This window comes from Syzygium oleosum, unplaced genomic scaffold (assembly GCF_021117445.2).
Source record: "Syzygium oleosum isolate NSW1041296 unplaced genomic scaffold, Sole_v2.1 Sole_v2.01, whole genome shotgun sequence".
NCBI classification, from domain to species: Eukaryota; Viridiplantae; Streptophyta; class Magnoliopsida; order Myrtales; family Myrtaceae; genus Syzygium; species Syzygium oleosum.
Genome location: NW_026607485.1, coordinates 36,788,403 through 36,859,420, shown reverse-complemented (window position 1 = coordinate 36,859,420; position 71,018 = coordinate 36,788,403). Strand labels below are relative to the sequence as shown.

The 71,018-nt window shown below is 38.3% G+C and overlaps 5 protein-coding genes, 1 long non-coding RNA gene and 1 pseudogene across 7 annotated transcripts in view; 6 read left to right on the top strand and 1 right to left on the bottom strand.

Annotated features, from left to right (window-relative positions):
• Window positions 1-3,019: 3,019 nt before the first annotated feature.
• LOC115679946 (uncharacterized) lies at window positions 3,020-13,678 on the top strand. The gene is made up of 9 exons (XM_056319878.1): window positions 3,020-3,564; window positions 3,657-3,749; window positions 4,059-4,163; window positions 5,808-5,957; window positions 7,697-7,795; window positions 7,877-8,005; window positions 9,615-9,794; window positions 10,674-10,790; window positions 13,316-13,678. Exons 1-9 carry the CDS (start codon window positions 3,241-3,243, stop codon window positions 13,478-13,480), a joined length of 1,362 nt encoding a protein of 453 aa, XP_056175853.1. The 5' UTR covers window positions 3,020-3,240; the 3' UTR covers window positions 13,481-13,678.
• A 688-nt stretch (window positions 13,679-14,366) lies between these two features.
• Window positions 14,367-20,195, top strand: LOC115679956 (actin-related protein 2/3 complex subunit 4). The gene is made up of 8 exons (XM_030603687.2): window positions 14,367-14,515; window positions 14,761-14,826; window positions 15,633-15,685; window positions 15,975-16,002; window positions 16,169-16,243; window positions 17,584-17,688; window positions 18,684-18,773; window positions 19,592-20,195. Exons 1-8 carry the CDS (start codon window positions 14,513-14,515, stop codon window positions 19,679-19,681), a joined length of 510 nt encoding a protein of 169 aa, XP_030459547.1. The 5' UTR covers window positions 14,367-14,512; the 3' UTR covers window positions 19,682-20,195.
• Window positions 20,196-21,796: 1,601 nt separating this feature from the next.
• LOC115681035 (uncharacterized) lies at window positions 21,797-24,180 on the top strand. Its single transcript, XM_030604895.2, has 4 exons — window positions 21,797-21,997; window positions 22,728-22,809; window positions 22,911-23,069; window positions 23,154-24,180. The coding sequence occupies exons 1-4, from the start codon at window positions 21,887-21,889 to the stop codon at window positions 24,128-24,130; spliced, it is 1,329 nt and encodes a 442-aa protein (XP_030460755.1). The 5' UTR covers window positions 21,797-21,886; the 3' UTR covers window positions 24,131-24,180.
• Window positions 24,181-28,983: 4,803 nt separating this feature from the next.
• Window positions 28,984-29,441, bottom strand: LOC130138163 (uncharacterized). Its single transcript, XR_008816575.1, has 2 exons — window positions 29,330-29,441; window positions 28,984-29,252 (listed from the first exon to the last, which is right to left on the bottom strand). It is a non-coding gene; the product is annotated as an uncharacterized LOC130138163 (long non-coding RNA).
• Window positions 29,442-43,580: 14,139 nt separating this feature from the next.
• On the top strand, window positions 43,581-46,697 carry LOC115680990 (malate dehydrogenase-like). The gene is made up of 7 exons (XM_056318677.1): window positions 43,581-43,656; window positions 44,463-44,621; window positions 44,707-44,867; window positions 45,505-45,782; window positions 45,877-46,012; window positions 46,111-46,222; window positions 46,442-46,697. The coding sequence occupies exons 2-7, from the start codon at window positions 44,507-44,509 to the stop codon at window positions 46,561-46,563; spliced, it is 924 nt and encodes a 307-aa protein (XP_056174652.1). The 5' UTR covers window positions 43,581-43,656; window positions 44,463-44,506; the 3' UTR covers window positions 46,564-46,697.
• A 4,393-nt stretch (window positions 46,698-51,090) lies between these two features.
• LOC130137607 (protein NO VEIN-like) lies at window positions 51,091-56,680 on the top strand (annotated as a pseudogene).
• Window positions 56,681-69,283: 12,603 nt separating this feature from the next.
• LOC115683084 (protein NO VEIN-like) overlaps window positions 69,284-71,018 on the top strand; it is a 23,892-nt gene continuing 22,157 nt past the window's right edge. The window contains exons 1-2 of one of the 2 annotated variants that reach the window (XM_056319795.1): window positions 69,284-69,822; window positions 70,849-71,018. The exon at window positions 70,849-71,018 is cut by the window's right edge and continues 171 nt beyond it. The gene's annotated coding sequence lies outside the window, so the exon portion shown is untranslated. The remainder of the gene's footprint in view (window positions 69,823-70,848) is intronic. The other variant, XM_056319788.1, reaches the window with a different exon arrangement.

Below are 71,018 nucleotides of genomic sequence, written 5' to 3'. Positions count from 1 at the left end.
TTATTCGCCATATTTGATCAAATTAATTTTGCGTTGTGAAAAAGTACTAAATGAAGTTCGTTGCTCATAATGGCTAGTCAATTTCATGATTAAGACAGTAAGTTCTCACCTTTATTCCGAGTTTCGCCACTTTTATGGTAACTTTATCAATATATTGCTCCAAATAATTTCCGGATATTTATAATCAATTTTATCTATAACAAAAATAAGTTCTATCCTTTCTATCTTTAATGGCCTCGTACTCGTTTTAGTAACCTTCCAACAGTTAAAGTTAATTTTAGTTGATCTAAACTTTTAGTGACTAAAATTCTCATTTTTTCATATAAATATGGAAAATTCCATAACAAGTAAGTTTTTTTCACATTAGCTAGTAATTTCTCATATATAAGAACAAGTTTTCTCAATTTGTAATTTGACAAGCGGTTGGTTATTTTGATTAGACTGTCATCATTTATGCCTTCAATGAAAATCCCTCTAACGGGCAATGGCAGGATAGAAGTTGCCAATTTAGTAATTTTGCTCTAATAAAAATGGAAATTCGAAATGAGAACTTGAAATTGTAGATAGGAGAAAAGCATAAGCATGAAGTTGTGGTTAGATAAAGTTATATGGATTAGAAGTGAAAATGCAGAAGCAGCGATGAAAAGATAGGCAAAATAACATAAATAATCCATAACCACTGGAGTTTGCTCAAGTAGCTACCCTTCCTACTTTGGAAGGGGGAGGTGCAGAGTTCGAATCCCCACCTTCTCAGGGGAGTTAGGAGTGGGGACGTGTAGTTTCAAATATGAGTTTCAACTCCCATGCCCTACAAGAAGCAAGATAAAAGTCTGAGAGTAAGTTGGGAGTTAAAGTAGGATAGACAAAAAAAAAACATAAATAATTCATAAACTTTGGCCTAATGTAATCTTTGAACTTTTAATTTGTTCAATATGGCTATTGAACAATTCCTAAATGTTCAATTTAGTCTCTCAAGTTCTCGTAGAAAAATAATTTTTTTTAATAATTACACTATCATCCGAATTTTATAATTTTTTTTTGTTTCAATCCATCTTCTAAATGAAAAGAACATGGCTATCTTTTTATTACTATGATAGTTCATTTAAATATATTTTAACTTATGATCTCTACGAACCTCATTTGGAGTGGTATCGAGTTGATATTCTTACTGTTTTAATTTCCCGATTTACGCATTTAACTGAATTTAATTAAGAAAACACAAAACTTGACCATTTTATGGGAAAGTGATAAGAAAATTGTCCAAAAAGTCATAAAACTGCAATTTACCAATTCAGTCATAAACCTTTAAATTGATAAATGTACAATTAAGCCCTAAACTATATGAAAATATTCATTGTCATACTTTCATTAATTCAAGTTAAATAGAATTCTACTAATGTGGCTTTCAATATTTTAAGTTCGAATAGCGGACAAATACACATGGATTAATCCCCTGAAATATTCGTTTCAATTCATGATATAATGATTCGCATCATTAAATAACAATGGACATATTGATCCTTAATTTTTTTTCCTTTTTTAAAGTAGATGGATAAAAAAATGGAGATATTGACTCATCATTTTTTAAAATCCAACTTAACATATAATAATTCACGCCGTCAAATAAAATCTCTTTCGTTATTTGGAGCAGATGGAAAGACTACATTAAACATTTTCCAATAGTTTAAGGACTACATTGAACAACTTAAAAGTCTAAATACCACATCGCATATTGAGTCAAAGTTCATGGACTATTTTTGTCGTTTTCCACAATTTTATCGATCTAAAATATTGAAAATAAGACCAAGATTAATATAAACAAGAGAAATCAATATCATTATATCATGCAAACACTTACTTTTAAAACAAAAGAATATGAATATGATATAACTTCAAATAATTTTATATTTTTGCTATTATAGAAATCATAAACTAAAATATATTAAAATTGAACAATAATAATATTTTATAAGGCTAAACATCAAAAAATTAATAAAAAGATATCATATATTTTTTAATGATTAAGGAAATTGATTGAAATGAAAAGATGTTCTAAAATTCGGGCAATAGTGTAATTATGAAAAAATTGGTAAATAATGTCGAATGACTGATTTGACTTCATTATGGATATTCGATGGACTAAATTAAAGATTGAAAAAATTCCAAATAAAAGCCTAAATTGCCTTTATTTTCTCAAATAAGGCCCTAAAGTGGACCTTGTCTCAAATGAAGGCATGAAGTGCCATCGTTTTCTCAAATAAGGGCCTGAAGTGAACATTGTCTCAAATAAGGGTTCTAAGTGATTTATTAGTCTTAAATAAGGTCCTGACCTTGCTGGCTAAATGGCATTTTTGTCATTTACCTTTTTTTTGAATTTTTTTTCCCTTTTTCGTTTTTCCGTTTTTTCTTTTCCTTTTCCTTTTCTTTTTTTTTCTTTTCCCTCTTTCCTCCGCCGATTGCTGGTGAGGGCAACCCTTGCAGCCTAGGCGAGGGTAGCCGTCGCCTGACGTCGGTGAGGGTGGCCCTTGCCTGAGGCTGGCGGAGGTCACCGGCGATGGCCACAAGAGGGAAGAGAGAAAAAGAAAAAAGGAAAAAGAAAAAAAAAGAGAGGAAAAGAAAAGAAAAGAAAAAGGAAAATAAAAGAAAGTAAAAAAGTATATTTAAATTTTTTTTACTAAAATACCCCTTTTCCGACGTCGGAATAGTCACCGGCCGACCAAAAGTCCTTATTTGAGACTAATAAACCATTTCAGGCCTTTATTTGAAACAAGAATTACTTTAGATTCTTATTTAAGGAAATGAGAGCACTTCAGACTCTTACTTGAAATTTTTCCTTAAAGATTTAAAGACTAGATTAGATATTTAGAAATAATTCAAAAATCGAATTATAAAAAGAAGTCCGAGATAATAATAGAAATGAACAAAAAAAGAGAAAAAACATCGCCGGCCCGAAGGCAGGTCATCAGCACGAGCAGATCACGTGACCTCCTCCTCCTCCTCCTCCAACTGCTCTCTCTCTCTTCCCACATTTCCACCGTCCCCTCTGTCTCTCTCTCTCTCGCGTTCCCGTCCTCGATACTGCTCCGGCCCTTCGCTCCCCGCCGCAGGACGATGCTTCCGGCGACGCTCCGATCATCGCCTCCGGCGAGCCCCTAGCGGAAGCTCCGGCTCCGGCTCCAGATCTCTTCCCCCCGTCGCCGCCGCCGCCGCCGTTCGCGTTTAGCCCCGCATGAGGGCGCGATGGACGCGCATCAAGCGGCGATGAACAAGAAGAAGGTCCCCGATTGGCTCAACAGCTCGCTTTGGATCTCGGCCCCGCCGCCGCCCGCCGACGATCGCCCCCAGCGCCCCGCGCCCGATCCCCTCGCGGCCCCCGCCGAGCCGCTGACCCGGCCGCCGGTGCCCGTGCCGCCCCCGTCGGCCGCCAGGCGGGAGCAGCCTCCGCCTCCGTCGCCGCCGGAGCCCGAGGTTGAGGAGCCGAGGGATGGGGACGGCGGCGAGAGCCGGGAACCCGGTCGTCCGTCGGCGGAGGAGATGTCCAGACAGTCGCAGCTCTTGGCCGAGGTGAGCGAGTCTGTCTTGTCCTCTTCCTCTGCGGCGAAATGGGTTGTTTAGGGAAGTTGATGTGTTTCCTGGCTGTGTTTGGTGATATGCAGCTGTCGAGAAAGGTTGTAGATATGCGGGAGTTGAGGAAGATTGCCTCTCAGGGCATACCGGACGGTCCGGGAATTCGTTCCACTGTGTGGAAGGTATCGTGCGCTACTTCCTTCAGTCTGCTTTTCCTCCTTTATTTTCTGAGGAAAATTGTGGTCTTGGATAGGAAAATGCTCTACTCTTCGTTTGTATGTTGTTCGTTCTGGTTTTGATGAAGTACAGTGTAGATTCTTATTTTATGATATTTGAAGACCTTACTGAATTAAGCAAATTGCATTCTTACCCTCATTTTGGGTTAATCTTCCCCACTTTTATTTGCAAGTTTTTTTAGACGAGTGTTTCTGCATTATAAGTGCTTTACAATCTATGAGACTGGGTTTAATGGACTAGTTCTGGTGCAACAGCTTTTGCTGGGATATCTGCCGGCTGATCGTGGGCTTTGGTCTTCTGAGCTGGCAAAGAAAAGATCTCAGTACAAGAATTTTAAGGGAGAGCTCTTAATGAATCCTGTAAGCAAATGGATAGTCTATAGCGTTGTTGTTTTTCCACATTTTGCATTCCATTTGCTTGCAAGAATAAGGTTCCCCTATCACCCCCGCTGATAGGATGCATATCGTAGGGAAAAAGAAGAGAGGCAATTAGAGGTAAAGAAGATGTTGATAAATTTAATTTCCCGTCCCTGATAGGATGCATATACAATGCATAGTCATGAAAAGAAAATATAGATAATGTATTAGAACGTTCTTTGCTTGGTTAGTTGAGCGCGAGTTCTTTATATATTCTCTCTTTCCCAGTACAAGCTAGTTGACTATTATAGGCTGCTTGTTCTTAGGGATATACCAGAGTGAAATCACATCTGAGACATGGAAGGGAAATCGTAACTCACAACTCTCAGATTAAGGTCATGCCAATGGAAGGAATTAGGATTGGACTAGTCTTGGCCTAAAGAAAACAATTGACATAAGACAAGATTGTTCCCTTTTATCTCTGATTATGTTGAGATCCTGAGACCATGCTGCCACTAGAAGTAGAACTTCGTACTTCCTCAAGAGAATCTCCTAAGCTCATGTTGACAATTTTTCATACTAATTAGGCAGGTCATTGCCCTTCTTATGTAGTCCCCGATTGAGCAGGTGACGCACCAATTAAACCCTTCTCTTTTGTCAAGATAACCTTTGGATTTACTTCACGCACCACTTAAGAGAAAGCGAGAATGGTAATAGCAAAGTGTTCTGACGGAATAATTTTCTTCCATTTTCTCCCGTTCTTGGTTGGAAATGAGATGGGCTCCGAGATAATTGTGTCCCCAGTTTCCGTCAAATTTCTTCTTGTTTCGATAACAAACAGAGGAAGTACTTCTTACAAGCCAAGCAGAGGAAACACTTTGTTCTGTAATTTTACCTTCCCACTTCTCTTCACTTTCCTGATCAGAACACTGCATGCTTGACTGAAATGTCAGAGGTTAGAAACAGTCGGTTTGTCTTTCTGTTTGTTGTAGTGATATCTTGAAGGAAGGACAACTCATGTATTTTTTTAACTTAACTTCCCTTTTCTATTCAAATCCTTTTCTTCTGGGGCATATATCATTTCGAGTTGACAATCGGCTATCTCTGTCTGGTTTCATTGCCTAATTTCTGTAAGGGTCCATTCAATTCATGAAAATGGTTTTCATTTATGAAAGATTTTCTTTGGAACAGTAGTTGTCATCTCATTAGAGGTAGTAGTGCTGGTGGCTGTCTAATCAACAGTGGTTATGCCGTCATTATGTTCGGTGATGGTTACTATGGACAGTATAGTGGCGATGATGGTCAATCAGTCATTGATGCTTTGAATCCTCTGATAGTTGTTGAGAAATCCATAGTGGTGGCCGATGATGGCGCCAATGTAGTGGTGACTTCTTTAGTGATGATAGTGGTGATTGTACAGTAGCCACCGAATTATAGTTATTGAGGTAGTTTCGAAAAAGAACTCCTGTGCCTTGGTGTCAAACATGGAGACCTCAAAAGATAGCCTTTAACCTATCATCAATTGCTGATTGTTGTCAGGAGATTGCTGCATGATGAAGCTATACTTTTCTGTCCTGATTTTGTTTCTTTGTGGTTTTCAACCTTTGCTCTTTGAAAGAGGAATCTGACCTTTTCCATCCTGGTCAGTCAGAAATCACAAGGAGGTTGGAAGACTGCACAACTTGTGACAGTGAGTTACGGTCAGACACCAGTGGGATGCTCTCAAGATCAGATATAACTCACGGAGAGCATCCATTGAGTCTTGGAAATACCAGTATATGGAATAAGTTCTTTCAGGTATGAAATGTAATCATTCATTTAGTTTGTGTTTGCTTTGACCCTTACCCCCTCTTTTTACTTCTTTCACGTGTACTTTGTAATAAGCGGATGCTTGACTTGTTTGCTCTTTTCTTTGATGATCAGCGTACATGATTTCATGAATGGTTTGGCATCCCCTTGATGCCCTTTAAATGAATTACCTAACTATTAAAAAAAACTGACATGATTAATCTGATTGTAAAATTGTGCTGTTGGGATGAAAAAAGGATTAGAACATAACATGATCTTAGTAAAATTTGTATGAAGCAGAAAATACGATTATTAAATGGCATAAACTTTTAGATCTGTGGCAGTTTGCAGTTATTGACAAAGCCAAGGGTAGATTTAGTTAGATTAAGGGGGGCCTGCTGCACAAGTGAAATACACATCGCCTTGAGATCAGGATGGTACTCCTTCAGGTGGACCAGTGGTTACTCTGATCTTTTGCTTCAGATAGTCGAGGTTATATAGATTGCAAATTCTTGAGGTGACCATTGTTCCATGTGAGACTGAATTGGTAGTTTATTGCTATCCTTGTTAGTTTGTTGCCATCTTTCTCCATCATGAGATAAGCTCAGAGTAGGTTCTCCTAGTTCAACTCACCAAACATACTAAGATGGAAGTAGGAACGAGGACTATATGATAATGTTCTCTCAGCTAAATTAGGGAAGGCTAACTAATCACCATTTGATGGAGGATTTTAAGGGTTAGCATGATGGGTCAAGGCATAAGATTGCCTTGTTAGTGGCACGGTGTCTTGCAAATGACAGTAAATTGGGAGGGCTTAGACCGGTTCATTAAGTATGTTAAGCTAGAACTCTTTGTAACAGTTCTTGATGGGTTGTGATACACCCAGACCCAGGTTTCTGGTGAGTGGGCTTAGGGGTTTCTGGCTGTGGGGAAGTAAATGGCTGCATCAGATTATAGCATGACTTGCTTTATAATAATGTGCAAGTGCGGCTGTTTCATGTTGATGCCTCTTGAGCTGTGAAGATATGCTACACTTGAGGCAAGTAATGGGCTGCTCTTATGATGTATGAATTGGTAATTGGGTGAGTTCTACATGAAAGTCATTTCCAACTTAACTGATTTAATGTTGCTTACACAGTAGGTCATCCTTTTCTTGTGGAAGGTTAGGTCCTCTTTGGTGGCTGGTCTGTATGAGCACCTCACAGTTATCAACTCAACAAGAATTAGTTTAGTCATTGTGAAATTAACTAGCCTGACTTCTGCCTTATACTGATTTGAGGATCTCATCTGCATTGTAAGACATATATGATATATCTGAAGCTCGGAATCCTTGATAGTTGAAATTCCTTAGTTCTGGTTCATGATGTGGATAATTGTTGTTACTGTATGTTTGGATAGGTAAAAATAAATGAACTATAGGGCACCAAGGGGGGACAAACCCATTACAAGAGAGCTGAAGAAACCAAAAAAAGAATTGTTATCTCTGTATTAAACAATCAGTGTCAAAACTATCTATATGCATATGCATAGCCAGAGAAAGAATGTGATGTCCCAAGACAGTAATAATGTGAATAATCTGCTGTTGCTGTTGCTGAGTTACCTGGGTTTGTAAAGACCACAATGGGAGAAGATAGATCATCTTTCTGCTTTAGCTAATGATTCAAATCCTTTATGCCAGTGAACTTTCATGCTACCTTTTAAGTAACATGTATACAATTATGAGAAAAAGGCATACTTCAACTTTGTAGGATACAGAGATCATTGAACAGATTGACAGAGATGTGAAACGGACTCATCCAGACATGCACTTTTTCTGTGGGGACTCGTCATATGCAGAATCTAATCAGGTTTGTTTTTGTCATTGACTCAAGTTATAAATGGAAAAAGAGGATAATTGACTGGCTTTATTGTCTTCCACGTCTCAAAAGGAAGCTTTGAAGACAATTTTAATTGTATATGCAAAGCTCAATCCTGGCGTAAGATATGTCCAAGGGATGAATGAAATTGTGGCCCCTCTATTTTATGTGTTCAGAAATGATCCTGATGAAGAGAATGCGGTATGTATTTTTGCATCTCTTTTAGCCATGTTTTACAATGCTTTAGCTGTCCATTGATTTAACGTCTTGACTGGGTAGCCTTATTCAAGGAGGTTTTGTGGTTTGCTGGTATATGTTGTTATTGATTAGAATCAGTGTTGTAAAAATCATCCGATTCATGATTCGAATTGCATGATTCAGTTCGGTTCACCCATCGAACGACTCATCTTGCACTCTTGAATCGTTAGTGAATTGTACGATTGGGTACAAATCATACATTCTACAATTCTCTATGGTTTAGGAGAACAACCACACTTTGCGTTGTTGGGCTTTATCATAGTGGTTGAGCTCAAAAGTATTGGGGCATACAGAGAAAATGGGCCGAAAATTGAAAAGAACAATTGTTAAAAAAAGGAAAAGGGAAAAAAAAAAGAAAAAAAATGTGGAAGCATGCTAGAAGACCTTGGTTTTCTCAGCCCTCAGGCTAACGAAGGAACTTGGAAAGCTGCTAAACTGCTTCTCGTCAGTTATTGACCAGCTGTCACTGGCTATGACACCAACCGTTGCACCTCTGGCGACAATGCCAATGATTGCCGGCCATCGCACCTCCTTTGACTCACAGACTCAGGCCTTTGACCCTCCTGTTTAGCTTGTTTAAATCGCACGCTTGCGCAACAGTCATAGCATGAGTATTTAAGATTAGTCTCCTCTCTTTAGCTGGCTTCGGTAGACTATTTTGAATTTGTTTTTTGTGTATGTAGAGGTTTTTAAGTGCTTTTGACAGTGTTTTTTTTTCTTGCAAGTGTTTAGGCCTTTTTCATTTTGCACCTTTATAATATTCAGAAGTTAGAAGTTAGATTGGGTATAGACAATGGAGCAGTGTCATTTTTGGGTATTTTTATGTGTTTTTGGCACTGAGTAGCTTAATTTTAGTAAGAAACTTGTTCGTTGGAGTATTTTTTTACCACTTTTTACTGAATCTTACGATCCATGATTCCTTTTAATAGACGATTCAGAAAATAAGTTCTAAGATTCTCAACCAGAATCTTGATTTAACAACACTGATTAGAATTATATGAAGTTATATCTTAGGTCGTCTATAAATCCATGGGCAGTCTTTCCTTTCTGTTTTGTGGGCATGGTGCTTTTCTATATCTAGTTTGAGTAGGAACTGGCTAATTCTTGTATCTGTTGCATGAGGATTTTTGTGCAGTAAAAAGTTATTTTGCTTATACAAACTCGGAAAGAGTGAATCAAAGGGAATACCTTGATATATTTTTTTTTTCGATTATGCTGCCTTGATCTTGTTTGTATTAAATATTAAATAACTGAGATCGTTTTGACATTTTTTTCTGGGATGGAAAATTACTTCGTATCGCAGTTCTTTCAGTAATTGGTAATGTAAGTATCACCTAGTTGAAGCTGTGATTACCATATATTTTCTACTTAGGTAGGCATGAAACCTAGCTATGCTAACTGGGGAGTGATGCATCTTGCACTAAATCTTTATATCTATGATTCTTTTCTCTTATATATTTATGTGACTGCAACTGCATGAAGAATCTCTTGTATATGGATCCATTAGCATTTTTATGTCCTGATTGCTATTTTTTATTCTTGGATCACACAGGCTTCTGCTGAAGCGGATGCTTTCTTTTGCTTTGTTGAGTTGTTGAGTGGATTTCGGGATAACTTTTGTCAACAATTGGACAACAGTGTTGTGGGAATCCGGTCAACAATATCCAGGTTGTCGCAGCTTTTGAAGGAGTATGATGAAGAGCTTTGGCGTCATCTTGAGATTACAACCAAAGTAAGTTTGTGTGTGCACTTGCATACTCAGCATTTATTGGTCGAATACTTTTATTCTCGGCCTCCTGACTGGATATTAGTTGTCTACTAAATATTTTACTTGACTGAAAGAGTGAAACTGCAGTCAGGCAGGGCAATACCCTACTCGTGAGTATATTAGTGTTGTATGGCCCTGATGTCATTTTTGTTTTCACTGAAGTCAATTTTAAATGCGTATCTGATAGCTTTCTATATTTATAGTACAATCTCTCCCCCGACCAAAATAATGTATCTATTGTCTCTCTTTTTCTCTTACATTGTGCATCCTAAATGAAGTTGTATTTTTTATATTTACAAATGAATTATAGATGTCCTTGAAACGGAAAAGATATAATTTTGTGGAGGTAAGATTCATTTCCAGCAGCTTATTCTATGGACTAACAATCCTCCAGCATCCGAAGCTGATAGGATCCCAAGTGCTTTTGTGTAACATCAGATGATATAGGAGCTTTTACATGAACATTTCTAACTGTGGTTCCAACCCCAAGAGCAAGCTATTTTTCATTGAAGATGGAATATAATGAAGCTTGGATATATTTTATTCTGAAAAAGGACAAGTACGAAACTTGGATAGGGAATATTGAGAATATGTGCTATTAGCTACAATGTGCTTATAATAAAGATCTTTCTCTGGTTGTATATGTTGGATAGGGTTTTAAGTTGCAATATATCCTTGTTAGTTTCCTTTCAGTGTGCAAATGGTTATTTGGACAACCCTACTATGGGTCGCTTTAAACTTTTAAAGGCTTTGCCAGATGCTTCTATAATGTGGTTTCCTTTTGTACAAGAGGTTCAGTTTTTTTTTTTTTGTTTTCTAATCCCTCGTTGTCTTCAATGTCAGGTCAATCCCCAGTTTTATGCGTTCCGATGGATTACTCTCCTCTTGACCCAGGAGTTTAATTTTGCAGACAGCCTTCAGATTTGGGACACACTTCTAAGTGACCCTGATGGTCCTCAGGTAGGAACTTTTCTTTTAGAGTAAATTTGCCAAAGGTATTTGGTGGAGTTATGTGAAATCATGTCTTCCTGACTTCACGAGATGCTGGTTCAATTGAGCAGAGTTAAGATAGATGAGAGAACCTGAGATATAACATGACAGTAATTCATGCTTACCAAAGTCTTCACTGAACATTAGGCTCAGTTTTTTATTCCCCAAGAGTGCTTCATCTGCTAGAGCTGTGAGGGCCAGAGTACAATCTGTAATTTCCTTTTTATGTAAGAGTGTCAAATTAACTACAGTTGGGATTAGTTCGGGGTACAAGAGAATTTTTAGTATCTAATGCAAGGGAAATGAAGTCAGACTAGCATTGATTAGGTGGATTCATCTACCTAAGGTGCCCTTCCTCCATTATTTGTGGGGAAAACAATAGAAGAATGTAATGAAGAAAGAAGCTGCAACTTACAAGCATTTGCCCCACTGCCACTTCTATCCGAGGCACAATTGTGGGAGATTAATAATTTTGTTCACTGATTTTTTTTAGCCATACAGAAGTTGTATGCGTGATTGGAGGAAAGCTGCTCGACCTTTATGACAGCCTCACTTTAGGCAATTATTCCCTGCTAGAAAAAAGGAATCTGCGAAGAAATGGGTTCTTCCACCGTCACTAGGTTGAGGAGTAGGTGGTAGGGAGTGTTGGCAGTAGTGATAGTTGGTTGTTGGAGGTTGTGGTCAGGACAGAAGACAAGTTGTGATGATGTGATATAATGGTGGTGATGTAATGGTGGTTGCGGTGATATGTTGGACGACCAAAGATCGAGGGCAAGAGTTGAGATGAGAATTGGGTATTTTAATTTGAGAAAGGTGCAATAGGATGTGATAAACTTATTTATAGACCGTTGAATGAGTCTTCAACACTCTACTTTGGTCAATTGATTCTAAAGCGTATAAAAGTGCAAGTCAAGCTTAATCTCTTTGGCAGTGACATTTGGCCATCGATAAACAACACCTTTTCAGTTCTTCACAAAATCAAGTACGATTTTTACCAGAAAGGAGGAGTACAACACAAGTTCTGTAGATAATTGAGTGGCAAATTTTATTCCGTGAATCAATTGAAAAACAAAAATCTAAGTTAATGTAGATGGAGGAAAAATCTTGAACTTTTTTTTTTCTTGCCGTCGTAGATCTCATTTTTTTTTTCAATTGGTGCTCAAAATCAAGCTTGCCACTCTATGAATGACCAAACCCATGTGTTTTATTCCTTGATTATGGTTGAAATGCTGCTTGATTCCATGAGAAACCAAAATTATGCATCTATCTCAAAATGTTTAGGACTTCACTTGACCAAAAAGTAGAATGTTCAGGACTTAATTGCCCAATGGCCAAAATGCTTAGGAGGATTTATGTTGACTTTGTCCCTTTTAAACTTTTGTCACAGGTAATATAGAATAATGGCTAGTTGTGGAACGGCAGCCCTGTCATGTTAAATTGGGAAAGACTGGTCTGCATGACAGTAACATTGAGAATCGAGGTTGTGTTGGTAGATGTGTTTTATGAATGATGCATGGTGGTGGAGGTTGTCATGTAATGGAGGAAGATGATAAAATTGTTGAGGCGAAGGTGATGCTGTTGCAGTGATGTTAATTAGGCCATGGCATTGGTTCGGGTTGAGATGGTGGGAGGGTATTGATAGCGGGGTGCTAAAGGTGATGGCAACTTTGGGCGATGGTAATTACTAGAGAGACGGTTTGTAGGAGGAGATTGCTATCTCATGGTTATGGCAGTGTTATGCTCATTATATCCTTGTTGTAGTGGTGACAAAAGCATCCTGTTTTTCTCGAGAATTTAGGCATTTTTTGCCATAATTTTCCTTTGTACCAAGATTTGCACACTTTCACATGCCAAGGCATTACATTGAAATCAAATCTGTGTTTAGACTATTTCATACATTTTCAAGGAGTATCGTCGATATTTGACTATTGGCTCCTGAAGAGCTTGGTTATCGACACATGGTAATTTTCCATAGGAGCAACATGGTAATTTTCTATAGGAGCACTTTCACCACTGATAATTTGCCTATATAATTACAATTATTGGATTGACTTAATCTGCTGTAACAATAATTTTACAATTTCACCATGTGTCATCCATTGATTTTCTCTGTCTGAAGGTTTGCAAAAAAAGATACTCCAGTCAACCATTAGTTGAAAGTTGAATCAGAGGCTAGAAATTGGTAGAAGTTGGTCCCGACTCGTAATCAAATAAGCATGAAGAATGAGATGTATGTGAATTAAATTCTGTAAGGTACTGAGGCTTGGCATGTTAATGAGCTGAATGCAATCCATTTAAATTTAACAACACTCTTCCCGAACAATTCTGTATGATCCTTCTCAAATTTTGAGATTTGCCTAATGTTCTCATTTGATTTAGGAGGTTTATCTGAAATTGGGTGAAACAGCTGCACTTATCATGTCAGGTTTATGAATTTTCAGTGACTACTTCTTGGCCATTGATAGCCTGGTAATGTAATTTCTGTTGCATTTCAGGAAACTTTGCTCCGAGTATGTTGCGCTATGCTGATTCTTGTTCGGAGGCGCCTTCTAGCTGGTGATTTCACTTCCAATCTTCGGCTGCTCCAGAACTACCCTCCCACAAACATCAGTCATCTGCTGTACGTGGCCAACAAATTGCGCGTCCGAGGATCAAGTTGATACAGCAGCCCTTGCTTTCCTTCTGCTTTCTCTCTCTTTCTTTTCCCTTTTGTTTCCTCGTCGATCGATGCTTCTATGTTCGGGGATGTAAATGCTATTGTCATTGGCCAAGCGGAGATGCTTAGCCAATTTCATTCTTTTTCTCTTTATGAACTTGTATCTAATCTTCTCTTTGCCTCAAGTTAATTTAGCTCTCTCTCTATGTACGAGCCAATGTCATCTGTTTCTTTTTGCAGCTGAATCAGCTGCTCACGGCATTCATTCTTGTGTTGGGGTTGCTGCTCATTTTTGGCCTTCGAGCTGCACCAATATAGGTCGCTGCCCTCAAAAAGCAAAGAAGGAAATATCCAGTGCACGTTTTCGATTTTGGACCTTTGCATTTTCACGTTGCATTGAATTCCATTGCAAAATAACTCCTAAGAAAAGTACCAAAAAAATACCAGAAATACCAGAAACATATCTTGAATGTCATTTTATTACCATTTTTGTACCTCCACGTTCCTAGATTGACAAAAAAACCAAATTGCCCTGAGGGAGAGCGAGTGAGTGAGCGTATGGTGGAAGCGGTGTCGTGCCACCCTAATGTCACTAAGTCGGGATCGGTCGATCTAAGCGAGCCCACATAGGGGTCTTCCGACCCTATGCAAGATAGATCTAACTCGGGATTGCGCCACCTAAGGCGAGCACCCAATAGTCGCCGGGGTAGCACAACCGCGCCACCCGGCGGTCACCACAACACTGTTCGCAAGCGGCAATGACAAAGAACCTCTTTTTCTCATCGGTGATTATCTAGTTTAGTACGACGGGTCTTATCACATCCAAATAGTCACGTGATTTGATGTTAACCATAATAAACTTCCAAAGCTTTTATACCAATAAAGCATCAAAACGACGACGTCAAGGTCAAAGCCCCGCCTCGAGCCTCTCTCACCGCAGAAAGCAGCAACGAACGCAAAATCGAATAGGCGTCGGGAAGAGCTCGAAGATTCTCAGGGATCGGAGAGCAGCAGCAGCTTCGAATCCGCGGCGAAAATGGTGAGCCCTCAGCAGCTTCGATTCCGGCATTCCCTCGTCGATCACCTAGGGCTTCCGAGCTGTTGTTTGTTGTCGATCTTCTTGGGGTGTTCCCGGGGGGAAACGATCGCGACGAGATCGCCGCTTTGTGTGCGTGCGGAATGGAGTTGCCTGGGAGCTTTTAGATCGTTCGAAATGGTTTTGCGATCGTCGATCGGTTTGATTGATTGATTCTTGTTTCGCTGGCGTGCGTGCTCTTTTGGCAGGCCAACTCGCTGCGACTGTACTTGACTTGCATCCGGAACACTCTCGAGGCGGCCATGTGCCTGCAGGTAACCAGAATTTGCACAGTCCCGACACGTTTTTGGAACTAGGGTTGAAGCAGTAGGCTTTTCTCGCCTCTGTGGTGTTGTGAAGGATTTTTCTCCAGTTTTAAGTAGTTGTAATGGCGGAAAGTTGCGGTTTAATGCGGGCAATGAACGTTCGAGTCGCATTATCGTAAATCCAAATAGCTTTCGCTCTTGATGCAAATGGATAAAGTATGTGTGAGCTCCAGGTAGTGCACACTCTCGTTACCCATCGTCGCGTTTTGGTTGAGACTAACGTCACAAGCTCCCACGGAGATGTTTGATTACGGACCCGTCGATTTGGGTTTCCTAAAAGCTCTCTACTTTTGCTAGATCAGGGGCCATCTCTTCTTTCTTTCAACATTTTTGCATACTTAGGCTCTCCGTTTGTTTCGCGGAAGATGAATGGCTTGGAAAACATTTATCACATACATAAATGAATGAACGGAAACCATTTTCATTATTTACAAAAATATTTAGACGTAAATTCTTGTGGATAACGAAAATATTTTTCACTGGCTAATTATTGCAAGCGTTACAAGTGATCATTTTTAGGAAAATGTTTTCCAAACCATTCATTTTTCGCGAAACAAACAGAGCCTTAATATCACTCAGAAATTCCGAATTAGTTTTCTTACCAATATGGCTTGCAGCATGATTTAGTTGTAGTTGCCTTTTCTAAAGCCTCGTCAACTGTAACATAATCCTTTGCAGCTTCTTCTCGACCAACTGTACAGTGATGGATTTTTTATCTTGGCGCACCTGATTTCTTGACTGTTTCCTGATTGCAGAACTTTCCTTGTCAAGAAGTTGAGAGGCATAACAAGCCAGAGGTTGAGCTAAAGTATGTCTATGTCTCCATGGTTGGCAATAGCCAGCTTTTAGAGTATCTTAACTCGGAATTAAATAGATGATATTCTTATGTGCATAGCTCTATTCAATCTAACAGAGTGTTATTATTACCTCCATCGGAAGATATGAATGATTCTACAGGCGTTTAGGATATGTATTCTATTTATTGAGCATGATAAGTACTCTCCCTTACTATAGAGCTTCAAATGTACTCTTAATACTAACTAGTTGCTTGTAGATGTCTCACGTGGGAGATTTTATACCATTTTTCTATTTTGCAGGACTAGTCCCGAACTGCTGCTAAAACCGGTAAAAGCATTTTCAGTGAGATATCATAGCTGAGTAATTCTTTTTTTTTACTTTTACCTTTTGTCATTAGAAAGGCTATCGGATTTATCTAGCAAAAGAGAGGATCTATTTTCAGCAACTCTTGTACTTTGTCATTGTATAATTTTTGTGTTGAATCTCTTTTCAGATCTTGATATGCAGAAATGAAGCTGAAAAGTGCTTGATAGAAACTTCTATTAATTCATTACGAATAAGCCTCAAGGTAACACTAAACTCTCTGTTTGGCATCTCTCTTACTTGGAAGCTACTTTAAGGGTTTATCTAGAATTGAGGCTGTTGACACCTATTTTTTAGCGGGTCACGACAGAGGTACTTTAGTTGGCTCATGTTTTTGCTATATTTGAAAAGTGAAGATGTAAAGCCCTTTCCTTTTAACTGTATGCAACAGTATTAAAATCCTGATCATGCCACTTAAAGTTTACCTTCATTCAAGTTGACTAAAATTTCATGCTATTATGTATTTTGCATCCTAATTTATATCATAGTGTTACCTCTATATAAATCATGTTTTGCACTATTTTTCAGGCTAAATACTCAGGTTTATGATTGAGTGCCTTTTGGACACTACTAACTGGAGTATGAACTGGTGGATGGTCTTTAAATCATGGCTAATTGAGTAGGAAGGATCATACATGAAATCGGTTTATTACATGTAGAAGTTTAAGATGTTTGTTCAAGTGGAGTAAAGACTTGGAGTTGAGTATGAGTACCTCAAACTACAGTTTCCGTACATCATTAGGCTTTGTATGCCAGTCTCATTCACTTTCCATGTGCTGGATACATTTTCGTCGAATTTAATTCTTGATGATTGTGTATGTTATTGTGGATGCAGATGATCTCATCATTATTGAATGAAAAAAGATAAAGAACTGCATCATTTGTGACCAAAAATATAATAAAATAACCAAGAAAGCATTATAGGAAGCCCGTGAGTAACTAGTCATGTTCTCAAGGATCTTGTATGGAGAGTAGATTATCATACTTAATGATTAAATATGCTGGTAAATCCCCTTAGGTTCCTGCATCTGGACTGCCAGAGGAAGGATTTTGAGGTGGATCTGCATCTTTAAACTTTCGACTATATAGAGGAAAAATTTGATAGTCAGACACATAGCTTTAGAAAGCTTGGATAGAGTCTGCTGAAAGTTAATGCATTAGATGTTACATTTGTTCACATAATTATGGTATCTGCATCCCACTTTGGCAATGTGAATAATAGCAAGAATAATCAGAAAAGCAAGCATCAGATAGAATTGGACAGTGATGTGTAAAATATTGTGTTCTGGTAACATGGCTATCTGATTCTGAAATATAATGATGTGTTTCCTGGTAACGTGATTATCTGATTCTGAAGTATAATGATGTGTTTCCTTGCTTCCCATTTATATTGAATTGTTCAATGTGGCATTTGCCAAACCTTTAAGTACCTGCCAGGTGATTGGCATAGCGTGCCCTCTTCAGTCTCATGATTGCATTTGAATTTGGCCACCTAAGTTTGGTCTCCTTGCTTTTTTTTAAGTGTTTTTGTTTACTATTTGCTAGGTAAAACAGGCAGATGAACTTGAAAACATATTGACCAAGAAGTTCCTAAGATTTTTGTCAATGAGGGCAGAAGCATTTCAGGTGTTGAGGAGGAAGCCAGTACAGGTAGATATACATTTTACACCCTATAAAGATGCATTGCCCAATATAAATTGGGAATGCCCTATTGAAGACATATTCAGACATTTTTTCCTTTTTGGATGTAAAGGTTGCATTTGCATCTGATTTAGGGCTTATCTTAATTCGCGCATTTGGCTTAAGTCTTGATTTATTGATAATGCAAGCTATTTCTCTAAATTCTTTTTCTAGGTGCATCCTTTTCAGTTTACTTAGTGTTCTAGAGAGAATAGTAAGAGATAGTCTACTTGATGTATGACAACCATCATGACCTGGATCTCCAGCACACTTACGCACTTAGCTTTTGGTACAGGATTCAGGGAACAGGTACCTAATAGGGTACATCACTTGTCATACCAACATAGCAGTACAAATAGGGTAGGTTCAGTGGTAGACTAATTTGGTACAACAATCTTGGGAGCATTCATTTGGGATCATGCACTGTTAATTGTTGGAGTTTAATAGTTCTTTCAGAAGGCTTTCTTTTGAAACTAGAGTTGAACTGCATAGCTTCAATAAATCAAAAAAGCACTAAAGTCGCTCACTGAAGATATATTCTATAATTTCAGAAGCCAGAATCTTTTGAAGAGTAAAAAAATATTTGTTTAAGATAAACCCACACCACGAGATTCCTTGTCAATATCTTTAAATTACTTAAGGTCAGAAGACAGTAGTGGCTGATAATGACTGGAGCTTTCAGCAACATGCATGGTAAAAGCCAAACAATAGCAGGCGGTCAAACTTTTTCATGTAGCAGTATCTTTATATGTTAATTTGTTTGTGGATTTTTCTGTTTTTCAGATGGTAGAAGTAAACTTCCTGGATAATTATATTGTACTTCTTTTTAGGCTAAGAAGGCTTCCAGCGTGTAATACGGCTCGAGAGATTTACTTTTGCGACTTACTGTGTTCATTTATAGAGAGCAGACTTTGTAGTTGCTTCTGAGCATTGTGGATTTATCTATTTCCTGCCTTTGCTTGAAGGGTTATGACATAAGCTTCCTCATTACGAACTACCACTGTGAGGAGATGCAGAAGCATAAGCTTATTGATTTCATTGTGCAATTTATGGAGGCAAGTTTTTCCCATTTACGCTTGGTTCTTCGGTTTGTGGTGAATAACTCTAAATACAATGCTTTCTCGTGGACATATTAACACTGGTTACTTTTCTTCGCCTTCCCAGAGGTTCTTGATTGAAAAACTTGGATTTTTTTCAAGAACAAAACCATTTCCCTGCCAGTTCAACCTTTCTATTATCGTTTATGACTAAAGTTGATCATTTACCAGATAATGCTGCCTTCTATGATCCAGGCAATTAATCTGGAAATAATTCTCTGGACATGTTTACCTGATAAGAGAGGTTTCTTCCCATGAAAAAAGAAGTAGCTCAAACACTAAATTTTTTAATCAAGGCATCGCTACTTTTCCCCTAAAAAATGTGGAGATGGCAGATGGCACTATGAAAACGTATGGTCCTATTTTCCTTTGCATAGCATGACTGCTCTTTGAAACTAATGGGTGTATTGGAGTTTGGTTTACAGCTGTGTGTCTTGGGAGGTGCTGGCTAGATTACGTGGAGCCATATTTATAGTTTACCTGGTTTTACGAGTTTTCCCTATTCTGTGAGTTTGAGACTTTTTCTTTCATGTACATCTTTAAGAAGCCTAATGAAATAAATTATTAAAAGGAAATAAATTTGATAGCATAAACTATAGACGAGGGAACAACTCATGCAGGTCACAGGATTGACCAATTAGAATGTGTTGAATGCAGCGATGTTAGTTAGGGGTCAACGGGCTCAATTTATTTTGTCTTTGACCCCTGGTCCTGGTTTGGTTTTTCTTTTGTTATGAATCCTTTTAATGTTCGGATTGGGGTCTTGCGAATTGCAGGATATAGATAAAGAGATAAGCGAACTCAAGATGTCAGTTAATACGCGAGGAAGGTTGGTCGCTGGAGAGTTTCTGAAGCAATTTATCTGACCCTTCTTATTGTGCATTTTATTCATGAAGTTGGCCCTTGAAAGATTTTGTCAAGCCGAATTCTCATATCCTTGTGATGCAGCCACAAGCTCAGACCGGCATTGTCAGTCCCTTGCTGATTCCTGTTTGTGAGTAAATAGTCATTTTGCTTTCAGCCAACAAGAAGGAGAGAAAGGAAGCGCAGATTGTCATATAGAACTGTTTTGAGCATGAAGAAGATAAGACTTGATTATGTTTGCCTGTTTAAATGGCTGTATAGTATTTGATTTGTTAGAATTGCTAATCGCTCAGTTTGTTAGTGACCTATATTTTCTTATCCAGATGGTCCCAATGCCGATTTCTACTTTTAAAATGGGCAAAAGCTCATGTCATATTCCTGGAAAGTACACTCGTTTAGAGCTCCAATGTGCTAGAGCAAGTATAGCATTGTAAACCCTGGACTAGCTTTGGAGCTATGCGTGGTAGTACAAGCATGGATGATAGATATGGTGATAGACAAATTTTTAAGGTGCGATATTGTACATTGTTTTCGTTCTGAATCCAACGGCCGACAATTGATATTAGACGGTATGAGGTGACAAGATTAAATAAGGTACTTGAACAGACAATTATCCACTTGTTTATAACCCGATTGACCTCGTGATCTCTGGTAAGAAGACCTCTGGATCTTTAGTTTGGCTTTGGATTATTGGGATAATACATGATAGGTCCCCTCTTTATAACTTGTGTGGTTTTGGCAATTGGGTCCTCGAACTTCAAAATATGTTTTTTGAGTAAGCTAAATTTCGTCAGTCGTTCAAACAAGTTCATACCCTCTTAAAAACACACTGTTATGTTGCTGTGCCTGTTGACATGGTATTTATGTTATGAAAAAAATAATGAAATCCTGTGCATTATCTAGAAATTTCTGTAAGTCATTCAAAAATGGGAATAAGAACTTAAAAAAAAAAGGAAACTTGGGGAAAAATCAAGGGAAAAGAAAGGAAAAGAGAAAGGAAACTGTGAAGAGCTTTGCTTGAAGAGAGGAACATCCTCTTTCTTCTCGTTTTCTTCTTTCTCCATCCAAACAGTTCAAAGAAAGGACTACTTTTAACCATTGGAGTTAGACCGATTAAAAATTTGAGATTCAATTGCGAAAATCACACAAATTAGGGGGTCAATCGTGGAAATCCATCACCCCTTTCAACCTCCTACTTTGGCCACAACATTCTAGTAATTTCCATGGTTGGTGTCTACACGAAATGTCATAACAAATTATCTTTTCTAAGCATTGTCTCTGAATATGCCATCTAGGATTTTGGCGCTCTCTCTTCATTACAATAAAAGATTTTGGCGCTTTCCCCACGAAAGGGACCGGCACCCAGATGTCACCTCATCAAAAAATTAATGATGTACTTAATTGTTAGGTTGAATATTGACTTTACTTTTTCTTCTCCTATCAAATCCATCATTCAAATTGTTTGTTGTCACCTCAAATTTTACTCTTATTTTCATAAATTGTTAAGTTTAGGTGAAGTTGACCAAGACTTGACTAAGGGTTGTCCGACGGAATATAAGGTCCAACATACGTTTTAATTATAAAAAATGGGTTATACGTATCAAAACAAATCTATTGATGCTCATATTACCGCCTCAAATCGGGAGTCAATTTTGAACCATTCGCGTGTTTGTTGCCTTAATGATAACATGAATTGCTCCGAACATCCTAATCTCTCTAGAGAGATCCATTTTACCGGCTACCCCCCTTCCCTTACGAGGATATTATGGATGGATCGTGGATGAGATATATAGATACATAACAGATACTTGTACTATGTTTGTAAAGAAAATTTGAAAAGAAAATACACAAAATTTTCAATATTTACTCTCTCTTGATCTCCTAAAAAATTTAAAGGTTTCTACATTTTCCATCAAAAGTTTCCTTGGCCACATTTTCCTGCATTTGCTAAACATAGCTGTAGGGGTTTAATTGACAAAGGAAAAGTATTGGAGGAGAAAAAAGGAGAGAATCCCAAAGCTTGGTGCTCTTTCAGCAATTAGTACAAAAATTAGGCTAAACTTAACAGAGAAGTGATCGCGCCTTTTCGGTTTTCTTTGCTATAAAATCGACCAGTGTCCGTCGGCAACTATCTAAGACGTACTCTCTCTCTCTCTCTCCCTGTGGCGCGTCACAGTGCTTTTTCCGTACTGCTTCCGACGAAGAAGATGGACTTGACACCGCGACTGCTCCCTCGTCGCGGTCGCGGCAGAAGAGGAGGTGGAGGCGGCCGTGGACAGCCGCTTCCTCTGCAGTTTATGATGGCTGTTGAAAGAAAGGTAAAGGTTGTCTCATCGTTGTTAAAGTTTCTGTCTCTTCTCTGTTTTTAGACTGCTTGAAACTGTGTGTCCAATGAGTAATGGCTTAGGAAAGATTCTCTCTCTCTCATGTTTTACTTAGCGCTCAAGTAAGAGGCTAATGCTAATGGACTCCATCCATTTGTATAATTGAGTAGCGCACATTTGTGGGTCAATTTAGTGAACTCTCTGCAAAGACAAACAAGAGATGAATTCAAGCAGAATTCAAGAGATTGAGATAACCCATTGGGTTAAGGAGTAAAATCTGTTAAGTCTTCCTGTTTCTTTATCATGCTTCCCCAAGCAAGTATTTTCCAAATAAGATATCCAAATGGTCTACAAGGACCTTGATTCATCTTCATTCTCTTTCCTTTGCCGTTTTCATGATTGCTTAACATATGGCTGCAACCTACTTATGGATGAAATAACCATGGAGAACTCATGGATAAATGATTATCCAAATGCTAGAAAAGTTGAAGAAGTTACAGTCAAATAGGGTTTCTATATGTTTCTATCTAGTATAAGTTACAAATAAAGTTTAATCTATGTCTAGGTCTTTTTACAAGTTGTTTTGCCCATGTTCCATCAATTTTTAGAAGCCAAACATGTCTAAGGTTTGGAGATAGATTTTTCTTGTAAATTTGGAGGGTGTTATCTCATTCTCATTGATGAGCATCCCGTCTCTGATGTTAATGTTCCCACTTCTGAAAAGGACTGCAACTTTCATAATTTTCATCCTCCTTTGCTTGATGGCGCATCACTTGTCTCTGCTCCAACTCCTCTGGCTGAGTATGGTGAGTATTTCATCCGCGTGTTCAGTTTCTGTTCTTACCGATATCTCTTCTGCGATGGAGATGATAAGATCCACTACCAACCAACTCTTTATCGATTATAGCTGGTGCAGATGCACAAAAGTCCTACCCAGAAAGTATGTCTACTGCTATTGTCAGTGTAGACAGTCAAAGCCAATTGGAAGGGACTAATGATGCTGTTACCCAGGGTCCATCACCTCAGCTTTCACCGGCTCCTTTGTTACTCCCAGCGCCAGAACAAGGTATCCACTTCGTTTTCCAGCGTATTATGAGTTTTATTTACTTTATCAATCTCGCTGGCTTAGACTGCACTTTCTTCTCACCAGGTATTGAAGAAGTTCCATTACTTGCTTCGTCACCATCAACGAGTCAAATGCCTGGTTTGGGATCTTCTTCTTCGATAGTCCAAAGTGAAGATACTCATGATTTTGTGATCGTCGATGTTCAAGGATCCTCACCGAGAGTCATCCCTCCAATCGGTCCAGCATTAATGTCTTCTGGGGATCCATCATCGACCATTTCTTCGTCGTCGCAACCAATGGATCAAATTGATGCTGGAAAATCACTTGGTTCTTCCGCTAAGGCTAAGCTTACTCTTGAAAGGGCTGCGAGAGCTTTACATTCCGAAGCTATTGACTCCAGTAGTATTGCATCCGAGCCTTCGTCAGCATTCGTCATCACTAAGGAGGTAGCCAAGGCCAAATGGACTGAATTCCTCGAACTCTCTAAGGGCGGCTACCTATCGGTTGCAGCTAACCCAGCAGTCACCAAGAAGCTCAAAACTTTATTGAATGAACTGTGTGGTGGTGACATTCGTTTTTCGAAGTCTACTAGCTTCAAGAAGCGCTGCGAAGATTTCCTGACTGAATTCCTTGATGGGGTTGAGACTTACCAGCAAAATTGCGAGAAGATTGCTGTCCTGGTAGTCTCGGAGAAAGATTTTCAATATTCCCATGACTCTGTTGAGGAGATTAATCACACCTTGAAGACCAACCAGAGCATTCTACAGGCTTTAGTTGATGAGCGGACTAACCTTGCTGCTCGCAAGGTGGACCTTGAGAAACAACTAGCTGAAGTTCGACATCAACAAAAGTTCAAGGATGCCAAGATAGCTCGGGCCGACAAAGTTCTATGGAATGATCTTGACACCTTTGACACATTGATGGGTGAGAAAAATCGACTCGACAAGAAGATGGCCGACCAACGACAAGTCAGGAACCAGCTACAACTTGAGATTAGTCACTTAGATCATAGCATGTCGACTTTCCAAGGAGAAGTGAGGGATTTTGTAAACAACATGTAATCACAATACCGTTTTAATGAAATTATCTCCTTTGTTCATCCCTCTGTCAATACCTTTAAACTGATTTTTCTCAACATCGACTGCCAATTACAAGTGCTCATCCGCTATGAGTTCCTTTGTTGATTCCCTGCTTCATTGTATTCAACCTCTTCTGACCCATGTTAATAACTGATGGTATGTCATATGCTATAAAGCATTTCGTATTTTCCTAATATCCACAGGCCATCATTATAGTGAAGTGGGAAAATTGCGCCTTAAAGAACGGACCTTTTCCTCTTCTTTTAACTGACAGTGATTTCTGAGCACTTCATCAACCACGTTCTATCACGAAGCGTAAGGTTGGCAACCCGAGGTAATCTCCATTTAAACGGCTTATTAGGTAATCTTTAGTTAAACAGCTTATCCTCCTGAAGCACTTCACCCTTCTATTACCCTGCTCGTGAAACTGCCTTTACAATTCGCTCCTTGACTTGCTTCTCCCGTTCCTATCTTTCCATCTTCAAGTTTCTCCTGTGGCAGGAAGAACTCGATCCTCCGTGAATTCTGTCACTTGATCCAGTACGTTCTTAGGACAGCTTAATGTTCTTCGGCACTATGAATGCAATGGCCGCCTGTCGTTATCTTTCAAGGACAAGGACTCCAAAGAAGACCAGTTGATCCTTGGTATGTACTTCAAATCACTTCCCTCTCCCTCTGAATTCATCGAATGCTTTCCTTGACATTACACAAAAGTTGTCCCAATCAATCGTGGTTTTATTTGAGATCATGTTTGGTCTGCTCCTAACTACCAATTTAGCTCTTTTCCATCTTATGATGAATGGTTCTTCTGTTGGTCCTCCAGGCTAAAACCTGCGTCGTGGCCACAAGCTAAAATTGAATCAGCCTTGGAATTATGTTGCCTGTCTTTCAATCCTGCGGAACTTAGCTTCATCGATGGCCTTTGCTGCTTTTGATCTCCTTCATCGAATTGTTTTTCCTGCCAGCGAGACCGTGGCCGTGACTGTTACCTTGTTGGATGTGTGAGTTGTCAATGGTCTTTGTCCTTTTATCCATCTATTAGAAAAGGAAAAGAAAAACTAGGGCATTAACATGCCCATTATTATTTGATGACATGGATTATTAAATCCTGATTTGAGATGAAGTGTAACTTCCTTTTGTTGTCTACTGTTCAAACTTAATTGATTGAAAACCACATAAGCATATTCCATTAACTTGAATTAATGAAAGGATGACATTAAACATTTTTATAGAGTCGAAGGACTAGATTGAACATTTATTAACAGTTTAGGGACTATACTGAACGAATTAAAATCGAAGGACGATATTGCATATTGAGTTAAAGTTCATGAACTATTTGTGTCATTTCCCTACAAACAACTATTTTTTTTTTGTCAAAAGAGATTTCCATTCATTACTAAAATAATACATGAAACAAACCATAGGAAATTTCAAAAGTCACCATGACAAGGCAAGCCTATAAAACTCCAAAACAAATCAAAAACCAGAATCAAGTTACATCATCGAAGCATGATTGACAAAGATAATTACACACTCGTCCTTCAAAAACAAATCTGCGACTACATCCAAGCAAAAGGATCGACGGCTGATCACCGAATCACACATCTTTATCAATGATGAGTACACGCCGGAATCTCCATCAGTAGTTACAGTTTTGTCAATGATGAGCACACCCTGGGATCTCCATCAGTAGTTACGGTTTTGCCTTTCGGTGGTGTGTGCCAAGGTTCGACATCCCCAACACCATCACCATACGGAGACAACATAAACATGTTGAATAAGCTCAGATCGTGAGAACAAGCCCTTTAGCAAGAGCGAGACTCCGAAGCTTTTAACAAAAATACATTGAACGAGTACAAATTTGATACCAAAACTGCTATGAACACCATTGAAACTGGAGTCAGAGTACTTATTCATTAAAACTCCTAAATCTAGAATTAGTTAGGAAAGAAAAGCTCCCAGATCGAATATCGAGAGAGCAAAACTCTCAGATCTAAAACTTGATCGGGAGAGTAAGGAAAGAAACAAGAAGAAATAAAACGAAAAACAATGAAGGAGGGGAGGGAGAGATCTAGGTCAAACCCCTCCCCTCCAGAAGTTGAAGAGACGAAGAAAGGCTAAAATGCAAGAAAGGGAGAGAGAGGTAGGGAGAGAGCTGGCCTCCTTGTCCAATGAATTGAGTGTACAAACAACTATTACAAGTGCTATGAAGGATAAAGATCAGTTATCCCTTATCATGAATTCATCTACTATCTCCCTCATAATATTGTATTATCTGTCCATTCAATTATGGACTTTAATTGGTGTTAGCGAAAATGGTCGCGAGCCCGAAAGCCCGAGTTTTTTAGCCTGGATAGGCCCCGGTCAAGATTTCAAGATTCCCTTCTTTTTCAAGGTGGTATGGCGCAAGATGCTCATGCCCAAAATAGGCCAGACTTGCCTGACCTGTTATTTTAAAAATTAAAAATTATTTCGTGAATGTAATATATAGAAAAATAAATAATAGAAAATATATTATTTATACTCAAAAAATTTAAATGAAGTCATAAATAATTTAAAAAACACAAACATATAAAAAAGTGATTTTTGAGGCCAAAAATATACTAAGCAATTTATTTTTAATAAGGATAAAAAATTTTGTGCTAGAACCAAATGTTCTCAAATCGACCCAATCTAGTCCGGCCTGGAAAATCCAAGCTCATGTCTAGGCCGTGGCCCATGCTCACATCTACTCACAATCCTGATCCAAATCCCAAAAACCCTCACTCGCAGACGAATCTCTTATTTTTCCTCTTTCTCCACCCCCATTAGAAGCCTCTTGAATAGATGTGGCAAAATGGGTCTAGAACTCATATTCAATAGTTAACGGTCAAAAATGAGTTAGCTTAAGTTTTAAAATTAAGCTTAAATCGGTCATAAATTGGTTACCTATTAACCTAATGGGTCTTAAATGGGTATTAAATGAGTCATAAATGGATTATCTAACAAGTTTAAGTGAATCATAAACAAGTCATTTTTAATTTTTTTTTAATTTTTCTGATTTTAATTTTTCTGAATTTTTTTTATAATTTTTTTTCTTTTCTTTTTACCCTTTTCCTTTTCTTTTTCTTTTTTTATTTCCTCTCTTTATTTTTTCTTCTTCCTTGGCCAGTGGCCGGCCATAAGCGAGGGACGAACTCGCCGATCTGGCAAGGCCGAGGCCTCTTCGGCCTATGGCGAGCCTCGAGCTTGCCGACCTCTAGCGCTGGCGAGGCCTCGCTAGATCGGTAAGGTTGACCTCGCCCGAGGCTGGCCAGGCTTTGACCTCGCCAGATTGGCAAGGTTGTCCCTCTCCTGTGACCGGTGAAGAAGAAGGAAAAAGAAAAAAGAGAAAAGAAAAAAGAAAAAGAAAAGAAAAATAATCAAAATTTTGATTTTTTAAGATAAAAAATATTAAAAGGAGTGCAAAATATTAAAAGGAGTGCACGGAGGAAAATCATATTAGATTTTTCATACCAAATGGCAGAAAATATTTTCCAGTTTATTTTCAGGTTTCAACCAAACATCGAAAAATATTGTCATTATTCAAGAAAAATGACTTTCTAGAAAACATTTTCCAAAAATGTCACATTTTTCGCGAAACAAACGGAGCCTAAATTTTAAAAAAAATTATAAAAATTGTCCACTAGATTTTAATGAAAGTGTTTTAGCACTAATTTTTTTTAAAAAAAATCATAAGAAACAAGCTTTCCTATATTTGGTTAAATGGATTGAGTTGGGTATTGTCGGGTACAGGTCAAGAATTTTGAATTACGATAAAAGGATCTTAAACGGGTTAAATGGGTCAATTTGGGTCGGATCATTTATGACCCGACCCAAACCCGACTCGGCCCACCCATTTGACAAGTCTATTTATGTACGACCATTGTGCCTATGCCATCGTCACCAAATTCGGGCCCAACCACCACCGCCTATCAGATCGCCATTAGTGCTTTGCCTTCTCCTCATCATGCATAAGGGTGATCGGTTCCTAATCCGGTTCGGTTCGATTCCAAGGTGGAATCGAGAACCGAACCTGAACAGAGAACCGGATTGGGAAAACTGATTCCCAAAATTGAGAACCGGGACAGGACTAGTTGGTCCAGTTCGGTTCAGTCTAATAGAACCGGTCACTTAGGGTTTAGTGTTTTTTTTTGTCAAACACTTAGGGTTTAGTTCACATTTTACTAATTTTTGTCAATTAATTTATATCAATGAAGTTCACTTAGAGTTTAGTTCATATTTTACTGATTTTTGTCAATGAATTTATGTATTTAGGGTTTAGTTCACATTTTACTAATTTTTTTGAAACAAAATTAATATATATATAGTCGGTCCGGTTCGGTTCTCCCTCGGAACCGTGAACCGGACTGCCCCGACACCGATTCCTCTTTTAGGAACTAGGAACCGGACCAAATCGGCCAGTCCGGGCGATTTCCGGTCCGAGCAATTCCCGGTCCGGGTAGTCCGTTTTGCACACCCCTAATCATTCACTTGCCATTGTTCGCATCATCCTCTCTATTTTTTTTCCACTCGCCTCGATTGCTGGTCTCAACGGCTCCTCCGTGGCCGTCGTGTCCCTTGGCCGTGGAGGATAGGGGTGAGCGATTCCAGGTTCCGGGTAGGTTCCGCCTAGAACCTGGAACCTACCCTCGGGTACAGGTTCCTCAAAATGAGGAACCTGGAACCTACCCGTCGGAACGTGGAACCTGGAACCTACCCTGTCACAGGTTCCAGGGTCGGTTCCAGGTTCCAACAGGTTCTTTTTTTTAATTTCGTTTTGAATTAAACAAAACGAAAATAAACGCAATAGTAGATCATCTGAATGATACATACACAATGCCCTGATGTGATATTCAAGAGATATAATGCCAAGTTTACAAATGCCTGGATAGAACTAAACTATAATTGCCCAATACCAATTGAAGGGAAAAGATAGGGTAACTACCTTACTGTCGGAAAATCCTCCAACACCAGCATCAGCATTCCCAAGTCCGTTATCTCTGGCAACTCTTAAAGAATCAGTTGGTGAGTCACGGACAGTATCAGAGCTTGAACTCTGTTTCGATCTCCCTGCAGCTTGGGCCTTCTCAATAGAAAAATTTTAAGTAAGAAATCATGAAGATGGCTGAACCACTTAACTACAGTAATAGCATGAGCTACCTGGCAAAAAGCTGTGACTAGTTCCTGTCTCAAAATACAAAATCAAGATCCAGGTCCAGTATAGTTTGCAACACGAGGAGTTACTCTCATCAAGTCAAGAAGATAGTGCCTAAATCAAAACAAAAGAAGATATTTGCATAAACACGCTTGATGGCAAAAAAAGGAAAACTACAAATCCAGCAAAAACATGGACAAAAATGGTTATAAAATTCAGAAAAACATACAGGACTACAAAAATCTAGTGTGACAAAAGAAAAGTAAGCTAGCAATGTACAGCATTAACATTTATGACTAGGTAGTATAACAAATAAGCAAAAATAGTTCTTGGACCTAAAGATAAGTTATAGTAATCTTCTCAGATAGTTCACGGATGTGTCATCCTTCCATATAGGCTTGAGATGAAGGTAATGGACGTTGGATGAGCAGAGAGAGAGAAAGAGAGACCCATCCGTGCAACAGTGCTCTAATGCTTGGAGATATAGAGAAAAGGGTAAGTAAATGTATATCAGACACTTCCTTACTTACTATGCTCATATCACACTCATAACTTCCATGTATCTCTTGCCTCAATAATATGATCATATTTGACGTTTTGTTGTCTTCTACACATATAACAATTCCCAAGCCAATGCAAACCCATAGATAGCTCCAAAGGAGTTGACTTGCTATGGGATTTCAATCTCGACACATTACAGTAAATATTTATAGTTAGAGGTTCAGAGGCCACCAAAACACATTTATACAACTTTACGCCAAGAGCAGCATTATGGAGTCAATACAAGAGAAAGAGACACATAGTGTTGATAGAAACCCAAAGAATTATACTGAGACAAACATACTCTTTTAGCAAAAGCCACTGAAGTAGTTGGAATTGCAGATATTAACGACATAAACACAGAGTGTCAATTATATGCAGCATCAATCAGTGATCAGATAAACCATTGTCATCAAATCTTAGGAAAGCTCACAGGCAGCAAAGAGTAAGAAAGACCACTCAAAATTATTATACCTGAACCAGCTAGCATAAAAAGACAAGAGCATCATTGTTGATTTAGATAGAGGAGAGAATGTTATACATGTGCAATCACCTTTAGCACTGGGAAATTCTTTCCATCTTTGATATAGTAGTCCCTTATCGATACCATATTTGTGCCGTTATAATCTTGACGAGTAACATACCTCATATCTGAAAGCTACACCAACATCAAATGATGATTTAAAAGTTGTTGATGTGGCTTATCTAATCACAGAATGCAGAATAATCAGTCAGCCACAAAAGGAATATAATGAAAATGTCACTAGTCAGTACCGATTGTTTTATCGGCAACGCAAGTAGAGCCTTTAGAGGTTCTAGAGCTAAGTCCCAATTGCCAATCAAGGAAAACCATGAAAAATCCAAGGAGAGACATTACCCACCAAGTGAGAATCTAAAATGTTAGATTTACAACTGCCTTTTGCACTTATCTATTACTGCGAAGTGAGAATCTACAACATTGGATTTAGTACTGCCGATTGCACTTTGTCTTCTCCTCACCAATCTTATTCAGGTGTTACTTACAGCCAAGGGGCTTCTAGAGTAAGGATTCCTCTTTCATGCTCCCTAAGTTAGCCTCAGCAAACTAGACAGCTACAATTCAAATTTGCCTATAATCCCATTTTCTTCAGCTAACAAAGAGACTGCATTTGATAAAGCTTTTGCAGAACTATCATCTTCGCCTTTTTGACTATCCAGTACAAGAGATGCTTGTGCGTGCGCAATCCGAACTTCAAAGAAATACATATTGGCACCTCTTCACAAACCCAGACAGCCATGGCTTTCGAACACAATTTATGCAGTCTCGCCATGAATTAGCAGACAAAAACTAAGTGACGAGCAAGAAGTTCACTTTCTCTACAATGCAATAGGGTTTCACTTTCAACCTCACAAATGACGCGTCCTCCACTTTCGCCGAGCTCCATCTTCACTTCCCTCGCCAGTGCTTCCACGGCGACCTCGCCGGCGCTTCCGCGGCGACCTCGCCGGCCTCTCCTCGGACGTCAGGTTGGCCGCCCTTGGCCCCGTCCTCGCCCGCAGCGTCGGAGAGGAGGAACGACTCCAGGACGCTTCGCACCAACTTCTTGCTGTCCATGTCGCTGGCAATCTCGCGCGGCGCGTTCCAGCGAGCGAGCGAGCAAGAAGGACGGCCGGAATTGCACCTCCGAGGAGAGACGGTGGGAGCCCGCCGGAACCCTAGCAGAGCGCGAGAAATGCAGAAATGCTCGCGGGTGGAAGTGAAACTGAAGGGAAAGAAAGGACCAAATAATAATTGTAACCTGTTTTAGGGATCCCGGTTCCTAAAAATGGGGAACCGGGAACCGGATCCTCTCTTCATGGAACCGGGAACCGAACCGGACCCGCCGGTTCGATTCTACGGTTCTCGGTTCTACCCGGGAACCGCGCTCACCCCTAGTGGAGGAGCCGCTGCCTCCAGATCTAGAGGCCCAACGCCTCCATAGATGCCTCAGCCCAATCTGTTTTGAGAAGCTCAACGTTGACATCAAGTTTAGATAGAAGAGAGAGAGAATCGGTTAGATAGAGAAAGTGAAGGAGAGAGAGAGATTGACCGGCGGCAAAGACTGAGGGGCAGGGAGTCGCTGTTGGGCCAGCAATGGTGGTGGGGCAACCGGCACCCAGCCCATGGCGGCTTAGCGGCATAGCCATCGAGTGGCGGCTAGTTAAAGGCTAAGGAGGGTGGGGTAGAGAGATAAGAAAGAGAAGAGGATTTGATTGAGGGAAATTTGGGACTAGGGAGGGAGATGGCGGATTTGCATCACTATAAAGATAGTCTTTGATCATGAGAAGAGATGCCTACAATTAGGCACTTCACCGAGAGTCAAATCATTTCCTTTCCTTGTATTTAATTTCGTGCATTTACTTATCATCTTATTCAATTAAGATGTGTTTCCTTTTGCTATAGTTTCTTTTCTAATGTATTTACATTCCACAGCACTTAAATCCGCGTAGATTTACAACTTTATCTGAGCCTTATTCGTGCACTTTGCACTCAAGTTTGAAACCGCTAAGCGATCTAGGTCGCTCTCCGATTATCTACCAAGTTTGGATAACCTCGATCGACTTTCGCCAGTAGGTCCACATGATCTATTGACCATTCTCATATATGATGATTCTTTTAAAGGAAACTCCCCTGTTAACATCGTTTCCATATCTATTACATTAGCTAATCAGCTCAGAAACCTTGTCGATGCAAGCAAACCTCGTGCGATGAAAAGAATGCAATGTGTCTTTTGCATTTTCTATTTTGGAAGGCAATTTTATTTGCTCATTGGTCGGAGCTTGGGTTCGGGAGTCGGTTTACGCATGAGGAAGATGTTAGCACCATCAAAATGCCCATTTATAAACCGGTACCCCGTATGCATTATTTACAATTACCCTTTTCATAAGTACGAAAGAAAACCCAACTTACAAGAGAATGATGGGAATGTTAGTATGAGAACATTAATGAACACCTTTTAGTGACTTTTACAAATGGACCCACATGACTAACCTTTAGTTCATAGTATTAGATTCAAAAAAAAAAAAGACACCATGTCAGCACAAGATTCCCATCGTCCAAAACACAAAATAAAAAGGGCCTAACACATGAGAAAGTGCTCCTATCATTAACCTTTGATGGCAACTATTGTATCAGTGTATGCACAAGATGACAATTTAGATCCAATATTCCAATCATCGGTGTTAAGAATTACTATAAAGGGCTTAAGTTTATTTTCCAAACAAATTATTCAGCAATTACCTCACATGGTTTGCTTTCTATCACTTCTTTTCCACATTTTAATTTTCCTCGACTTTGTCTCTGCTTTTATAAAACTCTCCCTCTCCTCTTCCCACTGTCATCAGGCCCCCTTTCTCTTTACTTTTTTTTTTCTGGTCTGACCCTTTCTCTTTACTTACACAGCAAGCTTTGGGCACTCGTCCTCTCTTTTTTCGTTTTTTAAATTACCTATAACAATAATAATAACGAGACGACGACGATGACGACGACGGCAAGATTATGTGTAAAGTGAGAAATAGAATAAATTATCTATGTTGATGAAGAAAACGATAAGGTACAAGTAAACCCTCATTATATTACAAAATTCTCGGATAAAACGGGATGTCAACATATCTAAATTGTATTCGTTTTGCTTTCATTGGTTGTATTATGCCAAGGGATGGAAACCAGGATTATTTGTTGTCACCTCAAATTTTACTCTTATTTTCATAAATTGTTAGGTTTGCATGAAGTTGACCAAGACTTGCTAAGGGTTGACCGACGGAATATAAGGTCCAACATATATTTTAAATATAAAAAATGAGTTATACGTATCAAAACAAATCTTTTGATGCTCATATTACCGCCTCAAATCGGGAATCAATTTTTAACCATTTGCGTGTTTGTTGCCTCAATGATAACATGAATTGCTCCTAACATCCTAATCTCTCTAGAGACATCCACTTTACCGGCTACCCCCTTCCCTTATGAGAATATTATGGATGGATCGTGGATGAGATATATAGATACATAACAGATACTTGTACTATGTTTGTGAGAAGGAGTAAAGAAATTTGAAAAGAATATACACAAAATTTTCAATATTTACTCCTCCTAATCTCCTAAATATTTTAAAAGTTTCTCCATTTTCCATCAAAAGTTTCCTTGGCCACATTTTCCTGCATTTCCTAAACATAGCTGTAGGGGTTTAATTGAAAAAGGAAAAGTATTGGAGGAGAAAAAAGAAAAGAATCCCAAAGCTAGGTGCTCTTTCAGCAATTAGTACAAAAATTAGGCTAAACTTAACAAAGAAGTGATTGTGCCTTTTTGGTTTTCTTTGCTATAAAATCGATCAGCGTCCGTCGGCAACTATCTAAGACGTACTCACTCTCTCTCCCTGTGGCGCGTCACACTCTCTCTCCCTGTGGCGCGTCACATTGCTTTCCCGTACTGCTTCTGACGAAGAAGATGGACTTGACGCCGCGAATGCTCCCTCGCCGCGGTCGTGGCAGAGGAGGAGGTGGAGGCGGCCGTGGACAGCTGCTTCCTCTGCAGTTTATAATGGCTGCTGAAAGAAAGGTAACGGTTTTCTCATCGTTGTTAAAGTTTCTGTCTCTTCTCTGTTTTTAGACTGCTTGAAACTGTGTGTCCAATGAGTAATGGCTTAGGAAAGATTCTCTCTCTCTCATGTTTTACTTAGCGCTCAAGTAAGAGGCTAATGCTAATGGACTCCGGTCCCGTTTGGTTCAGTTTTGGGAAAAGGCTTTCGGCCTCGAAAGCCCCTTCTCCAAATGTTGAACCGTTTAACATTGGTTAAATGCTATCTTTTGGAATGTCGAAAGCCCAAAGCTGTCCGGAACTGGGCTTTCGACATTCTACAAATGCTGAACCCAATTTTTTTGTTCCCAAACTACCCTTATTTATTTTGGCTTATTCCGGTTTTGCCCACTCTTGGTACTGTTCATCTTCTTCGTGAGGTGGCCGGCGAGGTCGCATGACCTAGGCGACGGCTGCCTGAGGTCACGTGACCACCCAGGCGATGGCCGCTTGAGGTCGCGCGACCGCCCAGGAGTGGTCGGCCTGGGTCGCGCGACCACAGGCGGCCGGCGCCTGGGTTGCGCTCGCCGAGGGCCGCCTGGGCTCGGGCGACGACCGCCGACAATAGATCTAGCTCGCCAGGGTCGCCCAACCTCGGGCGACAGCCGCCGGCGCTAGATCTAGCTCGCCGGCGGTCGTAGGCCTTCGTAGGCTTCGGCGAAGGGTAGGATAGGTTTTTTTTTTTTTTATAAAAAGGATAATTCCCAAAGCCCTTTTGCAAAATTTTTTTTTACCAAACACTATTTAGGCAAAAATAGCTTTACAAATGATTTTTTATCAAACACCGCTTGCATTTGCTAAAGGTACTTTAACCTAAAGATATTTGCATTCCCCAAAGTAACATTTGAAAAGTTAAACCAAACGGGCCCTTCATCCATTTGTTTAATTGAGTAGTGCACATTTGTGGGTCAATTTAGTGAACTCTCTGCAAAGACAAACAAGAGATGAATTCAAGCAGAATTCAAGAGATTGAGATACCCATTGGGTTAAGGAGTAAAATTTGTTAGTCTTCCCGTTTCTTTATCATTCTTCCCCAAGCAAGTATTTTCCAAATAAGATATCCAAATGGTCAACAAGGACCTTGATTCATCTTCATTCTCTTTCCTTTGCCGTTTTCATGATTGCTTGACATATGGCTGCAACCTACTTATGGTTGAAATAACCATGGAGAACTCATGGATAAATGATTATCCAAATGCTAGAAAAGTTGAAGAAGTTGCAGTCAAATAGGGTTTCTATATGTTTCTATCTAGTATAAGTTACAAATAAAGTTTAATCTATGTCTAGGTCTTTTTACAAGTTGTTTTGCCCATGTTCCATCAATTTTTAGAAGCCAAACATGTCTAAGGTTTGGAGATAGATTTTTCTTGTAAATTTGGAGGGTGTTATCTCATTCTCATTGATGAGCATCCCGTCTCTGATGTTAATGTTCCCACTTCTGAAAAGGGCTGCAACTTTCATAATTTTCATCCTCCTTTGCTTGATGGCGCATCACTTGTCTCTGCTCCAACACCTCTGGCTGAGTATGGTGAGTATTTCATCTGCGTGTTCAGTTTCTGTTCTTACCGATATCTCTTCTGCGATGGAGATGATAAGAACCACTACCAACCAACTCTTTATCGATTATAGCTGGTGCAGATGCACAAAAGTCCTACCCAGAAAGTATGTCTACTGCTATTGTCAGTGTAGACAGTCAAAGCCAATTGGAAGAGACTAATGATGCTGTTACCCAGGGTCCATCACCTCAGCTTTCACCGGCTCCTTTGTTACTCCCAGCGCCAGAACAAGGTATCCACTTCGTTTTCCAGCGTATTATGAGCTCTATTTATTTTATCAATCTCGCTGGCTTAGACTGCACTTTCTTCTCACCAGGTATTGAAGAAGTTCCATCACTTGCTTCGTCACCATCAACGAATCAAATGCCTGGTTCGGGATCTTCTTCTTCGATAGTCCAAAGTGAAGATACTCATGATTTGGTGATTGTCGACGTTCAAGGATCCTCACCGAGAGTCATCCCTCCAATCGGTCCAGCATTAATGTCTTCTGGGGATCCGTCATTGACCATTTCTTCGTCGTCGCAACCAATGGATCAAATCAATGCTGGAAAATCACTTGGTTCTTCGGCTGAGGCAAAGCTTACCCTTGAAAGGGCTGCGAGAGCTTTACATTCCGAAGCTACTGACTCCAGTAGTATTGCATCCGAGCCTTCGTCAACATTCGTCATCACTAAGGAGGTAGCCAAGGCCAAATGGACTGAATTCCTCGAACTCTCTGAGGGCGGCTACCTATCGGTTGCAGCTAACCCAGCAGTCACCAAGAAGCTCAAAACTTTATTGAATGAACTGTGTGGTGGTGACATTCGTTTTTCGAAGTCTACTAGCTTCAAGAAGCGCTGTGAAGATTTCCTGACTGAATTCCTTGATGGGGTTGAGACTTACCAGCAAAATTGCGAGAAGATTGCTGTCCTGGTAGTCTCGGAGAAAGATTTTCAATATCCCCATGACTCTATCGAGGAGATTAATCACACCTTGAAGACCAACCAGAGCATTCTACAGGCTTTAGTTGATGAGCGGACAAACCTTGCTGCTCGCGAGGCGGACCTTGAGAAACAACTAGCTGAAGTTCGACATCAACAAAAGTTCAAGGATGCCGAGATAGCTCGGGCCGACAAAGTTCTATGGAATGATCTTGACACCTTTGACACATTGATGGGTGAGAAAAATCGACTCGACAAGGAGATGGCCAAACAACAACGAGTCAGGAACCAGCTACTACTTGAGATTAGTCACTTAGATCATAGCATGTCGACTTTCCAAGGAGAAGTGAGGGATTTTGTAAACAACATGTAATCACGATACCGTTTTAATGAAATTATCTCCTTTGTTCATCCCTCTGTCAATACCTTTAAACTGACTTTTCTCAACATCGACTGCCAATTACAAGTGCTCATCCGCTGTGAGTTCCTTTGTTGATTCCCTGCTTCATTGTATTCAACCTCTTCTGACCCATGTTAATAACTGATGGTATGTCATATGCTATAAAGCATTTCGTATTTTCCTAATATCCACAGGCCATCATTATAGTGAAGCGGGAAAATTGCGCCTTAAAGAACGTACCTTTTCCTCTTCTTCTTCTAACTGACAGTGATTTCTGAGCACTTCATCAACCACGTTCTATCACGAAGCGTAAGGTTGGCAACCCGAGGTAATCTCCATTTAAACGGCTTATTAGGTAATCTTTAGTTAAACAGCTTATCCTCCTGAAGCACTTCACCCTTCTATTACCCTGCTCGTGAAACTGCCTTTACAATTCGCTCGTTGACTTGCTTCTCCCGTTCCTATCTTTCCATCTTCAAGTTTCTCCTATGGCAGGAAGAACTCGATCCTCCATGAATTCTGTCACTCGATCCAGTACGTTCTTAGGACGTCTTAATGATCTTTGGCACTATGAAAGCAATGGCCGCCTGTCGTTATCTTTCAAGGACAATGACTCCAAAGAAGACCAGTTGATCCTTGGTATGTACTTCAAATCACTTCCCTCTCCCTCTGAATTCATCGAATGCTTTCCTTGACATTACACAGAAGTTGTCCCAATCAATCGTGATTTCATTTGAGATCATGTTTGGTCTGTTCCTAACTGCCAATTTAGCTCTTTTCCATCTTATGATGAATGGTTCTTTTGTTGGTACTCCAGGCTAAAACCTGTGTTGTGGCCCCAAGCTAAAATTGAATCAGCCTTGGAATTATGTTGCCAGTCTTTCAATCCTGAACTTGTTGAGCGTCAGAGACGCGGCAACAACTTGATTTGATGGAAGAAATTTTTGAAGATGAAACAATCGCAACTCGCGCAAAGAAAAGAAGAGGATAGATAGAATTTTCTGACTCAATATATTTCACTCAGATTTCATTCTTATAAAAAAAATTACATGACTCCCCTATTTAAAGAAAAGTTATGTGACCCTTATCTTTCTTAAAATATAACTAGAACGAATATCTCACAATATCTCATCTTATCTCTTCATATCTAACCATATCTCTTAATATCTCACCATATATCTGAAAAAACAATTATTTCACCTAAAAACACGAAAAATCAAATATGAAAATACGAACAGACTAAAAAAAAATAAGTACCAACAAATTTGGTTTAATTTCTAACACTCCCCCTGAAGCCAAATTCTCTTCCATCGATCATTCCAAGCAGGCTCTTGAACTTTCGAAAAGCATCGATCTTGAGAGGTTTAGTAAAAATATCTGCTACTTGATCTCCGGTCTTCACATGCAATACTTCAACTTCATTCTCTTTAACCTGTTCTCGGATGAAGTGGTATCGAACATCGATATGTTTACTTCGTTAATGAAAAATTGGATTTTTCGCCAAAGCAATAGCAGAAACATTATCAACAAAAATCTCCGTTGCTTTCTTCTGCTCCATAAGAATATCTTTGAGTAGTCTTCTCAACCATATTGCATGACAAACACATGAAGATGCAACTACATATTTAGCTTCACATGTCGACAGAATAACACTTGGTTGCTTCTTTGATGACCACGTGAAAGCAGTGTCGCACAAGACAAATACAAATCCCATGGTGCTTTTTCGATCGTCGATATCTCCATCATAATCACTATCCGAATAAGCTCTAAGTTTGAAAGATTCAGAGCAATAATAGTGTAAGCCATGAGAAATAGTACATTTGCTGTACCGAAGTATTCTATTTGCAGCTTTAAGATGAGATGATTTTGACTTCTCCATGTATCGACTCACAATTCCAACACTATACATAATATCCGGTCTCGTGCATGTCAGGTATCTCAAACTCCCAATCAAGCTTCTATAATATGTCCAATCAACATTGGCACCATCATCAAACTTCGAAAGCTTGGTTCCGCACTCCATTGGTGTATTGACCGGCATACAGTTCTTCATGTTGAATTTTTCAAGGATATTTTTAGCATATCCTTTTTGAGAAATAAAAATCCCATTGGCACTTTGCTTCACTTCGATACGAAGGAAATAATTCATGAGACCATTATCGGTCATCTCAAATTCTTTCACCATCGATGCCTTAAAAGCATCAATCATCGCCGAATTATTTCCTGTAAAAACAAGATCATTAACATATAAACAGGCGAGCAGAATATCACCTTTTTCTTGCTTCAAATAGAGTGCATTCTCGTATGGACATTGAGAGAATTCATTTGCCTTGAAATATGCATCAATTCTGGAATTCCATGCTCTCGGTGCGTGTTTAAGCCCATATAGAGCTTTCTTCAACCTCAGCACTTTGTCTTCATGACCTTTCACAACAAACCCCTTGGGTTGTTCGACATAAATTTCTTCTTCAAGGATGCCATTCAAGAATGCTGATTTGCCATCCATTTGATAAATCCGCCAATTATTTTGAGCAGCAATGGAAATAATCAATCTAATCGTTTCCATGTGGATGACAGGGGCAAAAACTTCATCATAGTCGATTCCGGCTTTTTGCTTGTACCCCTTCGCGACTAATCTAACTTTGTATCTTGTCACTTCACCTTTCTCATTCTTCTTGGCCTTGTAAACCCATTTAACACCAATCGATTTCTTGTCCTTCGGAAGATCATCAAGCTCCCATGTTTGATTTTTCTCGATGGCTTCAATTTCTTTGTTCATGGCTTTTTTCCACTTTTCTTCTTTGGCCGCATCATCATAAGCAAGTGGTTCATAATATGCAAGAAGACATATAAAATGAAGCTCTTCGGTAGCTTCGTAAATTTCAGACAATCTTCTCGATCTTGGCACTAACAGTTCATCGACACTATTTGAAGAGGATGGTGTTGATGAACTTGAAGAAGATGTTGGAGAAGAAGGTGAAGGTTGCCCAAGAAGGGCAAAGAAAAGGAGGGAAAAGAGCAAGGTATAACTTATCACATATAGGATTCTCGAGACAAGGGTCTCAACAAGAAAGTGAGACATACAGACTACGCTAGATCAAATTTAGCGCCAATAGAATATCACATCAAGTTTCAGCAAGGTTAACATTGTCTGTGAGGTAGGTTTCTTCAGCAAATTCAAGTCTTAAAGCCCTTGATGATGTAATCAATATCCCAAGCTCATAAAGGCTAGAGAAGCATATTGACAAGTAGCACAAATTGATGTTAATGCTATATTCTGATTAAATTCGGACAATACCTGGTTCTGAATAACCTCTATTAACAATTCTTGACAACTATCTAAATACCACACTTAGTTTGATAATCTCCACCAACAGCTCAACTCCATTCTCACCAGGAAAGAGAGGCCCAAATAAAATACTACGCATTTCAGATTGCAATCCAAAACATTAGTACCATGCAGAGGATTTTTCTAGAGCGTGCCGTGCGCTTGTAGTTCAACAGGCCTTTGAACTTGCTACATTTTATTTAATATATTTCGGTTACAAAATAGTTATTTTAGTTTAGAAATTCATTGGTTTTTTTACATAAGGTGACAGGAGCAAAGCCAAATAAGCTAGTTCCGCTTTTTCCAACATATTTTCTACACCTTGTGGATATTAAATTTAATAGAAAACGAACATTTTACTCATTCCTGTTAATCTCTGCATTTTATTATATTTATCATTCATTTACATTTAAATTTATGCTAAAAACAATTACATGCACAGTAACACTTCTCGAACATTAAACTAAATTTAATTTATGCATTTGACGATTGGACATTGACCAAAATAAAAAGAGGAATCATAATCACATAACGCATATGTTGTATGAATAAAATGACTCCAGCTGAAATTCACTCGAATGAAAATGACTCCAACTGAGCTAGACACAAAATCAGGCATCTTGCAGGCCATTGATATCCCCTCAAAAAAATTCACTGCCATTAAAGCTCTGAACTCTCAGCAAGCTGTTGTCATTTGTTTTAAAAATCAGTCAAAATCTTAAGCAAAAAGCATTGTTGCTACAAATGAGAGAACTAGTTGACTCATTAATTGGATAAAGATCCAGCATCATGCAAGCCACTGGCATCCAAACCTTAAGAATGATTCGCCCCCTCTTTCTAAATAAAGCTATCCACATCAGTTGAATTTTCTTCATTATTATCAGATAAGTAGTCATTATATAGTATGAGTGCACGCTTCAAAAAAAGAGTTTTACTTCCAGGGGTGGTATACAGATTCAAGGTTCTTATCTTTTTATTTCCCTTTTCTGTGGAAAATCTAACTTCTTAACTTTCACCGCACCCATGAAACCATCACAACTCAAACAAAATTTCCCAAACTTGGAGCAAATCCACATCTTGAGGCTCATACATGAAAGCGACTAGTCATTTACTTAATGCGTCCACTTGATCCTGATTAACACCGCTCGTGAAGAAAAAATCCATCTTCGCGGACCATGCACAAAGCAACATTTCTGACTCGCATAACTTCACTCGCTAGAAACATCATCCGGGGCGTCTTCCGTCACGCTATAGTTCTCTCGATTAGCTTAATTTAATCGATCTAATTCAGTTCCAAGCAAATTCTTAATTCAAGATCAAGATGCAAGGACCAATCAATCTTCAATAAACTGATCGACTCATCACATAATCCCAAACTCATCAAAGCATTCTCTACCTCCTCCGGAATGCTCAAAGGCGAAAGAACAAAGAACAAAGAACAAAGAAAGATCTCATGTTACGACAAGAGCCAACGAACTAAATCTAAACGCAGCCACTTAATTTACATTTACCGAATTTCAGTGGAAGGAGTCAGCTCAAAGCCAATCCAAAGTTTCCCAAGCAAAAACAAACTGAACAAACTTCAAGCAGATCGCATCTTAGAGATTCAGTTCCCTAGAAAAAAAAGGACCCGAAACTCGAAATCCGTCGAATCACCTAAATGATCTCTGATTTTCGTAGAAACCGAAACAAAATTTCCGCGTTTTGGTTGGGTATTCTAGCCGACCCCAGACATAAGCTAGTGGCGACTCCTATTTGCTAAAAACGATAAATCAATCCGCTGTCACGCGAGATATGAATTTAGCAAAAATCCACGTTCATGATCAATGGACCTTATGGATGAACAAAAGATCGATGCTTCGGTGAGCCGTCTTTTATGATGTGTCATTCGGACCGTTTCATGGACACTTACCTTTAAACCCGCTTCCCAAGTTCGGCCCTCGAGAGGTAGGTCGTGACACACTTATCGGTTTTCTTAACCTAGGATGCATAACCATTTTGGAGAAGGTGGTCGATGCTTCGATTCTCGCTTCAAATTTGTGTGTACAAAAAAGAGACTACTCGTGACCATATGAGTGCGGTAGCTGTTGCCTTTGAGTAGCCATGATTGGCTTCAATATTGGGCCGCCCTCTCCTCTCTTGACTTCAATTCTCTTTCTCCTTTTCTGATTTCAATATTTTCTTCTTTTTTTTAAAAAAAAAATTTCTATATCCTAAATGGGAAAGAGATAATCCCAAGGCTCTCTTTCCAACCTAGGAACACTATCGGTCGTCAAATAGGAAACATATCCTATTCGGATTCTAAACCAAATGCATTAAACACGTACGGAAAGTTTTGAATTGTACTATTATTTTTATATAAAATACGTGTGATTCACATGAAATGTTGAACGTCTGAAATTTAAAAAAAATAAAAATAAAATTCGAGACTCTTAAAATTTCGTCACAATTTCTTAAACGTAAGATAAAATTTTGGATTTTCACGTGAAATTGAAAAGAAAAATGGCCATTTGCTTATGTAAACCGTAAATTAAACAATGCCCTCGGTTTATAAAATCAAAAATTTACGGTATATAATTTCCAAAGCTTGTTATGATAACTACCCTAGTTAACGTAAGTTTCTCCACGGGAAAGGACTGAATCGATATTATAACCCCGTTAGAAGATCCCAATCGGAACAGAAGAAAAGTTAAAAGGAGCACCATGGAAAAGACTATGACCAAAAAAGAAGTACACAAGGACACGTACGAGAACACTCGTACGCTTGCGAATTTTGATTGGCAGCTCTCTAAAACGCTGTCGTTTCACAGCCTCGCGGCACACGGAAATGACAATTATACCCCCTAGGCCATGCGCGTGTGTGTATATATATGTCTCGTGCCTCGCCGGTCTCGAGTCTCAGTCACTCTCCACTTTGAAATCTTCGGTATCTTGTCTCTCGCTCGGTATCGTTGGCGAAGAAAGCAGTCCGAGTTCTCGTTACGGATGCTACAGGTAATGGCGGGATTCAGCTCTGCTATTATTTTTTTTTTTTTTGTTATCTCTTGTGTTGATCTGAGGATTTAGAAATCTGAACCTGTGTCGTGTCGTGGATCGTATGATGGGGCGAGCTGTTCTCGTAAGAGTTCCATTGGTTTTGATTCTTTTGGAGGATTTAGCAAAAGTGAATGTACGTGGTGGCGGGTCCTCTGATGCGGGCGATCTTGGTTTTTGCTTGATTGTGTGGTCAAACGGTTTCGTGATGATTCTTATTATCGAGATCATGTTGTTCTGTGCTTCTTGTGAGATTTTGGTAAGAAAGGATATTGCGCTTCCAATTTGGTTTCAGTGTAAGGCCTGACTTTGGTAAGGTGTATTGCGATTTTGTTGGACGGTTTTTGGTTGTTTGTGCGCTATTCTGTTAGTTTATAGAGATATGCTCTGTCCTAGAAACGATTGCTGCAAACGGAATTAAGGTTATCCTCTATTTGTATCTCTTAACATTGCCAATAGAATTAGCTGAGTGGCTTGCTAGGGGGCGGCGGGCGGAATTATACGAGTTTAGACCCCTTTTCTCTTGCATTTTCCGCTTTATTTCAGATAAGCTTGTTCTTCCACATTTAAGGATACCATCTTTTGCTGCCGTAACATGCCACCCCCATTTGTTCGCAACCTGTCAATTTCGAGTGTTCATGCTGTGATTGCCGCATGTTTCGATTTACTTGTTGGCCACGAATGTCGATTACTGCTTCCGATTGTATCTAGTAGACTTTTCCAGTTTTTGAATGTACAAATATGAGACACCTTGTTTGACCATGCAGGGCCAATTGCAGAGGATCTCGTTGAATTGATCGCTAGGGGAGTGATGCTAGGTGATGACCAGCCTGTGATTCTACACCTGCTTTATCATGAGACTAATGTACCGGCTCTGAAAGCTCTTGAGACAGTATTGATGGATTCCGTGCTACCTCTCCTTGAAGGTAGGTTTTTGTGTGGCTTCTCTGTTTCTTGCAGTTAGCATGTAGTATGTGATGATAGGATTATCTGATGTGGCACTTGAATCAGGTTTGGCTATAACATCCGAAGTTGAGCAGGCATGCAAAGGTGTTGGATTTGCAATCCTGATTGGAGAGATTACAGAGAGAAAAAGAATCTCAATGAACAGTTTTGGAATGTACAAGAGGCAGGCTTTAGCTTTACAAAACCATGCAGCCGCCAATTGCAAGGTAAGCTTTTTTTTTTTTTTTTTAAAGGAAGGTTGTGAGCTCGAGGCCTACATGGAGATGTCGATTGCAAGAACTTTGACCTCTTGGCATGCCTGTGAATGGGAATTTTTCCACTTGATTAAAGTAAATATGTATAGAATAGGACCCTAGTTCGCTAATTGTCGGAGTTTGAAAAATGTGCAATTGGTATGGAAACTTGGTTTGCTTTCCTTTCCATTTCTATGGATGACTTGATCTGCAAATAGGTGAAATTTCTTTTTCTGTTTTTTAAATCTCTTAATTTCCAAGGCATGATAATTTGGTTGCCTAGTTGGTAAATAGATGCAACTCTGAAGGTTAATCTGCAAATGTGTGAACTGTATTTTCTTCTTGAAATCTTTTAATTTTCATTGCACGAAATGTTGCTTGACTAATTGGTAAATAGACACCACCCTGCATGTCAATGTGACTGTTGGTCGATAATAGCATGGAAATTATGGCAGCATGATATTCTAAAAAAGTGTATATTATAAACCATAGGTTCATGACGTGCGTAGGTTGATCTTCTATGAAGTGCCCATAGAAGTTATTTTCATGGGGATGTTTGAAACAATGCACACACACCATATGACCTTTCTATTTTCTCTTTCTGCTGCAGGTTTTGGTCATTGCGAATCCTGCAGATAAGCTTGCATTGGTGTTGAAGGAATTTGCACCATCTATTCCTCTGAAAAACATTACTTGTCTCACTAGACCCGATCATAATAGGGCCTTGAATCAGATTTCGCAGAGGTTGAATGTTCGGGCTGGTGATGTGAAAAATGTTATCATATGGGGAAATCACTTGTCAACTCAATATCCTGATGTCAAACATGCTACGGTTAATACACCAATCGGTGAATATCTTGTGCGTGAACTCATTAATGATAATGGATGGTGAGAAAATCGTCTTTGAGTTGATTATTGACTGATTTAGTTGGTATTATGGTATGAGTTTTCTGAATTTGTAAAAAAATTCTATGTGCTGAAGGTTGAATGGAGGTTTTATTACTGATTTCCAAAAACGCTCTGCTGAAATTACTCGACTTCCGTGGGATTTAAGGGCAATAACTTTTGCCAAAGGTGCCTGCGACCACATCCACGACTGGGTGCTTGGAACTCCAGAGGTACGGCCTTTTTCCTTTTGCTTTCTACTCGATCTCATTTAGCTTATTAGTTTGGCTTGTTTTTTTCTGAACTCTTTCTTTGGACTGCACTTTCTCAGGGTAAGTGGGTTTCCATGGGGGTGTATTCTGATGGCTCTTACAATGTACCTGCTGGCCTCATCTATTCCTTCCCGGTAACTTGTCGCAATGGGGAATGGACCATCGTGCAAGGTATAAAAAATTCTATTTTCCCATTAAAACCAATTAGAATCTTCATTTTTTGCACTTTCTGCTAGCAAATTTAGTCTAGAATCTGTTGTTGCTCCGAGATGTTTATTTTGCACTTCATCCTTCTGCATTGCAGTATAATACGGCACTCAAATCTTTTCATTAAACTGTTTTGTATTTTGGTTAGTGGCCCACTTAGTCGTCGCCGTGGTCTTGATGTAGGTCTTCCGCTTGATGAGTTCTCGAGGAAGAAGATGGATTCGACAGTGGAAGAACTTATGAAACAGCACTCGCTTATGGTTGCCACTATTGAACGCCATAGTCGTGGGCAGTGTAGTGCTTGAAGCCCTTACCGCCGCCGTGCACAGTCCCCTTCCCCTCTCTTCTATGTTCCGTTTGTTTAATTTCACTAGCTAATTTTGATATTTAAAAACTGCTGTTCCTAATTCATGTGCTTATTATGGTTTTCCTTTTGTATAGTTATGAAAAAACAAACCCTCCAAAAATAATGGTGAATTAGTCAAACATGTCATGCACTTTGACAGGAGCTCCAGCTAAAATTGGCGGGAAAGTGAAAGGCACAAGCCAAGATATATCCATACACACTTGCATGAAATCACATTTACAAATTAGGAACCAATTCAATTTCCGCTGTCCTGTTGATTGCCGTCATGAGATTGGCAAGTATACCGTTGGATTTGCTCCAAATCAATGTGGCTTAAGGCAGTTTTCAATACTTTCTCTGATGTTTACAGCTTGAACCCATAAAACCTTTGCATTCTCACGGATATATCTTGATCGCTCGGAACGGACACATACTTTTGTTCCCAAATTAACCTATATTGGAAGAATGATAAATACATCAACAATTAAGGACGTTGTTTTTCTTGTTTTGGTGATTTTCATAATTGATATATACTAAAACAAGTTCACCGAGTGCTGTAGTGACTGAAGTATTGATGAAACAGCATGACATAGGCGAATATAAGCAAGTTCAAAATGGTTACTGCAATTCCTAAGAGTCATTGCCAAGTTAATGGAAAGGGTGTTGAATTGAAAGCACAAAATGATGGCATCCTATATGAACGAGAAACATACTGCCTGGTCCCATATTATTTTGTATCAACATGCCCGAAGAAGAACAAGTAGGCCCTCAATCGTATCTAACAACAAATCAAAGCTTTAGAATCCAAAATTGATCAGGAATAAATCTGGGCATTATACACATATACTTAAGTTTTTGGGTGGTGAATCCATTATCATGGCATTAGTAGCCCCTTTGAACCTCATGTTTTACATGTCCTAGCACACCATGCGCGTTTACAACACGACATTCTTGTCAATGTTGTCTATCGCCATCACTTTAAACTAGAGAGAACTGTAAAAGCCCCGCATTGCTCAAGCATGCGATAATTGTGGCCACACTGAGACCCACACATACATGTATAATCTCAGCAAAATAGGTTAAGTTTTGCACTGAAAATCTTTGAACACTCGCTTGGATACACAACATTCTGAATAAGAAACTCCAACCCCTTCAAGTGTCCCGCTTGTTTCCTTGTTTAAATCCATGCACCAAAAACAATTATGCCGAAAACTTTTTTTCCCACAATGATGCCCCGTGCAGTTTGCCCCAGCAAAATGCAAGAGCATCCTTCATCAGTGCTGAAAGACCAGATGGTCTAGGATTACACCAAACCATTAAACAAATTCTGCCATGCCTTACAGGCTCTTCTCACATATAGAGCCGCTGTAATTCCAAATGCTGACAGTACACCTACCAAACGCGTCACTCTCCATGTCATGTAGTTTAAATCTCAGGAACTGAAATTAAGTCGAGTACCTTGCTCTTGTGGAACCGTTAGCAGAGAACATGTTCCTTTTCCTTTAGACAAATGGAGTAGTTTCTTGATCTACTAAGGTAGCGAATGATAACCATTCTGTTCCGGAATGAATTCCTGAAACAGAAATAGATTTTTCTATTTCTGGTTCCAAGAAGAGTTTCAGAGAAAAGAAACCCGTTTGATAAGGACCAAAAAATTTTATTTTTGGAACAGAAACCCGTTTGATAACAGCACAAAATTTCTATTTCCTGAAACAAAAACTTGTTTGATAAACAACACAAAATTCTATTTCGAGGAACAAAAATCCATTTTTTTAGAAATGGAATAAAAATAATTAGAAAATCCAAAAAATTCCTAAAAATCTCAAAAAAATTCAAAAAACCCAAAAAAATTGAAAGATTCTAGAAAAATTCATCACAATTTCCAAAAAAATAAAAAAAATCAGATTTCGGGAAAATAGGAAATTTGTTGAATTTTTTTCAAAAAAAATCAAAAAATTAAAAATTTCAAAATTTCATAGAATGACTTAAAATACTTGTGGCCACCCACTTTTAGTGAAATTTAAATTTTTTTAGGTGCCTAAAAAAAATCAAAAAATCAAAAATTTCAAAACTTCACAGAATAGTTTGAAATACATGTGGCCACCCACTTTGAGTGAAATTTAAATTTTTTAAGGTGCCCAAAAAAATTCAAAAACTCAAAAATTTCAAAACTTCACAGAATGGCTTAGAATACCTGTGGCCATCCACTTTGAGTGAAATTTTAATTTTTGGAGGTGAAAAAAAAGCAAAAAATCAAAAATTTCAAAACTTCACAAAATGGCTTAGAATACATGTGGCCATCCACTTTGAGTGAAATTTAAATTTTTTTAGGTGCAAAAAAAAAACATAAAAAATCAAAAATTTCAAAACTTCACAGAATGACTTAGAATGCCTCTAGCCACCCACTTTGAGTAAAATTTAATTTTTTTAGGTGCCCAAATAGTATTTTTTATTTTTTAAATTTTTTAATTTCTTTTTCGGCACCTAAAGAAAATTAAATTTCACTCAAAGTGGATGGCCACATGTATTCTAAGCCATTCCGTGAAGTTTTGAAATTTTTGATTTTTTGCTTTTTTTTATTTTTTTCGGCACCTAAAAAAAATAAAATTTCGCTCAAAGTGGATGGCCACAGGTATTCTAAGCCATTATGTGAGGTTTTGAAATTTTTTATTTTTTGCTTTTTTTTATTTTTTTCGGCACCTAAAAAAATAAAATTTCGCTCAAAGTGGGTGGCCACAGGTATTTTAAGCCATTCTGTGAAGTTTTGAAATTTTAACTTTTTTGCTTATTTTTATTTTTTTTGGCATCTAAAAAAAATTAAATTTTGCTCAAAGTGGGTGGCCACAGGTATTTTAAGCCATTATGTGAAGTTTTGAAAATTTTGTTTTTTTGCTTATTTTTATTTTTTTCCGACACCTAAAAAAAATTAAATTTCCCTCAAAGTGGGTGGCCACAGGTATTCTCCGCAATTCTGTGAAGTTTTGAAATTTTTTATTTTTTTTATTTTTTTCGGCACCTAAAAAAATAAAATTTCACTCAAAGTGGGTGGCCACGGGTATTTTAAGACATTCTGTGAAGTTTTGAAATTTTTACTTTTTTGCTTATTTTTATTTTTTTTGGCATCTAAAAAAAATTAAATTTCGCTCAAAGTGGGTGGCCACAGGTATTCTAAGCCATTCTGTGAAGTTTTGAAATTTTTTATTTTTTTATTTTTTTCGGCACCTAAAAAAATTAAAATTTCGCTCAAAGTGGATGGCCACAGGTATTCTAAGCTATTCTGTGAAGTTTTGAAATTTTTTATTTTTTGCTTTTTAAAATTTTTTTCGGCACCTAAAAAAAATTAAATTTCGCTCAAATTGGGCGGCCACAGGTATTCTAAGACATTCTGTGAAGTTTTTAAATTTTTTATTTTTTTTTTATTTTTTATTTTTTTTGGCATCTAAAAAAAATTAAATTTCGCTCAAAGTGGGTGGCCATAGGTATTCTAAGCCATTTTGTGAAATTTTTTTATTTTTTTATTTTTTTCGGCACCTAAAAAAATTTAAATTTCGCTCAAAGTGGGTAGCCACAGATTCTAAACCATTCTGTGAAGTTTTGAAATTTTTGATTTTTTGCTTTTTTTTCCCACCTCAAAGATCGTGACTTCCGGATGAACATGTGTTTTGAAGAAAGAGTTCTCTTAGAAATGATTCTCATTTTTTATCTAGAAATAGAAAACCAACTTTTTTTTTGTTCTGATTTCTGGTTCAGAATCGGTTCTGGAACAAAAACTTGTCCCAGAAATAGAAAAATGAAATTACGTGACCAAACGGGTTTCTGATCCAAAACTGATTCTGGGAACAAAAAATCATTTCTGGACAGAACCAGAATGGTTATCATGCGGTACCTAACTGACTGCACAGGAATGAACCCTCTTTTATCCTTTATAGCGGTTTAAGCTTGCAACTCCGTACTAAACGGAAGAATGAGATGACACTGTGCTCTAAAGTAGAGATCCAAAACATAAGACAAAGTAAAAGTTGCAGTAAGCTTTAGCTTTTCCAATTCGTGTTAAGTGCACTTACGCAGTGCCGCTACATGCCAAATCGAAGAGCTTCAGAAAGACAAACTTTGGTTGTTTTCAAGTGCTTTAAAATGAGTGTTAGTGGAGATGAGAATACTTCGCCAGATTTGCAGGCACACAAGAAAAGACAAGATAGAAATAAATATATTAGGTAGGTATTGCCCCGACAAAGGACAAGTGAGAGAGGGACGTTTGAGATGGCTGGACCATATTTTTTATAGGTAAAAGAGAAGACTAGTATAGGGCACCAAGGGGTTGCAAGCCCATATACAAAAAAGCTTTGAACCAAACAAGCCCAGTCACAAGACAAATCACCCACAATGTCGATTATAGCATTTACATCCACATGTAATTTCCGAGCATACCAAAAGTTTTAAGACTTTCAACCCAACTTTCCATAATCACAATAACTGTTTTTCTCCAATGCAGGCTCTCTTGTTCCGATCTAGCGACCATGTTGAGAGAAGAACTGCGGATTCCTTAGTGATGAGATGTGAGCAAGGATGGAAACAAGGGTTCAAAGGGCAGGAGAAGACCTTGAAGACGTGGAAGGAGACGATAAAGAAAGACGGGGAGTACTTAGAGCATAAAGAAGATGTAACGAAGGGTTGAGCGCGAAGGCGTGATACGATCCTTACAGCCAACCGCAATTATTGGGAGAGGCATGGTGTTTTGTCGCATTGTTCCTTTTCTTGTTTGCTGAAAAGAGAACAGAAACATCAATGTGGAAGAACTCCAGCATTCTAGGAGCAACTGCAATATCTCTCTAAAAAATTATCAAAGTTTTAAGACCATTTTCAAAAGGTCATTAGATTCAATTATCCTATTATTAGGTGAATGTGCAAAACATCAGCGCCACGACCAGACTAATTTTATGTTGATCTTTCTGTTAACACCTGATTTTTAGCCGACACGTCTTGAAAGGTAAAAACTTGAGATTAGGGTTTCTGATAGCGACAGAACCCGATTCTCAATCAAAAAGAGTCATTTAGCATTTGAATTAGCATTAGCCTCTCATTTTCTAGCTTTTAGCATTTCAATTTCAAAAAGTGAAAACGTTGAGTTTTGAGTTGACTTTTGGTTAAATTTTGACCGAAAAATCAACCCAAAGTCAAATTTTGGTTTTTTGCATGAGAAACCCCAAAATACTGTCATCAAGTATGTATTTTAACAAAAGCAGCAAAAACTTTCCTCGGGAGTTTTCCTGGCGGACTTTTGGAACTTTTACAACGTTTCATCTCTCCTGCTGTTATGATTGCTTGCAAGGTGCCTTCTTTTGGCTCTATGAAGATATCTTGATAAATTGTCCTCCCAATCTTTTGCCTGATTATTTAGCATTCTGGATTAGCCCCGTATATGGTTCATTTGAAGAAGGCTTTCTTTCCTTGTTTCTACTGTTAAATGGCTATTCCTTGAGATAGTTGACTTTTTTCTTCTTCTCATGCCAGTGTTGCACAAATGTCAAAAGTATACACTCTCTTATGGAAAGAAGTTGATACTTCGAAAAAGAACATTGTTGAAGATCTCATCTCAGAGCCATTTATATTTTTTCCTTCTTTATGTGCCTCTGGGGTCGAAGATGTTGTGTTGGGTTCATTTTTGTTGCCAAAAGAAGTTTGGTGGAACGATATAACTGGGTTTTTGAACCAAATGGAAGAAATTGATTCCGAGTCTGGTGCAGTTGGAGCAAGGCATAGCCTGTTGAGCAGGACATTGTGCGATATATATCCAGGCTTGCGGGATTTTTTTTGTCAATATATGTGGGGTTGAGGAGAGTCCTTTCAGAGATCATTTAAAGAATTTGGTTCATATATCAACTACCGTTTTGCCTTCACAAGCAGCAAAAGATGTTGGTACTACTACAAGTTGTTCATTTATGGTTCATTGAGGTGTCACTAAGTAGCCCATTTTTTTGGCTTTATGCATCAGGTTTTGAAGGTATTTCTGAAGTTGGTAGATGAACTGAAATGTGGAAAGGTTAGTTCTGAAGATACTTTACAAGTTAGTGGATATCTTAAAAAATCATATTATACCATGCTTCCCACTGTTCGCAATAGATGGGCTTCTCTGCACCCTTCCTTTGGACTTGTGTGCTGGTGTGATGATGAAAAGCTATTGAAAGAATTCGGGATTTTGGATAAAATTGAACTTCTACATTTTGGGGAACTCACTGAGGATGAAAAGGAGATGATGATTTATGTCAAACTGCCTCTTCTCATGCATACTCTTGGGGTTCCCGCATTTTCTGAAGTAATTTACTCACTCGCAATTCTATTTCGCAGTGTATTATGGAAGGTTGTGTCTAGATTGGGGTCGGAACTAGGGAAGTACAGTTTCCAGGTCTGCTTATCTCCATTTTGCATTCACACAGTACTAATTATGCGATGTACTCGCGTGAGTGTTTTATCATGAGATATATGTTTTCGACAAGGATCTCTTTTTAGATTTCGCTCACCTAGCTTTGCTGGAATCATTTGAAGCTCTTGTGGTTTTGGCCAGAATTTTACTCTCCCTCCAATAAAATAGGGTCTTGTTAAAGAGTACCCCCAGAGCACTTTTTAACCACACCTAAGAAAAAGATCTTCATTTTCAATACATTGATTGTGCATAGCACGAGGAAAACGTTGCTTTGGAAATGACAAAGTTTCTTTATTTGGATGTTTACGAGTGCCCTTGGGCACTCCTTAACAAAAACCAATACAATAATCTACTGTGGAATATCCATGTGATGAGCAATGTCTTGGACCCAAATTATTCAGAGATGTGCTAAAGAATGTTCCTTGGCTATGTTTCTATCCGAGTTCATTATAGAAGCACCAACAGTGAGGTAAAGAAGAGCTTTTTTAGAAGGAAGAATGTACAATGTTTATCAATGCAATTCCATCCATGAAGTTCTTTTCACCGTTCCAAAAATACAAAGTTCTGGACATCCATCTGTAGTGGTATTTTTAGAAGAACCTCGACATAATAAAACGACTTACATGAGTGAACTTGGTGAATTTGTTGTCTCAGCAAGAAGTTTCAAGATGCGGTACCACCTAGCATGGCCAAAACGACTAAACTAGGAAAAGTTTCAAGATCTGGGCAAGCTCAACCTCGCCCAGATCTGGCGAGGTGAAGCCTTGCCATGGTTGTGCGACGGCAAGGCTCGCCCTCGCCGGCACTAGTGAGGGCCGGCGAGGGCGGAGTTCGCCATGGCTGGGCAAGCTCGCCCTCGCCGCCGCTGGGCGAGCTTGGCCTCAGCCTGTGGCCGGTTGCCGGACTAGCGACTGGGGAAGAAGATAGGAAAAAAAAAAAAGAGAGAAAAAAAGTCAAAAAATAAAATAAAAATTCGAAAAATATATATATTAAAATATTGTCACGTCAGCCGGCCGGCCGGCCAAAAGTGGCCGGATGGACTGAATTGGCACAATTGCAAAAGGTTTAGGTTTTTTTTTGGTAATTTTCCCCTTTGCTAACTATCAATTCAACAGAAATTTGAAAGTATAACCTAACAACAAAGCGTGGAAAAGATTCGTTGAGCTGCTTCAGGAAAATAAGCTTTTGGGTTTCTAATCTTTTCCCCTGTTTTGGCCTACAAAAGTCTGTCAACGCTATACTGGAGTATCTGTAAGTTCTTTTAAAGCAAAAGCATCGTACCCAAAACACTGCCAAACAGGAACAAACAAGGGTGCCAGGTCTGGCAGTATTTCCATTTATCATAGTGACATTGGGGAATGAATTTATTGCATATTACTAGATAAAAGAACCAAGAAGCAATCTTATGATCAGTGAGCCCTTGTTGCCCAAGATTTTCTTTCAAGTGATTGTTCAATGAGCAGGGACCTAGGTTTAAATGATAGAGAATGAGATAAAACGGAGACTATGAGTCTAAAGTGACGTGTTAATTTTGCAGTAGCTGATTGTCTTAGATATGTAGAGATACAATGCTGATTTTTGTTGAATGACCATATTAAGTTCAGCACCGGGAATAGATTTCCGGATTGGAGTATTTGGTTTACTGAAATGGATATTGGAACAATTGTATATACGAAAATACTTTAGTCCAACACAATTTAAAAGTTCTTTCAAAGAAAAATTGCGCTTTATCTACTAACTAGATTTAGTGAAAAAAAACCATATTTTTTGAATTGGTTCAACTTGTATTACCTCAATCTGTTATCTAGGTTTTGGCCAAAACAAAAAAACTGTTGGCTAGGTTGGGTCTGGGGATTCAAACGCATGTTCCAAGCAAAACGTTTAAGTTGCCTCCCTTTTATTGGCGATTTTGTGTAAAGCATTAACTTTAGTTGTTAGTTATTATAGCAAATTCGTGACTAGCAAGTCCATCACAAACACATTATTGAAATCATATGCTTGTGGACCGCGAGATTGTCATGCAAACTACTCATCATCTTATTTACTTTCTCACACTCAGCATTTATGTAGATTGTAACTCGTGAAGCTATATTTTACGGTCCAATGGATTCTAGCTTCAAGGCTTCTCTTGTAAACTTGGTTCTTCCGTATGCTCAGCGTTATATTTACTACGAACATCCCAACACATATGCCAAACTTAAACAGTCTGGATTTTCTAATCTGAGTGATTTGCATGTTGTTGTTGTGGAGAAGCTATACTATAGGAATATCATAAGGGATATGAGCATTGCTTCTGAAAGGCGATTGGAGACCACATCAGTTCTTCAGGTATGTCCTAGGAATTCAGGAATGTTCTGGATGTTTCTTTTTTCTTTGTTTAACCCGAGAACATGTAAAGCAACCTACAAACATGGTACGGATGGAGGACATTTAGATTCTTACCTTTCTTTTTGTTATATAAGTCTCTTGTACAGAATGGGAACATCACTTTGCAAAACCATGAGACTCACAAATTGAAATTTGATCCAACTCCAAACCTTGTTGGGCTCATCTGATAAGTATTACTTTAACTCCCTGATTTTGACAGGGCAACACTTTATTTGTCACTCCAGAGTCCGATTCTCATGCCTTGTACATGGAGATTTCTCGTCTATTCTTTGATGGCACTCCAAACATTTACTTGGCAAATTTTCTTCACATGATCACAACGATGGCGGAGAAAGGTTCTCCAGAGGAGCAGGTAGAGTCTTTCATTGTAAATAGACAGAAGGTCCCAAACCTACCTGGTGATGAACCCGTGTGGGCCCTTTCCTCAGTATCTTTGTGTGAGGATGATGGATCACTAGAGAACAGCAGCTTTTCAACAACAAGAAAAGTACTAAAATCCTTTCAGGCCAAGAGAAGGGCTGGAGTTACCTCAAACTGGCCTCCTTCAGACTGGAAAAGTGCACCAGGGTCAGTTTATTCTCCTTATAACCAAGTTAAGATGCAGGCAATAACCGTAACCACGAGCACTTGCTCACAAGTGATAAAGGAGGATTATCATGAGTTAACTGAAGAAAGTGGTGGTGGCCATGAGGCAAGTGTTGATTTTAACACTGAAGATGTGGCGGCAGTTTCTCCAATTGAACTTTCAATTTCCGATAGAGCAACAGATGTCGGCAATTTGGACTCTTGTGCGGATGTCTCAGCTAATCAAATTGACACGACTCTAGTGTCTGATCTACCTGACTTGGATCCACCTCAGTTGATTGGGAGAACAATGCTCAATGTCGGCACGCCTGATCCAGAACAAGCAAAGTTAGTGGGAAAACAAGGAGAACTCGTCGCTTTCAGATATCTTGCCAAGAAATACAGTCGATGTTCTGTGAAGTGGGTCAATGAAGATGGTGAAACTGGTCTACCCTATGACATCACCTTAGAGGATGGAGAAGGACTTCGATACATAGAAGTCAAAACAACTCAATCAGAGGAGAAAGATTGGTTCTCCCTGTCAACAAATGAGTGGCAATTTGCAGATCAGAATGGTCGAAATTTCAGCACAGCGCATGTCATTTCGGTAGGCCACAACAGAAGCAAAATCAAAATATTTTCAAATCCTGTTGAACTCTGTCGCTCCGGGAAGTTGCAATTGGCCATTGTGATGCCAAGCTAGCCGTTATGCCTTAGTGGCTCGGTTTGTGTCGAGTCTCTCATGCCTTATTAAGCAGTGTATGTAGTAGTGACACTGAACAACCAGTAGTGTAGATGAGTACCTTGCTTAGATACCTAGAAGTTTCGTTTTAATCTTTCATGGTTGGCGATGGAAGGAGATGCGAGTGACTTGAAGAGATCATTTTTCTGTGACTTCTGAAGATGGTTAAGCTTTGTACAAGTAGCCTTTAGAATGAGCTGCATACTGCTCTTAAGCACGATTGCGTAATTCATGCCATGTAGTTATTTAGAAGGACTTATATTAACCATCACATTTCTGTGTAATCAAAGAGTAAAAGGATATTTTGTTCTAGATGAACCCACGCCGTTAGGTTCCTTGTCGATATCTTTAAACTATAAGGTCAGAAGACAGTAGTGGCGGATAATAACTTGAGGATTTAGCAACATTCATGGTGAAATCAGCGGAACAAAATAGCAGGCGTTCAAACTTGTTCATGGAGCAATATCTAATATATGTTCATTTGTTCCTGGGTTCTTTTCTGTTTCTAAGACTGTAGAAGTAAAGTTCCTAGACTATTATATCATATTTCTTTGGACGCCAAGAAAGTTTCCAGCATGTAATAAGGCTTGAGAGATTTACTTATGCGCTTTACCACGGTCATTTACAGAGAGCAGACTTTGTAGTAGCTTCTGAGCATCGTAGATATATCCATTTTATTGCCTTTGCTTGAAGGGTTACGACATAAGCTTCCTCACATTGTGAGGAGATGCAGAAGCATAAGCTCATTGATTTCATTGTGCAATGAATGGAGGCAAGTTTTTCATCATTTACACCTGGTTCTTTAATCTGTGGTGAATAGCTCTAAAATGTTATGCTTGCTTGGGGACGTATTAACTCCGATTACTTCTCTTCAGTCTTCCCAAAGGTTCCTGATTGAAAAACTTAGTTTTCTTTCATGAACAAAACCCGTCTCCTGCCAGTTCAACCTTTCTTCTGTGATTAATGGCTAAAGCTGATCATTTGTGGAAATAATTATCCGGGCATGTGTTACCTGATAGGAGAGGTGTCTTCCCATGAAAAAAGAAGTAAGCTTAAACACGCTACTAAAATTTTTAACCGAAGCATTGCCACTTTTCCCCCTAAAAGGTTGAAGATAGCAGATGGTACAATGAAGATGATCAAGGGTCCTAGTTTCCTTTTCATGTCATGACTGCTCTTTGAAATTTATGACTGTATAGTTTTCCTGGATTTACGACTTTGCATCTATTTGTGAGTCTAAGCTTTCTTTTAATTCGGTTGATACTATAACAATTCTATCATGTGAAGGACTCGCCACCCGTTGGGGTCAGCGGCTAGAAACTAAGGCTCCGTTCCTTTTACGGAAAATGTTACGTTTCTGTAAAATGTTTTCCGAGAAGTCATTTTCCAAAAATATGACAATATTTTCCGGTGTTTCATTGAATATTGAAAATAAACTAGAAAATATTTTCCACCGTTTGGTATAAATGATTTTCCTTCGTACACTCATTTTAATAATATTTTATATTTTACTTTTAGTCTTTTCTTTTCCTTTTTTTAAACCGAATTTTTAATTATTATTTTTCTTTTTTCTTTTTTCCTTTTGTTTTTGTTTTTTTGTTTTTCATTTCCTTCTTTTTCTTTTTCTTTTTCTTTTTCATTCTTCATCGGCCGGTCGTCGGCCATGGTGACAGCCGGCGATTGGCCGAAGAAGAAGGAAAAGAAAAAAAAATAAAAAAGAAAAGAAAAATAATTAAAAATCATTTTTTAAAAAAGAAACGAAAAAATAAAAATAAAAGGAAAAGGTGTTTGGTGAAAGAAAATGCTTGGTCTAGATGTGAAAGAAAGAGGATGGAAAATGTTTTCCGCTTTTTGAAAATTGGAAAACATTTTCCCCACTTTCGAAGGGGTTTTATCTATTGGAGGAAAATGTTTTCCTTAATTAGTTTATTTTATGTGAATCGAATACCAGAATATTCAGAAAACGTTTTCCTGAAAGTTATTTTCTATGAAATGAACAGAGCCTAGGTATGGGAGTATACATCACTTCCTATGTAACTAGAGATCTAGCGTTGCACTAGCAAGTGTCCTTTAATTACCTAAACTTGATTATTCATCAACTAAGAAGTCCATACAGCCTTTTTACGAAATTATAAGTCCTAAGGTTCTTGTCCGCTAAGTGTCCATGCACTGTTTTTAGTGTTTATTGTGGTCCTAAAATGTAACCTAACCATTCAATTAAAACATGCAAATTACGACTAAGAAAAGCAATATAAAAGATTCACAATCAATTTATCAAAGATAAAAATGAAAGGACGAGTAAAAAAATAAAGTGCATTAAAGTAACCCGATACGAGTTCAGCAAAAAAATATAACATGGCCCTACTAACAAGCCCTATGACAGCAACCCTAATGAGCTTCGTTCAAATCAAATTCAATTTTTAAAATAAACTAATTTTCCTATAAATAAACTCGAGAAAATCGAAGGTACTCCTCCATCAAGGCCTATTTTTCTAACCAATGTTTTAATTTTTTAAAATTTTCAGGAATTTTTTTTGTTTTTCTATTATTTTCTTTAGAGGGGACACGGGGCTGGGCCGAATGAAGACTGATCTACTCCTACGGGTATGGGCCACGGACGCAAAATGGGCCATTATATCAAGCCTCTCCCAACATTCACTAATCCTAATCCTATAACTAGAATTAAGTCTAAATCTTGTCGAACAAAAAACCCATTTTGTTATCTTCCTTCACCATTTTCCTTTTACGCTTAGGTAGTCATCGTCACACCATTTCGCAAGCTCAAAATACCAAAACATCAAAACCTGAGTGTATATCCTTCGTATATGTTCATCTCAGAGACAGCCACCATCAGCCGCCACCTTCGGCCTCGCACAACATGGCATCAACTTCCAGCGACCAACTCCAAACACCACCATTGTTCACGGCCATATGGATATGCGGAGCACGATTTCAAAGCAAAAACGCATGATTCAGAGAGAGTTTCGACCTTATATTTAATGCAATATTCAACAAATGGTATTGCCCGCTTATAAAGGAAAATGGTCTGGCCAACATTGCAGCACAAACACTCTCGGTAGAATATATGACAGAACAGTGGCAAATTTAGTTGACAAACAAATGGACACAAAAATCGGCATAGTTCTACTCGGATTTAGCGAGAACACATGACTCAACTGCATCCAATGATGAACAGAACATACAAGCAACCATGGAGAGAAATCAGGCCAACAACAGGTGAAGGAGGTTCTTGTTGACAACGAAACACTCACATTTTCACGACTAAAACAATATGCATCAAGTGACGTCCTATGAACATCAATAAAACACACTCAAATTGAACGATTCCATGAATTGATTCTCAACACAATTTCACTGGCACATCACCAAACAAGTCATCCTTCATGGGCCCTTTTTTTTATGGGTTCTCTGAACCCCCATTGAAAATGAATCAGAAATGGGAAAAAGCACCAAAAAAGTCCTTAAACTGTTGCATTGGTACCAATTTAGTCATTAACCTTTCAATTGGATCAATTTAGTCTTAAACATTTTTGTATTGGTACCAATTCAGTCCATCCGGCCAATTTAGGTCGGAAATTGCTGACATTGATGCTACCCGTCCTACATGGCACGGCTAACATTGATGTAGACAAATTTTATAATTTTATAATATTTTTTTCAGAATTTTCTAATATTTTTTTTCTGTTTTTCTCTTTTTCTTTACCCGCTTGGCCGGTCATCACCAGCCATAGGCTGGTTTGGGCGAGGGCCTTTGCAAGCTCGCCAGCCGCGGGCGAGGGCGTGGGGGCCCTCACCCAGACCAAGAGAGGGTCACTGGCTAACGGTGTAAAGAAAAAGAAAAAAAGGAAGAAAAGAAAACAAGAAAAAAAATTCTGTAAAAATTTTAAATTTTGTCCACGTCGGTGTCATTCGTGCCACATAGGACCACCAGTGTCCACTTTTGCAATTTTCGACCTAAATTGATCGAATCGATTGAATTGACACCAATACAAAAAAGGTTTAGGACTAAATTGAATAAACTAAAAAGTTTAGAACTGAATTGGTACCAATGCAATAGATTAAAAACTTTTTTGGTACTTTTCCCCTCACATGGATATTTGATGGGCTCAAATGAATGAATTGGAGAGCCTAAATGATGGGCATGAGCCAACTTTATTGGACTGCATTTGTGATTTGTACCAATTTAGGATTTTTTGTGATATTAACTCATAATTCTAACAATCTTTCTCTCATTCCTGCTTTAAAACAATCTATCTCTTTACCATAAGTGGATATATGCATTTTTTGATAGAAAAAAAGGTTAAGCATTGTACGAGTGGTTGGACCGGTCAGTCTTAATTGCCCCCGAACCGCTCATGATGTAATGGGTGACGCCGCAGACTAGACCCGACACAAGAGAGGCGGCAATGGTGCACCGGGTGCCCCGCCTCGAGCAAGCTCTATCATATTTATTTTTTTTCCAACTTTCCAGTTTTTTTTTCTGTTTCCATTCCTCCCTTAAATGTATTTTATATTTTTATGACAATTTCCTGAAATTTTATTTTTATTTGACAATTAAGAAAATGTCATGTCAGCAAACATGTCGACATAAATTTAAATGAAGATAGGACTTGATCCAACAATCGATGAAAGTTAAAGGATTCCACAGGAGTTAGAGCAATAGAGAATTTGAGGATTCAATTGACAAAATCACACAAATTAGGGGGTCAATTGTGGACATGTCCCTTTGTTCAAAAAATGAAATCAAAGATAAATAAATCCCACTTGCAATAATTAGAAACAATTCAGATTACTTAAGAAAGTTCAACTATCGTATGTGTTGATGATCACCGCCATTTTATAGTTACTTCTAAAATAGGAATCCTATTCCTTGTGAGTATTTAAAATCATATAACTAGTGTACTTGCCCTTGCTTCGCGTGTGTTTTGTATTTAGAGATTTATTGAAATTTTTGTTTACTAACATTTTTCCTCCTATTCTTGCACATTCATTTACAAAGTTATATAGTCATAAAACTTACTAAAACGAAAGGAAATATGACACTAAAACAATGTATATCATTTGCCATTTGGCAACTGATTGTACACCAGGGGTTCATTTGCATTGTGTACAAAATCATTCTACACCCATAAAACATCTTATAAGTTCAAATTTCCAAGAATTTCTCATGGACTAATTTTTTAGGCCAACTCAATTTTTTTGTCAGTCTTCTTTTTAGTCATCAATATTCTTTAAACAACATTAACTCTCATTTTGTGGCTTACTACATGTTTTATCGGATGGAATTGAATAATTTTATTCTCTATAGTGTACTCCATTGTAAGCCGCGAAGTCAATTTTTTATCTCCATGTTATTGTACAGGTACAACTGTAAGCATGATATCAACTTTCTTGCATAATAGAGTCAACTTTACTTGAATTTATAAACATCGATATTTTCTCGTTCTTGTAAAGTTAATTAATTATTTATTATTTTGAATTAGATATTTATAATATATTATTGAGAGATTTTCTTACTATGCTCTTAATTTTTCTAGACAAAGCTCTTCAAATGTTTACAGTGAGAAAAAAAAGAATCATTTCATGAAATATGAGTGCATTTGATGTGCAAAAGTCAATTTTAATATAGTATATTAGATGCTCTAAGCAAACTTTACTTGATTTTCTTAAATCAGTATATCGTCATCTTTTTTTTTTGTTTACTTTCACTTAACGTTAGATTTGGTACGTACGTATGTACTTATGTATGCATGTATGTAATTTTTGATTGGATGATGGAATGGTTTGCTATAAATAAACACTAGTGTTGAGGCAGGCAAGTAGTGTTATGTGCCAAGAAGAAGAAATCTTTTACTTTTTCGCCGAATTGAGTGATTATTTAATTGAAAGCGTAGTAGATAATTAGATATGTGAATCACGTGGTTACAAGATGAAGAGACCGTGACGGGTAATTTTAACCTTTCATGCAAGGGTAATTTCGAAAAATGAAAAATGAGATAAAAGGAAGTTTTGGCGTAAAAGTATTTAATAAGTCTAATCAATGCTAGAGTCCAACTTTGCATTTAAATAAGTTGTACGAATGTTAATTTAATTATTAATTTTCCAACTTTGCTAATTTAGTCCGAAACGTTTGTGCAAAATTCCAATAAAGTCATTCCGGTCAATTTTTATCAAAAATTGCCAACAGTGTGCCACGTAGGACAGCTAGTAATGATCGGACTGCCACTTCAGCAATGTTCAGTGAAAAATGATCAGAAGAGCTACATTTGAATTTCGTGCAAATTTTTAAGATTAAATTGATAAAATCAAAAAATTTAAAATTAAATTGACATCCATACAATACATTTATGACCTGATTGAGTAATTTTCTTGATAATTCATGAAATTTATGTATTGTAGAGTCTTCTGAACCAAAGTTCCTTTAATCTTTTTCTAGACACTTCTTCATCCCGGTGGACCGATTCTTTGTACAAGTCCACTACAATAAATATATCATACAATCATCTTATTGATAGTCTATAATTCATTTAGAAGGCTATAAAAATCAGTAGTCATTTTTCCCCAAAAAAATTGAAATCGAAGTAATTTATATCAAAGATCAATTGTATTAGTTAGGAGTTTTTCGTGATATTAACCCTATAGATTGTCACATGGACTTGCCACATCACCATACCACGTCACCATGTGTCATGCACGTCAAAAAATTTAACAGTAAAATTTGACGGAAGTTAACGAAGGATAAATTTGTCACAGGTATATCAGTTTAGGGCTTTTGTTGATCAAAAAATTTTGGAGTAAATTTATCACAGGTGTACTTATTTGAGTTTTTTCATAATAAAAAAAATAGTTTATTGTAAATTTGTCATGTATATCAATTTGGAGTTTTGTGGTATTAACCTTTTTTTTGTTGAAGGTTGTGCAGTTGACTGTTTTGAGCTTTCCACGTAGATGTCCAAAATAACTCCATTATCACCATATGGAAAGCTTTCCGTTTCAAATTTGCTTTGGCGCAATTAAGGGAAAAATTGTCCAAAAAATCATAAATCTATTACATTTTTGTCAATTCAGTCTTAAGCTTTTTAATTGTGCCAACCAAGTTCTAAACTTTTTCACGTTTTATCAATTGAGTCTATCCGGCCAATTTTGAATGAAAATCGCTGACGTGAACGTCGATCGTCCCACATGGCACAACCAGTGTTGACGTGGACACTTTTAATAATATTTTAATAAATTTCAAAAAATTTATTAATTCTTTTGTAATTCTTTTTTCTTCTTTTATTCTCTTTTCCTTCTTTACTTTTTTCTGCTTCTTCTTCTTTTTTTTTTATCCTTTTCTCTTCTTTCAGTTTTTCTTTTTCCCTTTTTCCCTCCGCCGGCCATTGCCAACCTCAAGCGAGGGCTGCCCTTGCCAGCCTCGGGCAAGGGACGCTTGGGCTTGGGCTTGGGCTGGCAAGGGTAGCCATTCACCAAATTGGGTGAGGGTTTGCCCTCGCCAGCGCTGGCGAGGGTGACCCTTGCTAGCTAGTGAGGGCGCCCCTCACGCAAAGCCGGCGACCTCCTTCGACCATCGAAAAGGCCTGATGATGGAGGGAAAAAGGGGAAAAAGAAAAAGAAGAAGAAGAAGAGAATAGGAAAGGAAAAAAAAAAGAAAAAGAAAAGAAAAGAAGGAAAAGAAAAGAAAAAATTCAAATTTCAAAAATATTAAATATTATTAAAAATTGCCTATGTTGACGTCGACTGTGCCATGTAGGACGGCTGGTGTTCACATTAGTAATTTCCAACCAAAATTGGCCGGATGGACTCAATTAACAAAATGTGAAAACTTATAGGACTCAACTAGCAATTAAAATGTTAAGAATTGAATTGACAAAAGTGTAATAGATTTATGACATTTTGAACAATTTTCCCTGCAATTAAACTTATCAATTTACCAAGAATCCTAGTAAAACTTAAGAACTTTCATTAACACAACATCAATAATAAGACATTGAAAATTGACGGTTTGTTGAAACTTAATGGAAACGCAGTGACATCGCAATTCGCAAGTACCTTAATTTTTGCTCATTATGGAATAAGCTACGTGAACTTATTTTCAATTAATTACCTTAACTAGTCAAAATTTGGCTCAATGTGAGACTCCCACAATTGTATAAATTTGGATAATAGTGATCCTACCCTCCCTTATAATGTTTACAGCACTGTTAATAATCTTTTTACCCAAAGCACTTTAAGAATTCAAGTAAAAAAGGGCTGTAATTTTCTCCATTCCTGATTGAAGGAAATTTTGTTCGACCAAATACTCAATTGGTAATTACAAATAGTGGACGTCAGCCTCATTTATTTTTAATTTGCATATAATTGATGTTCATACTTGCAACCTATCAATCAGAAACTTGGATGCATGAATCGGTTGCAAGAACCAACAGTGGAGGAAAACATGGCATAAAATTATTTTATTTGGCCATTCATAATTATGTTTCTTGTTTGCCTTACTTATCTGAAAATATTTAATCACCTAAGATATTATTACTATTGAAAACAAAAGATGTTAGAAAGTTCTAATGGATTGAATATCCCGATTTTGCATGGATGAACAAACTCATGCATAACCCACTTATGGGTAGCTCAGTTGGTTAGGGCGTACTTAGGATTGTGTAGTTAGGCGCACTGGTCCCAGGTTCGATTCCCCAGCTCAGCACTTGTGATTTAAGTGGGGGGCCATGGTGGTGGGTTATTGTGCTAGTCTCCCCCGAGGAATAGTCGAGGTGCGCGCAAGCTGGCCCGGACACCTCGGTTACCAAAAAAAAAAATAACAAACTCATGCATAATCAAGATTTAATGCAGAAACGTGAAAATTTTTTACTAACCTCCAACCATTGATGAAGTTCGATTGATAATCTAAATCATCGAGCGTTGAACAGTCGGTGAATGGGTATCTCTAGCAAATTGCTCTCTCAAACGTCGATGGTGTGTTTTATGATAATAAGAGGATTTGACTTAGAAGACCTTTTTATATCCATTCGCACCCCTTCACATAACGTCTTCCGTCAAGACGTTATCATGACTTTTGGGCGATCACAATACAATGGAAAGTTATCACGCAACTTAACGTCTACAATAAATGTTAATGAAATGAACTGAATATTAGAATAATAAACTTAATATGGGATCACATTATTGATATTATAACAAAAGATTTCAAAGAAATTAGACTTGGCTATACAAGTGATTTAGCTTTAGCATGACAAGAACTTTCATAAGTGAGTTTCGTAAGTATTGTACTTGATGCGATAATGTGGTATTGTATGGTCAATTGATTATGGAGAAAATATTGTGCATTTGAGACAAGCCATGTTCGATTTACTTGAAGGCACTTATCGCTCGCCAGGTGTACACGACCGGCCCACATCTGTCTCGATCTCTTATCTTACCCTGCTCTGATGTGTTACTGTAGTCTCTCTCCTCTCAATTTCTTTTCTTATACTTCTTCTCTTTATCCCTGAATTTTTCTTCAGAAAGCAACATGGTCGATGCCTTGCTTGGCTTTCGACGACTTTGACAATTGGACCTCTGCATACGTGGCAAGCGACGAGTGGGTTCAAGTAGACATAACGTGGCATGTCTAAAGTAACGTATATTTTCTCATAGGTTAAGTAGATCAAGTTTATCTCGATTTTTTAATATGGATCTAATTTGTCATGTTATGCTGCATGTGATTATTGCCATATCATATTATATTGTCTTTATGTTTCAATTTTTCATGTTGTGATGCATGTAATTGTTATCATGTCATGTCATTATTATATTTTGCATCTGATTTGCCATGTCATGCTGCATGTAATTATTGTCATGTCATCTCATCTCATCGTCATGTTCTGCATCCGATTGGCCATGTCATGTTGTATGTAATTATTGCTATATCATGTTATCTCGTCGTTACACCTTATATCTGATTTGCCATATCATGTTGGATGTGAATATTGATGTGTCATATCATTTCATTATTATGCTATGCATCCGATTTGTCATGTTTGCCGTATGTAGTTCTTGCCATGTCATGTCATTTCATCGTTATGTTTTGCATGCGATTTGCGATGTCATATTACATATGATTATTGTCGTGTCATGTCAAATGTCATTTCATCATTATGACTTACATCTATTTGTCATGTCATGTTGTAGCATGTGATTATTGCAATGTCATGTCATTTTATTGTCATGTTTTGCATCTAATTTGCAATGTCATTGTCATGCTACATATGATTATTGCCATATCATCTCGTTGTTATGTTTTGCATATGATTTTCTTAGCATGCTATTTGTGATTATTGCCATTCATATCATCGTTATGCATTACACTTTATTTGTCACGTCATGCTACCGATGATTATTGCCATGTCATGTCATTGTTTATTCTACATTTGATTTGGTATATTATGTTGCATGTGATTATTGTCATGCCATGTCATTTTATCATTATTTTTTGCATCTAATTTATTATGTCCAGCTGCATGTGATTATTGCCATGTCGTCATCTCGTCGTTATGTCTCGCATGTGATTTGTCATGTCATGCTGCATACAATTATTACCATTTCGTGTCATCGAGCCATCACGTCTTGCATTTGTTGTCATGTTGCATTGATTATTGTTATGTCATGTCATTTCATCCTCATGTCTTTCATTTGATTTGTCATGTCTAATTTTATGTGGTCATTACCATATCATTCTTGTACGTCATGATTGAAGTTTGCATTTGAGTTCATAGTTCTGTACGCACTTTCACACACAAACGGAATCAAGCCAATATACATGAGAAAACATTCTTGTTAATCAATAACAATGTCGAATAAGTGTTTCACAACATTTAAGATTTTTTTTAAAAAAAATTACATGTTTAGCAAATCCAATGATGAATACTTTACCTAAATTAGGTTTGCGATACCAAAAAGGCGTTATGGATTATGATCTGTCCTTCGTATAACTAAACTATTGAACCTAAGATCTTAAGTTTTTGTTTGACAAGTCCCTTTACATGAGTACCTAGTTCATTGACTTTCCCATTACTATCCGGATCGTTTGGGTGTCAATCGACTTAAGTTTACCTATATTGGTTTGTGGCGATGGCAACTCTGTTATGATATTTATATTCACGGTCATATCTTGATCCACCAGTTTGCTTGAACCTAGGGTTTGGAAAGATAGTAGGGGCTGAAGGCGATACTAGTGTAGCGACCCTTGGCCCATGAGATTCAATGTGCTATAATGTCAATTTGTGTCAACATGTAAATTAAGTGTATCATGTTATGTTATATTCAAGTATTCTCTCTATAATTCCTATTTTACCTTGTATCGTGTAAATGAGTCATGTCCAATATTGTCAGTCCTAAATTCTAGTTTCTCTTGATCATTTGAGAATAGATAGAAGAATTTTTCTTTGGGTGCCGCGTGGGATTCATTTTTCTGTAGTATGTACAAATTGGATGTATTTGGAATTCATTTTATTTGTCACACTTTTCCCTCTCATATGTTGTTTTTTTATTTCAAAGGTTCGGAAAAATGACTACCATAAAAGATTCGACCGGTTACAACATATTCAATTTTTCACTCAATAACTACCTAGCACGGGTGCACGGTGAATGTCTAATTAAGTGTAATTCAATTCCATACTTGGGCGACCTTTTAAGCTTGGACTAGCATTTTAACCGGACCTTACGGTTAAAAGAATATTTAATGAGCTCGAAATTTACCTATTTAAGGTTAGCTTACTCATCATAAAAAAAGCAAATTGCTCGGCATCACTAAGACACCTAGATTCGTGATCGGGCGGGGGGAGGGCATGGGGACACTAGTATCACAGGTGCGGGGTTCGACTCTCGCATTTGTAAGAGGCAGAGCAAAGTCAGAGAATGGAAAGAGTTAGAGATAGGAAAGATAAAAAAAAAAATATTCCCTTAATGAAAAAATTATGGATGGATCGTGGAGGAGATATAAAGAAACACAATAGATACTTATACTATGTTTAACTTTGTGAGGAAGAGTAAGGAAAATTTGAAAAGCAAATGCACAAATTTTGAATATTGACTCATCTTTGTCTCATAAAAAGTTTAAAACTCCGTTTCTTTCGCGAGAAATAAATGATCTTGAAATTATTTCTTAAAAATAATCGATTAAATCGATTACAAAAATGAATGAACGAAAAAAAATTTTCATTGATCCGCGAAAATACTTAGACACAAATTATTTATCGATAATGAAAACATTTTCGGTGTGTTATTATTTTAAGCGATACAAGTGATTATTTTTAGAAAAATATTTTTCAAATCATCTATCCATTTTCCATTAAAACTTCTGTTCACCCCATTTTCATCCATTTCCTAAACATAGATAGTAGTAGGGGTTTAATTGAAAAGGCAAAAGTATTGGAGGAGAAAATAGAAAAAGAATCCCAAAGCTTGGTTCTATTTTAGCAATTGGTACATAGATTAGGCCTAACTTGACAAAGAAGCTACCCCCCTGCCTTTTTCGGTTTTCGCTTATCTGCTTTAAAATTGACTTCTGTACGTTGACGGCTGTCTTTTCACGTACTCTCTCTGTCTCTCTCTCTCTCTGGCTCTTCACAGTGTATTTCCGACTGCTTCCGACGAAGAAGATGGACCGGCCACCGCCACTCCGCCCTCGCCCTCCCAGCCGCGGCGGCGGCGGCGGAAGAGGTGGCGGACGCGGCAGTGGGCCCCCGCCTCCTCTGCAGCAACACCAGTATCCTTACTATCCTCACGCTGGAGCCTGGACTCCTCCGGCTCTTCTCGCGACACCACAAGATGATGATCATCATCATTATTATCATTATCATCCTCACCAGCATCAGCAACATTATGTTCCGAGCAACCTAGAGTGGCTGGAGAGGATCGACTGGGCCGTCGCGAAGGCTCGGCGCGATCTCCACCTCGCCAGAGTGAGCGTCTCGTCCTGGAAGGTGTCGCAGGCCGCGGTCTTGGCTCTGCAGGTCGAGTCGTGGAGCTCCCTGGGGTTCAGCATGCAGCAAGTGCCCTCTCTTCAGAGCTTAATGGCCCTTGAGGGGAAGGTAAAGGTTCTTCGATCGTTGTTAAATTTTCGTCTCCTCTCTGTTTTTGAGACTGCTTGAAACTGTGTGGGAATGAGTCGGGGGAAATCCTCTGTTTCAAGTAAGAGGCTTTTTAAATCAGAGAACTTTGCTAAGCTTGAGTTGCATTTACTTGGATGATCTGTGATTTGCCTTTTCTCTCTACATTCTGGATTGGCAGTTTTCTTTCCTGGATTTTCCTTTTTGGGACAGGAAATATAGGACTACCGCTATGGATTTTTAAGTCAACTTCTTCGTCAAGGCCTTCCTCTGAGGTCGGGGTACTATGATGGTTAGTGGGGGCCATGAGCTCGCTGGGTCTATTGCCTTTTGCTTTTCTTTTTATTTCCTAATCATCGCGCTTAATGTGCTTTTACTGATGGAATTTTTGTATCAATTCACGGAAAATAATGCTAATGAACTCCATCCATCGTTGAATTGAGTTGTGTGTACTTTGTGGGTCGATTTAGGGGACTGTTTGCAACGACAAGAGGGGATTTCCCCAGATCTTCTATTTATTTGAATGAGATACCCATTGGGTTAAGGTAGTTTGCTTCCCGTTGCATTATCATTCCTCCCCCTGCAAGTATTTCCCAAATAAGATACTCAAATAGTCTACAAGGACCACGATTCATCATCGTCTTCTTTCCTTTGCATTTTTCATGATTGCTGAACATATGGCTGCAACGTACTCGTGGTTTCGCTTAAAAGAATGTGGGATTAATGACATAACCACAGAGAATTCATAGATACATGATCATCCAAATGGTAGAAAAGTTGAAGAAGTTAACACCCAGATAGGATATTTATTTGCTTCTATCTAGTATAAGTTACAAATAAAGTTTTATCTATGTTTGGAAGGGTTTATAAGCAGACCTGTTACCCCTCTTCCATCATTTTTAAGAACCCAAACATGTCTCAGGTTTGGAGATAGATTTATCTTGTAAATTATACACCTGTGAACAGACTTTCTTCCTTTTGACTCACTATTTGTTTAACATTTTTCAGATAAATTCATTTATCCATTGCTTTGTGGAAACCCGGAGAATCGCCTCATTGTATGATCTGGAAAGAGCAATCTGTGAAAATGAGGGCATTGAACGATTTGAAGAGCTTGCACTGGGCCCTTTTTTGCGACATCCCCTTGTTACTCATTACTTTTCCCTGAACAGTGATGT

Bases quoted from the DNA above. Each gene is read 5' to 3' on its own strand.
- LOC115679946 (XM_056319878.1), top strand. From the start codon at position 3,241: ATGGACGCGCATCAAGCGGCGATGAACAAGAAGAAGGTCCCCGATTGG. The intron at 3,565-3,656 runs GTGAGCGAGTCT...GGTGATATGCAG, and splicing joins AGTCGCAGCTCTTGGCCGAG to CTGTCGAGAAAGGTTGTAGA. The intron at 10,791-13,315 runs GTAGGAACTTTT...GTTGCATTTCAG, and splicing joins GTGACCCTGATGGTCCTCAG to GAAACTTTGCTCCGAGTATG.
- LOC115679956 (XM_030603687.2), top strand. The intron at 14,827-15,632 runs GTAACCAGAATT...TCCTGATTGCAG, and splicing joins AGGCGGCCATGTGCCTGCAG to AACTTTCCTTGTCAAGAAGT. The intron at 16,003-16,168 runs GTAAAAGCATTT...ATCTCTTTTCAG, and splicing joins CCGAACTGCTGCTAAAACCG to ATCTTGATATGCAGAAATGA.
- LOC115681035 (XM_030604895.2), top strand. From the start codon at position 21,887: ATGGACTTGACACCGCGACTGCTCCCTCGTCGCGGTCGCGGCAGAAGA. The intron at 21,998-22,727 runs GTAAAGGTTGTC...ACTTCTGAAAAG, and splicing joins TGATGGCTGTTGAAAGAAAG to GACTGCAACTTTCATAATTT. The intron at 23,070-23,153 runs GTATCCACTTCG...TCTTCTCACCAG, and splicing joins ACTCCCAGCGCCAGAACAAG to GTATTGAAGAAGTTCCATTA.
- LOC115680990 (XM_056318677.1), top strand. From the start codon at position 44,507: ATGCTAGGTGATGACCAGCCTGTGATTCTACACCTGCTTTATCATGAG. The intron at 44,622-44,706 runs GTAGGTTTTTGT...CACTTGAATCAG, and splicing joins CGTGCTACCTCTCCTTGAAG to GTTTGGCTATAACATCCGAA. The intron at 46,013-46,110 runs GTACGGCCTTTT...GCACTTTCTCAG, and splicing joins GGGTGCTTGGAACTCCAGAG to GGTAAGTGGGTTTCCATGGG.